This window comes from Lutjanus erythropterus, chromosome 12 (assembly GCF_056507025.1).
Source record: "Lutjanus erythropterus isolate fLutEry1 chromosome 12, fLutEry1.hap2, whole genome shotgun sequence".
In the NCBI taxonomy this organism is placed as follows: Eukaryota; Metazoa; Chordata; class Actinopteri; order Lutjaniformes; family Lutjanidae; genus Lutjanus; species Lutjanus erythropterus.
This window is the reverse complement of record NC_139328.1, coordinates 16187575-16259663: the sequence shown is the minus strand read 5'-3', so window position 1 is coordinate 16259663 and position 72089 is coordinate 16187575. Positions and strand designations below refer to the sequence as shown.

Sequence of the window (72089 nt, the reverse complement as noted above, 5' to 3'; positions counted from 1 at the left end):
ATAGTTTTTGTCAAGGTCTTGGTGTCTTAATGCAGTATTTTGGAAGGATTTCTGACCCTTTCAATAATTCTCGAGTGGTAAAAAATGGTCACAAATAGTATCAACTCAAAAAACTTATGACACATAACTTGAATAAGCACCTAACAAAACCTGATTTTCATTACTGATTTATGACTTAAAAAACTTGTCACACAGTGCTAAGCTCCACCTCGGATAAATCTTCAGGTTCCTAGTTTTTAGATGACTTAGAACACTGAATTAGAATTTCTAATTTTCATACAATATCTTAAAAAAATAGCAATATCCGATAATTTTGTTTTATACCACAGGGAAAGTGGACTCAACCCTGAATGAACAAATATAAGAGTTTAGATTTTAATTGAAAGATCAATAAAACTAGTACATGAGGCTCGGCTAGAACGTGACAACGGATATTCAGCTGGAGGAAATGAGAGGAATGATGAGAAGAAGATGGCACTGTGAGTAACTGAGAGGAGGCGGGATTATGTGGGCACTGCAACGGTGCGTGTCAGCCGGCTGTTAGAGAGACAAGAGAACCAGGAAGCACTGCTGTTACCAAGTTATTGATACTGTGGAAAATGAGTACTGAAAGTATTAAAATCACGAGCGTCAATTCTGAACTTGGATTAATTTATGATGCACTCTAAATCTTGAGTCATTCATAACTCTGTGGGATTTCAAAAACATGCTTGGAAATCATGATATTGGGTGTTTCTGTAGCTCAGTTGGTTGATCATTTGCCTCATGTACAGAGGCTATCAATCCTCTGCAGTGGCCATAGGTTAGAGTCCCTTTCCTGTCTTTATCTCAGCTGTCTCTATGCAAAATAAAGGCATGAAAACCTCAAAAATGTAATTACAAAAGAAATCTTAATGTTTTTATGTTATTGCTATAACTAGAAATTATCTTAACCATTATTGTAATTTAGCTTGTATTGTCTGTCTTATGTTTATGACCTTTCTGTTTTTTCCTGCCTTGCTTGTATTGTATTTTTGCTTTTGTTGCCTAATGTAATCTCAGCATCATTGAAAATGAGGGCCACTCCTCAATATATCTCAGTGAACTAAAAATAGGTTGAATGAAAATTAATGAATTTCAAATATTAAGTGTTGATATTTACCAAAATAACAAAAACACAGTGTAAACCACTTCTATGTGGCGTATACTGTATACCTGTTATCTCCCTATAAAGAGCCCCTGCCCCCTACTAAAAAAAAAAGACAAAACTGTCTATGCTAAGGGGGGTGGAGTGGAAGAGGTTAAAAAGAGATCTCAATTTCAGTGATAAAACCTTTTTTGCATGCTGCCCATAAAACCTGTTAAACCCGCTAAAAGAAATTTCTGTTCTTCTCAACAGAGGGATGAGCGGATGCCCCAGGAGGAGCTTCACCAGCAGATTGGTCGTATTCTTGGAGACGTAGCCCCGAGCATGTTCCTCTCCTCCTTCTCTGAGACAGTGGCCTTCTTCCTGGGTAAAATAGATCACTTTTTAATACAGCCATGTATCTATGCAGACAATGTAAATTACACCATATGTATCCTAAATCATAATGTTCCCTCATAATTTAAGAAAAGTATCTATGTGGACAGGATTGACACCGTTGCTATAAAATGTGTTATAGTTTCCTGTTGAGTCACATGCTAATGAAACTGTTGACTGTGTCTTCTGCAGGGGCCCTGTCCAACATGCCTGCAGTGAGGACATTCTCTCTGTTTGCTGGCTTGGCTGTTTTTATCGATTTCCTGTTGCAGATCAGCTGCTTTGTCAGCTTGCTCAGCCTGGACGCCAGAAGACAGGAGGTGAGACGGAGGGAAATGGTGGTGACATAAATGATGACAGTGGAGGGCTTACAGATGACCGTGATTGTAGGAGTTTCCTGAAAAGGTTTTCCTACAGATTTAACAGCCACAATTCAATGCTGTGCAGATATGTGATAAGTTTTCATCCCACCAATCACTGCAGGGTTAATTTAACCGCTTGAATGACTTGGTTCCTCTCTGTTTTGTTGTTTGCATTGTAAGTAGCCAGTGTAGTGATTGTTGGCAGTGAAACCTTGCTCTCGGGCCTCAGTGACACACAGCTGAAGCATTTTTTTCTACATGAATCAACCTTCAAATTAGTTACAGACTTAGTCACACTTAATCAAATCTTGTCTTGTCTGTTATGTTTAAAAGGAGAATCGACTCGACATAATGTGCTGCGTGAAGCTGTCAGAAGGTCAGGAAACGAAGACGGACAGCTTCCTCTTCCGCTTTTTCAAGAAAGTCTATGCCCCATTCATCCTCAAAGAGTGGGTGCGACCGATCATAGTAAGTATCACAGTGACACTCATGCACATCTGTCTCTACAGTTTTCTCTTGGACAACTTCCCCTGTCAAGTTTTATTCTAATGTGTTGATGGATTTAGTGTGATTTATTTTTTTTTTTGTTTAGAAGAATATAGTTGTTATTGTCTATATGATGTTTGTGTTTTTGTTGTTTTTTCATCATCTCTCTGTGTTTAGGTGGCAGTGTTTGTGGGAATGCTCTCCTTCAGTATTGCTGTGGTGAATAAAGTAGAGATCGGACTGGACCAGAAACTCTCCATGCCTGATGTAAGTTTTTGCTGTTTCTATTGACCCTCTTTTTTGATATATGTAGAACATAAAATTGTTATACTTTTAATATTTGTACGCACTTTAGTGATGTAGTTCATTTTACTGCTCCTGTCAGCCATCCACAAAGCTTTATCAATTGCATGTCATGTGATGTGATTATTTAAATTCCCAAAAAACAAAAAAACAAAAACAAATTCTACTGAAGGGAAAAACAGCCAGACAGCTATATCCTGGCTTTCAAAATAGATTTAAGCTTGTCAACAAATTGTTTTAGCACGCTGTGTCTACTAGAGAGGAAAAGGTATATTATATTATTGCAGCAGTCTTCCCAAAACAACATGCATAACAGCCTTGGGTTCATTCCTGTTGTGGTGGAGGTCTATTTTGACAAACTGTCTCTCCATCTAGGACTCGTATGTGCTGGACTACTTTAAGAACATGTCTGAGTATCTCCACACTGGAGCTCCAGTGTACTTTGTGGTAGAGGACGGTCTCAACTACAGCAGTCCAGAGGGCCAGAATGCCGTGTGTGGAGGGGTGGGCTGCAACAATGACTCTCTGGTTCAGCAGGTCTACACCGCCTCACTGATCAGCAACTAGTAAGTGACAGAAGGTTTAACGGTGCAAAAGAAAATCTATATTGAAGATAACCTATGATATGATCTACTCAATTTCACTTTTCCTTTCACTCAAAGCACCACCATAGCCTTCACACCGTCCTCTTGGCTTGATGACTACTTTGACTGGGTGAAGCCTCAGTCCACCTGCTGTCGATACTACAACACCACCGGGGCCTTCTGCAATGCCTCGGGTGAGTTTTTATCTAATGTCAACATGCTTTGAACCTTTGCCTCATGAGCCTGGTGTCCAAAGCTGCTGTTTGACATTAGGTTCAACATTTTGTCAGTTTTTCATGCATAAACGAAACAAAAGGTGTTTAAGGGCATAATACAGCAAAAAGAACAGCAGAAACATGGCAATACTAAACAAAATATAAGATTTTCATCTTAGCGGGATCATGATAATTGAGTAGTTGTCAACTATCAAAATCTCCAACTGCAGTATCTTGATGCTTGACTAATTGACTAATTGACATTTTTTCACCATTTTCTGGCATTTTACAGACCAGACAACTAATCAATCAAGAAAATAATGATTGACAATCACAATTGTTAGTTGCAGCCCTAGTGTAAATGTGTTAATGCAGCAATCTTTTATACAGTTAAAAACCACCGTAATGCCAACAAGAGCCAGTTTGTTTGAGGAAGTGGGAAGCAAGTGAAAGAGAATGGAGGAAACAATTGATAAAATTCTTTCCCCTGATAAATTTCAAGGGGAAATTCAGTGTATTTGTTTTAAAAACACATGCAGTTTCAAGAAAAATATACTGATCACCAAAATGTTTATACAGCCATGCTACTTCAGCATTAAACGACATTTAAGATCAAAACAATCATTGTTTTACAGCAGTACTCTGTTGTTTTTGTTTGACAAAATCTCAGAGTACAACTCTGTTAGTTTATTTCTTTTCAGTTCACAGTTTTGTCTCTGAACATTTGTATATTTCTTTAGTCCTGTTGGTTAAGTGGATGAATAAAATTACGGATAATGTTTTCTAGTGGTGAATCCCTCCTGTGTACACTGTCGACCGATGACTCCCAGTGGGAAACAGAGGCCAGTAGGAGACGACTTCATGCGGTTTCTGCCCATGTTTCTGTCAGACAATCCCAACATCAAGTGTGGAAAAGGGTAATTTTATAGCTTTGCTGAAATGTTCTCTTTTTCCCTTTTTGTTTTTGAGGTTTTCATTGAAAACACATGACATGTCATCAGGTCCTTTCCCTTTAACTTCTGCTTCTTTTGTGTTCTAGAGTTTCACTGTTTACCAGTTTTGTTGTGGTTTGTAATTTTTTTTTCCTTTCTTTTAACTCTCCCACATTTCTCCTCCAGAGGTCACGCAGCCTATGCTACAGCGGTTGACCTTTATCCCAACGACACGGGGGTCGGTGCCACTTACTTCATGACTTACCACACCATCCTGAAAGAATCTCCAGACTACATAGACGCTTTAAAAATGGCCCGAATCCTGGCTGACAACATCACAAAGACAATGGATCACAAAGTGTTTGCCTACAGGTGAGTCTACCTTTGATTAATATGCTGTACAAATAATACTGTAATCATTGTCTTTGTGAATCATTTCAGTTTTACCCAGTGATTTAGAGTTAACTGTTCAAGTTTTCAGTATTCAAATACTTGTAAATGAAGTTTGCTTAATGTGCACTCAAGGTTCAAGGGTATTAGGGAGGAAAGTAGGTCATAGATAAGTACACAGCAAATAAAACATTATAAATGGCCATAGAGAGTCACGCCACCACTAATGTAGGTCAAATATTCCAGGAAAAAGGTGGTTTGAGGATACAAAAGTAGATTAGACTGCTGTGTCTATTTAATATTAGAGTAAATTGACTCATAAGTCTCCATCAAAATTAAGGACAGGATTGAAAGAAAATAAATATAACGCATCACAGTACATAGTATGGACCAGCCACATCCTAACATATATTTTCCTCCTTTTCAGTGTCTTCTACGTGTTTTACGAGCAGTACCTTACCATCGCATACGACACAGCTATGAACCTGAGCATATCACTGGCGTCCATATTTGTGGTGTCGACGGTGCTGTTGGGCTTCGAGCTGTGGTCAGCGGTGCTCGTCAGCATCACCATCGCCATGATCCTGGTCAACATGTTCGGCATCATGTGGCTGTGGAGCATCAGCCTCAACGCAGTGTCCCTGGTGAACCTCGTCATGGTGAGAAGCAACATCAAACTCATTTAATATTTACATGTCAGAGGTGGTGAGTTTAGGGTTAAAGGGTCTTGTTAGAGCATCCATCCTTTTTTGTAGTTCTAGCCATTATTTCTATCAGGTATGACAACATTTTACTTGCCAGTTTAATTACTTCCGTTTCCGATCATGACAGCATCGCAAGAACAGAGTCCATTATCACAAATAACACGTGCTAGCCAACAGTCAAAGCCAAATATTCTGTTTTAGCATGTTGCTAAAACCAAGTATTTGACGATGACAACAAAGGTGAATTCTACCATTATTCACCACACAGTCTGTTGTAATTACAGTTATCCATTTGATGTTACACAGCTACTCTCTGATTCAACTGTGACTCATCTTATGGCAGAAATACCTGGATGCCATGTGTCACATAGGAGGAGCAGGGCTTTTACCTGCTACACAGGCTCCATCTTTGTAGTTTGTGGTTTGTGCCAGCTGTTTTTTTTCCACACAGATGATCGGCTTCCCTGTGTGCATGTTGAGTTTTGCCAAGTAATAACACAATTGGTTATGCAGTGTTTGGGAGCGTAGGCCATATTAACCAGTACTGAATTAATCATGTAAATCATTTTAACTTCCAGTGTACCAGCTTCATTTGATTATGATGGATGCTCCCTGCTGCGCTCGTGCTTCGACAGACATGTAGCACTGCGTCTGCACCGTTACCTACTCGAGTAGTGTCAGCCCGACGGACAATTTTGATTTTCATGTATTAATTGTAATTTTAGGAGCGTACACTTTTTCTTTCACTTCCAAATTATAACTCCGTAAATGCAGAATTAGCATTTTGATCCTATAAATTTAAAGCATATTCACAAATGTGCCAATGTATGTATCAATCTTTAATGAGCATAATTTAAAGCAAATGCTTGTTTATTCCATCGTTAACAATGATTACTGATGTAAAATACATTAAACACTAAGTTTAGTTTTTGCTTAATATTATATTTATGTTTTAAAAGACTTGTCACTCAGCTTAAAAGTGACTGGTGCTTCATTTCTGTGTTTTGAATATTGACGGTGTGCATTACGTGTTGTGCCTTTAAAGAGATTTGTTTAGAATCTGTCTGGTTGCTTGACCCCTCCTGTTGTTTACTCTAAACTTTGTTTGACTTAGTTCTAGCAATGGCACCGTGTCCCTTAGCCTGTAAACCAGAAAATCTATGATCTCATGCTTCATTTGCACTGGCAGATACATTTGGTCACCCTCCTGTTCAGACTAATTCTCAATTGTCCTGGATCTTTTCTGAGCCGATCACAACCTTTTGTTTGATATGACTGACACAGTGTCAGGGCTCCAGATTTGAAAAGTCTTACATTTTGAACGCAGTGGTTCTTTTACTGCATTGCATATTCAGAAGGAGTAGTTTGGTGTACTGTTTAACTGTAAATTGAGAAAATTTGTCACAATGCCACCATTTTTCCCTGCTTTGAAATGAAGCACTGCCTCAACTTGCCTGTCATTCAGCACTATGTCACACATTTCATTGCTCTGGTTGGCTGTAGGTGTATCCAAATTAGTCTTTTTATGCCAGGCCACTTATTTTGGTAAATAAAATGTTGCTATAATCATCAGGAAATGATCTTTCTCTGTTAAGCTTGCCTTTCATCTCACCTATAATATTCATTTAAAGGCAGTGAAAGCAAACTTCAGTCAGTTGGCTTTTATTCCAGTGTTTCCATGTTTTGGTGCTGAGTTGTTTCCTGTCCTCTCTTGCAGTGCTGTGGTATCTCGGTGGAGTTCTGCAGTCATATTGTCCGAGCGTTTTCCACAAGTATGAAGACGAACAGAGTGGAACGGGCTGAGGAGGCTTTGGCTCACATGGGCAGCTCTGTAAGTCTTACTTTACCTCTTAATAAAATAATAAGAAGAAGTAAATAGGAAGCTGCCAGGGCTGAAAAATTACTTTTGCATGCTGGTAAATATGGATATCAGTGTGAGCAAATTTGTAGGGCAGGAAAAAACAAATTTATTTAGCTACTGTAGCTGAAAAATGTCAAGTTTAACATAAAACATTTCCTTTTCACAGGTATTTAGTGGGATCACGTTAACAAAGTTTGGAGGTATCCTCATCCTGGCGCTTTCCAAGTCACAGATCTTCCAGGTCTTCTACTTCAGGATGTACTTGGCCATAGTGTTGCTGGGGGCAACACACGGCCTCATCTTCCTCCCTGTACTGCTCAGTTATATCGGTCAGTAATGTCACACATATAAAGGGAAAGACACACAAGATTTAAACGCAGATTTAATGCCATTTTAAATCAAATATGATTATGTTCTTTTTCGCAGGTCCTTCAGTGAACATGGCGAAGGTTATTGCTGCTAATGAGCGTTACGCTGGTACAGAAAGGGAGAGGCTCCTCAACTACTAGCGGGCCGTTAGGGACAATGAACAATGAACTATTTGTCTAGGAGAGACTGTGTGGGTGTGAGCGTGAGCCGTTTCTGTGATTACTGACACACTCATCATCGTCGCCACTACTATGCACGGATTTAACTCAGGAATAAACTCGGGAATGGGAGTGCCAGAGGCCTTGTCCAACTGCAAACTTAAAGATAATCCTCAGAAGACTTCGGACCCCCAATCCTCTTCCTCCTCCTCCTTCTCTGCCTCACACTACAGGACAAGCCTGACTTCAGTTTGTGAAGTGTGACACAAACCGCACCACAGAACAAACACCACCACTTTGACAGTGTGGAAGTAGGAGAGACACCACCCCCAACATCAGCCGACAGACTAACTCTCCGTCAGTTCCATATGCTATGAGCTAAAAAGGGTAAAACTTTTTCATGTTTTTTTTTTTTAATACAGGAAATGACATTTTTTGTTTACTTAAGTGGGAATTTTGTAGAACTATTTGATATTCTGAATCATTTATTGACTGGTACACCACCACACTGGACTAACAGATAACAATAACGATATCACAGGCCCTCATGTTACCTGGCATTGACATGTATCACATCCATGGCTATGTCCACATACTGTACTATATAACAGGCCAGCTAGTTGTAGCATTTTCACCAAGCAATAATGTGTTTCCTGTAAAAGTTGTAAGTATGTTTTGACTCAAGGAAACTGGATTTTAAATTAGCTTTGAGGTCACAGTGTTAAGTCAAGTTTTTGGGCGTGTTCACATCCACGTTAGGAGATTAGTGTTGGAATTGTAGCCTCCTTTACACTTGACATAAAGAACAAGGCTACAGTTTCTTCATGGATGTGGATATAAACACCCTCAGAGCTGAAACCTCACAGTTGTTTCACTTAAAAGTCAGAGGACTGGAAAACCGAGCCAAGACTGCATCTTAGGTGCTGCATGTTGCTCTCCAAACTGCATCCAGCCCGGTCTTTTATTTCCACATTAGCTGCTATTTAAATTATCCGGTGCAACATTTCATTTTAAAACTAGTTAATGTATCTTAAGTGTCCTTTTGAAGTGTTTGCATGACTATCTTGTTGGTCCATTTTAGATGCTTTTATCTAAAGGGTAAGCTCAGATTATTTGAAGTGAGGTTGTACAACAGTACATACAGTACCTGCGGTCAGCAGGCCCCCGGTTTGGAGAGGGTTTGTTTTCACTGCTTTACCCTGCAGCAGGCAGCTTTTTCTGACGGGAAACCAGCGTCATATAAGCTGCTGTAACCCTCAGTCTCAACACACCAAACTCCACTAGCGAATTAGTAATTTTACCTCGCAGAGTATGTGCATTGTTCATCTGCCGCTGCCTTGATCTGTTAGTCTGATTGTGTTATTGTGACTTTGGTGTTTTAAAGGGTTAGTTCAGATTCACTAAATCACACTAAAACACAAACTCACTGATCGAGGCAGCAGTAGACCAGCAACTCTTGTGTTCTGTGAGATAAAATGACTGATTTTGTCAATGGAGTCTAGTGGCTTTGGAGAGAGCAATACAGCTTCAGTTTCCCATTGCAAAAGGCTGTTTAAAGCAAGTTAAAGCTGTGAAAATACTCTAAATATAGCATAGCCACTTACACTGAAAATGCTTTTTAAGAGTTTTCCTGCTGATCCTGTCCACAGGAGTACATTGTTTAGCTTCCTACACCAGTACTCCTCCTGCTTCCTCAAAAAGGGGGCATGGTGACAGCCATCAATGTAGGTAAACCACTCATTATAGAAAAATACCTCATACAACCACAGTTAAAAATACCCCTTTGTGACACCAGTTAAGATACATGTTGATGCCAGGTGTAAAGGGCGCTATAATGCTAATAATCATGGTTTTACATTGAAATGTAATTGAGACACTGCAGTTACTGAACAAAACAGATAAGTTGCATCAAGAAGTGAAGAGACAAAGCTTTACATTTAACTGTAAATAGTGTACACAGGACTAATTTTTTTATTCTTTTATCATCTAGAATACTGTAGAATGATTGGATAATGGTACAGTCCTGAGTTTTTCATTCCTACTCATTTAAGTTATTATTATTATTTGTTTATTTTAACTGATAACATTTTATTACCATGCATTTCTGTCTTAAAATCTCCAAAGGAATCACCTTGTTTTAACAGAAAATTAACAACTTTTTTGTTAGTTAATTTGAAAAATAACTGGCATCAGCTGCACCTCAACGTGTCTCAGATTGTGACTAGTCAAGATGATCACTCTTCAAAGTGGTGTGCTCCCACTGGTTTAATTTGAATCAGGTTGTGATGTTGCTCAAAGAAAATGCTAACATTTTTACTTAAGGTGTATAAAATCTGGAACAGTAGTACCATTCCTTGTTTTTTCTTTTGTTTTGTTTTGTTTTTTTCTACAATGCAGTAATGTTTTTTGGATTGTAAGAAAGAATTGTATTGATGAGCTTAGAGTTGAATGTGAAAACTGAAGAATTGTGCTTGTTAACAGTGCTGTGCATTGACATGGACAAATCATCTCTGATAGTGATGAATATGATTGTGGAAAAAGAGACAAGCCAAGCATTTTAACTATTTTAACACATATTAAATAGTTCTAAGAAAACTACGCAAGTCAGCCTGATTCTTCTTGTTGTTTTGTTTCCCAAAGGATCTGAATTCATTTTGTTATTTTTGCAGATGCACATTTTATTCAATATGATGTAATTTATGGAAGCCACTTTCTGCCAAAATAAGATCCTGCAAGTCTTAACTTTCCTAGTTAGATACAAACTCATTTTGAGACAAGTATATCATTATTTTAACAAAGTTCCTCGTTATTTTGAGATACTAGATGGTTATTTTAAGTTTTTCATTGTTTTGAGATACTAAGTTGTTACTTTGAGAAAGTGTATTATTTCGAGATACTTGGTGAGTATTTTCCTTAAGTTTTTCTCATTTGTAGATACTACATGATTATTTTGAGAAACTAACTAACTAATTTTGAGAAAGTGTCTCAGTAATTTAAAGGATCTTTTTTCCATCACACTGGCAGAAATCAGTGTTCTTAGTAATATATCCCTAGTTATAATGAGGTAGAAAATGCTGCTGTAAAATCTCCTCTTAAATCATGTTTTTTAGCTCCTGCATGAAGAAGACCTCAGCAGTAATCTTGTACTTTCAAGGTTTAGATAGCTGCAATTAAAGCTTTTAGCATGAACCACACATATTGTAGTTGAGCTTGTTCAGACTGACCACAGTGTGGCGCCTGAATCCATCCATGCAGCTGCGTCTGCATCATGCTCTCAGTAATGTAGTGGGAGTGACCTAATTTTTATGTCTTGAAGAGAGGCAGTGTTGCCATGCTTTTACCCAGTCTGAGAATTAACTGTCTGCAGGGCGCGAGGACTCCACTCAGCATATTAACTACAGCGTCTGAATGGAGCTGGTTGTTCAGCGCGTAAATCTGCAGCTTTTGGATATTTATGACCAAACTTCACAGGTCATCAGTCACTCACATCCCATTCGAAAGTGGCTGCCAAACCCCCCCCCCCCGAGCTGTGTGCTTCCTCCCAGCGTGTGTTGTTGTGTCTGTCTGTCCAGCACTGTTGTCACACAAACCTCCAACTCATGACTTATTTATCCGCCGTTGCCCTGTGAGAGCGGGGGACTGTTCTTTGAATCTGCCCGAGAGATTAAAATATTAATTTCCTCTGCAGGTCTGCTCTGCTGTCTGCAGGGGCAGAATATACAGGTTGGGAGAGAACTATTATGTAAGATGTGCCAGGCTCGCCCTCTCACTGGATCCTGACCTGTCCCCATCTTTCATTATGACATATACTGCACAGCAAGGGCGTTGTAGTTCAGTGAAGTATGACAAACATTTTAGGAACAAAGGAAGAAGAAAGAGACTGAATTTAAATATAACTGAGTAAAGTTGAATGCATAATTGGATGGCTCTTTTTATATGCCAACTACAAAGATTGTGATGCCTTTTTAGGGAGTCTTAAATATTAGATAGATAATTTTTGATTGGCAGTGAGTGCTAAATTATTCCTTAAATAATTTAGAAAGTCAAGCCAAAGTGAAAGCTTTTAATCCTGGCAGAGAAGTTCAATTAAAGAGATAAAAAAATAAAACTGAAAGGCAAAAAAGTAATTCTCAAAAGTGTTATTGGAATCCTTAAACAAGGGAACAGCAGTTCAGTGACTTATTATTAAGGGGGTTTTAGAGAATTTTTAATTACTTTATTGTGACTTAGTACATCACAAGTTATCAGATTTGTCACTTGTTTCATGTATCCTGCCACATTTATACTACAGACGAGACACAAGAAGTGAAAGACAGAAAAAAAGAAAGGAAAGAGAAAGAAGGACAGCACAGTTTATGACTGGTGCTCAGTTTAGCCACAGATTTATGTATATATTATATGGTATATGGTATACTATACAGATATAGTGAAATATAGTTTAATATACAGCGTAATCTCTTTCATGCATGCAAAGTCACACAGGATGTTTTATTATGAAAGGACGTCTCATTTCATGACCCTGGATTATCAATGCCTGGAATTAAATTGTTTTTTCTTAGGTAACAGAACATTCAGTAATCTGGTAACTAACGCAGCTCAGCAGCTCTAATTACAACAGTCATTTTGATTAATTTAATTAGTTTAGTCATGTGTGAGATAAAAATGGTCTTGTATATCATGAGTAGTTATCTAACTGTGATTCCACCGCAACTATGACAGCGTGTTTCATATAAATACAGGAATCACAAAGTTACATAATATTTTTAGACCAAGTTCAGGAAATGCAGCTTGATTAATGAACAGATGTGTGATAAGTGACGCCCCTCCTACTGTCTGGGAGGCTGTCTGGCCAACTTCATCAGGCAACTGGCTGACATGGGCTACATAAATTCTTGTGTGGACGCTTTTTTTGTCACGTACCAGATCATGACAAATGGGCGTTCATCCAAGATCTGAACCCAGGACCTCTCACACAAAGTGGCTCAAGGATTGTGACAAAAAGGGCGTCCACATAAAAGCAAGAATAATCTATTTAGCTAAAGCTAACACAGAAAACAACCTAACAACCCAAACTATTTAGAAATGTACTAGTCAGCGATGGAAGAGGTATTCAGATCCTTTACTTAAGTATTAGAAGTCCTGTATAATTCCATAAGTATATATAAAAAAAGTAAAAGTGCTGGTTTGCTTTCTCTGACTGATAGGTTATTACACAACATAGTTAGATAATTAATACTGAAACATAAATGTGTAAACAGCATGTTATTGTTGTTTTTGGAGCTACTTTGAATTAATTCATATACAGGGTCACAAGATAATAGGGTTGCAAATTTTGTGTATTTTCCATAATCAAACGCAAACAATCAATTAATGGATTAATAGTTAATAATTAAGATACAAACACTTTTTTTTTCTTATTTTCATCTCACTTTTTCTCATTTTAGGTTTAAGTTTCCATATTCAAAAAATGCCAGACGATGTCAAATGAAGTGCAATTATTGCCATTTCTACACAATCAGGTAATCACTAATCAATGCATTTTAATCGTTAATATTCTTAATGGCAATTAAACGATCCATGAGTCATCACAAGATCATTTTGAGGGGCGTGAGATGATTAATGGGAGAGGAAAGAAGAAAAACAAGGTTCTGTTACATAAAATCTGCTTTCGGTTTTCACACGTTTTCCTCTAATCTTTGATCGTTGGTGAAATATTGGATCATATCAAACTAACAGTGTGTTTTCAATTGTATTGAAGTACAATGTCTGAATAAATGTACTTACTAAATCTACTTTCCACCACTAATACTGGCACTTTATCAGATGTCAGGTACATCATCACATCTGCTTCTGAAACTAATTTGTTTATAGTATGTATTCTGTTTTAAAGCTTCCTTCCCCATGTTTCCTCCCACACTTGTCCTTGGGCTCACATTGGGGCCTCCACCACACCAACTTCAAAAGTTGTTTCTTTTTTTAAAGATCCATCAATAAATAAGCATAAGAAGCGTTTAATGTCCTGCTCTGCGTCACTGGTTTTCTGTTACAGTGGGTTCGGCTGTCTCTGAAATAGACTCTTGGGGTGGAACAAAAGGGATTAGGTAGCCTTGTCAAACATGAAGCGAGGATCAGATTTTCAGGTCCACCTGCAGTGCTTTCCCCTCCTGACCACGGAGCAGAGTTGAAAAACAACATGGTAGTTATACTGAAGAGGAAAGAAGCTTGCAGGTTTTAACAGATTCAGATGAATGTTCTCAACTGAAAAATGCTATAATACAGACATTTCATATCTAAAGTCTTCAGTTTATAAGAAGAATCAAAGATAGGATTTTTTTTTTCTAACTTTAGAAACCCTGTTCTATCTTATCTCATATTAGAAAATTCTAAATACTCAATCCAACATGGTTTATCAGCTTATATGTCTGTTACCAAGCAAACAACACTACTCTTCTCATCTTGCAGAACTACACAACCTTGTAAATGTTGTGTTTTTTAAAGCATACCAAAACATACACTGAAACACTCAAAAATGGAGCAAAACCAACAATGGGCACCTCAACTTCAAGAGTGGGCTTTTTTCTATTTATTTATTTTATTTTATTTATTTATTTATTTATTTATTTTTTACTCCATGCCCGATGGCTTTTTCTAAATTGTCATTTTATACTATCTTTAGTATCATCATTATTATGTGTATGTTGTATGTATGCATTATATATATATATATATATATATATATATATATATATATATATATATATATATATATATATGTATATGCACATATATATTCTTTTTAATCTTCTTTAAATTGTGCTATTCTTGCTTAATTTTTACTGTATGTATATATATATTTGTACTTTTTACTACTATTCTTCATAGTCTCTATTATGTGAAGCACTTTGAGCTGCATGCTTTGTATGAAAGGTGCTATATAAATAAAGCTTATTATTATTATTATTATTATTATTATTATTATTATTATTATTATTATTATTATTATTATAAGATAACAGACACAGTCCAAGCAGCCACTGTGTAAAAGCAACTTAAAAAAGCAGTCAGACGACAGATTAGCTAATACTATCGTTAGCTACTGTTGGCTAACACTAGCAGTATTTTTAACCCCAGGATGGGGAAGGCCTGACCTGTCCTCATCTGCCTGCTTACTATTGTTGCTCTAAACATTTGCTCCTTATGCTTAAACCTAACCAATCCAAACCAAGGAAGACAATGAGTACTAGCCAATCAGAATGAGAGTAGGGCGGGTCATGACTTCATCATCCTGGAAAAACAAGAAACAGAATGTAAGATTTACCAAGTGCAGTAAAACTTGTACAAAAAAAAAAAATGCCCCAGAACAGATTCCAACATAAAGGATATCAAATGGCATGTGTAACTTTTTTCTTATTTTTGCTGTTAAAATGCCAAAATCCTCAGTGTTCGCTACTTCCTTGTTTACAAATTACTGTAAATGGAGCAAAAGCCCTGAGTCACAGTATCATGACAGGAAAAGGGGTAAAATGCCGTTTCAGCCAAATGTTGTTATTTTAAAGGGAAGGGCAATAGACCGCAGCTTGCCCCAAACGATGGTACACATATTTTCACAATGAGGGTCACTTATGTGTGAGCAGGGCTCAGGAAGGGCTGTCAATAGACCCCTTTATGAGGCGGTGAGGGGGGAATTAGGCTGTCAATGGAGAGGACTAAGCCACGTATGCCATGTGTCCACACTCGGCCCTGGCCTGTTTGTTTTGATGGCAGCACGAGACTGGCGTGACTGCAGGCCTTGTTTACATTGGATATGTGTCAAGCAGGAGAGTTCCCACTGGATGAGAAACTGACCTCTCAGATTGCATCAGAGCCACAGGTGCAATCTGTTTCCAGTCAAGGCTCCTGGAGCTGCACCTAATTATTGTAGAGAGGTAATCAGACTTGACAGTTTGATAATCCCAGTTATGCGTTCACAAGACGGAGGGGCGTTTCATAGATGTGGCTCAGAAAGGCAGCAGCTTATTGTGAAAAGACGGTCTTAAGAGTTTTAGGGCTGCTGGTTCATGTGTTTTAACACAGACTCGAGGCATGGAGTACAAATCACATCAATTGACAATAAAGAAAAGAAAATTTTAAAGACAAAATGGTGATTTTTTTCTTACAGAGCGGTACATATTAATTATATTATATTATAATCACTATACTAACCTGATGCAAATTCAAAACATGCACTACAGAATTATTTTCTGGGTGAGTATGTGCAAAAATTGCATATATTGTTTTATTTTACTTGATATTTTATCCTATTATACACTAAATTAAAGGAGCCCATTAACGTCCACAGTGGAATTCTGAAATGTCCTTTACAGCACTTAAGGCACTAGTTGAGATAAACAGAAATCTTGTGAAATTCGTTGTTGGTCACAAGGGATCATAAGAACCCATATTTCTGCCAGGTTTTACTACTACAACTATAAAGATTTCTATCAAATGCCTGGTACCACTGGATTCAAAACAACTTCAGTTACAGTAGTATGCACTTTGATCCGGTGTAAATCGATTATTTGGCATCTCAAATTAATGCATTTTTAAAAGAAAATCTACTCTGACAACCACTTACGGCACGATATATATGTGAAATCTGAAATTTGAAATGTTATCTAAAATGTTGTGTGTGTGTAGCATGAAGGAACTACAACTCTCATGTCGTGCAACCCTGTGTTGTGTAATGAAAATAAATGACCTTGAGACCTTGATGAAATGTATAATATGGAGAATAAAGTAATAAAACATAACAGAAGAAAAGCACAGCTTTTCTGCAGGAAGGGCAGCTGAAACATGAGATACTGAGAACTATAGATCAGTATCTTGTGCAATATAGATTTTTTATTTTTTTTAAACTTGTCTTTCTTTTATTGTTATTCTATTAGGAATTTTTTTTACTCCTGACACATGTTATATCAGGGATGTAACAATATCAAAAACTCAAGATATGATAATACGACAATACAGTCAAAGCCATGATACAATATTTATCACAATATCAGAAATTAAGAGATTCTTCAAAGTAGCCACCTTTTGATTTGATGACAGCTTTGCACACTGTTGGTATAATCTGAAACATTTCTTATAAAAATAAAGAACAAAACATTGAATAAGAAGTATATCTAAACCTTTGACAGCTACAGTGTGTTCGAATTATGCAATAATTATAAAACAAAACAATTAACCATGTAATATCATGGTAGACAGTGTCTGGTACAGTACTGAGACTTTTTTTTATTGCGATATTGTGATATTCAATATATTGTTACATCCCTGCTTTGTAGTTATAATCACTCGTTTGTTTTTATTCTTATGTTACTGTGATTTTTGAGCAATCTCTGACACAGAAATTTCCATCAGGATAAACTAATTTCTATCTTAAAAACAGCATATTGTTGACCAGCGGTGAGGTCAGACTGTCACACAAGTAAAATTGTCACAATTTTCTTTATTTTTTTCACGCCAATTATTAGCATCATTGTAACTGCAGTGCATTTAAAAAGGATGTGCAGACACTAAAACAGGTATGATCTCATTTTTTAAGTAAGTAATAAATGCGGCTCATGTCAAAATGTGATAAATGTCACGTCTGTGAGTTGACTTTGATATGCAACATATACTGACTTGTGTTCACCCTGCAGCACTTCAATGAATCTTCATGGAGGAGACTTTCAGAGTAAACACTTTATCAGTCTGTGACATAAACTGTAACACTGGTTCAACCTGAACTGAAGTGAAACGACAGCACAGCCTGAAAACTAGTCTGACCAGGACAGTCTGGGAGGATACGTTTCCATAGTAACTTATGTCAAACATCTTTAAATCACCTTTGTGATACAAAATGTCTGGAAATAAGCCGCTGATTTCCTAAAGTAAGTGGGTCTCAACTGGTTATCCTTCTTTATGACACAACTTCACAGTGGTGTGAGCATCTGTGATGTGTTTAAAGACCCTGGAAACCTATTTTCTCAGTCATGTACTTAACTCTAAATGATGGGTTACAGTTGTAAACTAACAATGTTGGAGAGATTTCTGATTTTGATCTTGGTTTTCTAACTGGTTTGGACAATTTCATCTTTGCTGAGTTCCACTACTTTAATGTCTCACTTCTCTTTCTGCAGCGATGCAAAGGGGCACATTAAGTTGGCATGTTTCTCCAAAATGGTGCAACAGGCTGAGAGCTACATTTTCTCTCATTTAATGGGTGTGTCAAGGATGTTAACCATTCAGCAGGGTGTGTAAAAACTGCCGTATCAGTGCAGTGTTTTGTTACGATTCGTCGGGGCTGAATACGCCCCAGTGACGTCACTGCTGTCTGTGGTTACAGGTGCAGCAGAGCACATGTCTGACCACACCCAGTTCAGAGGTGAACAAAGCTGGAATTTTTCACCAGAGAGGGCAGCAAAACACTGTTTAAATGTGGTGTTAAGTTAGTCTTTAATGTTTAAGGAAAGTACTTGAGATTTGACTTTAACTGTGTGTTCAAAATGAACATGAGGTGAATTTTTAGAGGCTGCTTATGGGGTTAACCTTTGATGGCGTGAAGTGATGCAAAGACGCGTCGGCGCAAATTCAAAATGTTTCAAATTGAGCAAAAATCTGCATTTATTATACATTTAATTAAATTACTTACAGCTAGTGTCTGTACAGTGGCGTGAGATGAAAATTCACTTTGCTTTCTGTCTGAACGTACCTGAAGACTTAAGTTTCATTTCAGATGGAACAGGATTTCAAGAATGTCCTGCTTCCGTATGATGTATTTCTGAGTGAGAACAGGATAGGTAGGCATCGGTAAGAATGATATTTGAACGTTAAAAAGTGGGCGGCTGCTAGAAGGCTAACGAATGTAGCTTAGCTCTGTGACGCTAAAAATAAAGAAAGACTGACTGATGAGTGAAAGTTAAAACATTACTGTTTGAAACTGGTTGGTTCAAGCTTACATAAGAACAAGTCAAAGTTGTTTTACAGGTAGAAAGAAAACATGACTGGATTTTGATAGAAAAAAAAAAAGTTTTTTGTTTTTGTTTTTTGACATGTAAGCGGGGATGTGATCTAAATGGAATAAAAACACATATTTCATTTCATCTCAACTTTAAATTCCAGGAACAAACAGTCCAGTCGGTCTCCGATCACTCGCTGAACGCTAGACTCAAGTGAAGCAAGTAAAAATGTCAGAGTCTTGTTTTGATTGAACAAGCAAAGCAATTTATTTACAAACATACACAGGAAATAAGTGTCGCCCATGAGTCTTTCCTCACAGAGTCTTTAGTGTGCATCTTATCGCAAAATCTTTGGGCTTGCCAACAGAAATAAGCTCAGTTTTCTTTTTCCAACTTAAATCAGCATAATAATCAATGTTTTTCTCATTACAATTTGGTTTAATGTTGTGATCATTTCAACTCAAATACCATCAATACTTAGAACAGCATTAAATACCTTTTTTTTTTCCAGTGAGTCATACTGTGCGTTCCTGATTTGGTGGCCTTTCAATACTCAATTTCACAGTAATAGAAAAAGAAAATCAGGTTCAGATACATGCCCAGTAAATGGAATAATACTTGCTAAATTGGTCACGTTGGTAAAGTTAATTTTCAGTGTTTTTTAAGCATTTTAAATTTCAAAAAAATACTGATTCAAGGTCTAAGCAAATGTTTGATCCACGATTGATCCCTGTTGGGATCTCGTCTGTCCTCCTCAGAGAGGTCAGAGGTCAGGTCAGCTGAGCAGAAGTGTCCCTGAAGCCTGGAGGGACTGACAGGTCCTCTTCAGAAATGGTATTAACACGAGTCCTTAGTCATCCGATCACAAGTGGACAGCTCTGAGTTCAGGTCTGAATGCATCCAGGATGCATTTGAGATCTGATCGCTCAGACCAGATCCAGAGGAGCCACATGTGACCACTTTCTTTCAGTGTGAACGCAAATGTGTCCCGGACCACACTGATAGCCCGCCTACTTAAGTGACGTCCTGCAAGTCCACCATTTGTTTCATTGAAATGCAAATCTTGTGTTTGGCCTCTTATCTGCAGTGGATGTTTGTGAAGAAGTCATCAGTGAAATATCATGCTATATTGAGAGTTGCTGCGTGAGGAGGAGTTAAACTATTTAACTATTATGATAATCGATTATCAGAATACTTTTCATGCAAAATTTTTCAGAGAATGCTGCTTTCAGCCTCTCAAATGTGAAGATTTCTGGATTTTCTTTGTTTATTATAATAGTGAAATGAATATCTTTAGATTTTTAACAAAACATTTAAACACATCACCTTATAGAGCTGCAACAAGTAATCGAATAATTGATTATTAAATTAATTTGGGTGATATTTTAATGAAAAAAACTTTCTAAATTCTCTGATTCCAGCTCTCGGTGACAGTAAACTGAATATATTTGGGTTGTGGACAAAACAAGACATTTGAAGACGTCACCTTTGTCTTTGGGAAACACTGATCAACATTTTTCACCATTTTCTCATCTGTCCACTTGTGATCCGATCACCAAGGACGCATGTTAATACCAGGCATGAACAGGGCCTCAGTGTCTTACTCAAGGACACTTTACTGGCAGAGGGTCTTATTTCATGTCCTCAAAGTGACAGACACCCCTGCTGCCTCTCCGCTGCTGATCCTGATCACGGTTTTATGGCATTTTTGCACTCATGAACTTCAAAACTGCCTTCCTGACCCCAATATAGCACCGTAAATGTGCTAGCAATACACTCTAACATAGAGCACGGGAAATTCGACACTGATAAAAGAGGGTCTGGTCTCCATAAAGTCTGTAGCGAGCGTCTGACTGGTAGAAAATGAATGGAATACTTCAGTGAAAATAGGAAGTCCCATCTTGTCTGCAAGTACCTGTGTACAAACAATCAATACTTTTCATGCGGATAGTTTGTGGTGTCTAGAAAATAAAGCAAAAACAATTCAAAAGGTCCATTCAAATGACTTGTGTGTGTGTGTGTGTGTGTGTGTGTGTGTGTGTGTGTGTGTGTGTGTGTGTGTGTGTGTGTGGTGCTTTATGAACACAGCTTATTTTGCAGGGTTAGTTCCCAAGCTCGTTAAAAGTCTGAAAAAAATGTCCCCTTTTCTTCCCCCCCTCATGTCTCGCAGTATTCAAAAAGTGCACTTTTAAGACGATGACTTGCAAAAAGATGAGTCACTCTGAGGAATCCAGCCAAAACCAGCCACTTAAAAGGCTTTTGTTTAAATTTTTTATGCGGGTCAGGAGGCAACCAATCATACCAAAGTTTACAAGGAGGAGATTAATGAAAAGAGATGATAAACATGTTACAATCATTGGTTGCTTTCACTGAGAAAAAAAACAAAAAAACAAGTTCACCATCAGATTCAAAGCTCTCTTAATCAACAAGAGAGGTCAAAAATATACAAAGTGGAGATGAAGACGGGTGGAAACATGCAAACTAGAAAAACAACTTGTTTGCAGACGGTTGAACCCTTTCTGTCAGAAGTCTGTAGTGATGATTAAAGTCAAACGATGGAGGAAAGTTGTACAAACGTGTGTCCCTTTGGCTGATTTCATGTCTCTGAGAGGAAGGAGGGTGTTGTCGTCGTGACAGCCAGCGGTACCTTAGATCGGGACGAGGAGGAGGAGGAGGAGGGAGGTGTGAGGATGGATACCGTGGGGAGGCGGAGGAGGATCAGGAGGCGAGCCTGGCGGCGGTCATCCTCCTGATGGGTCACTAATGCTAGGACGCCTGCAGCAGACGTCTGTAGTGCGGCATGATCTCGTGCTCCGGCAGGTGCAGGTTGAACTCTAACGCCACCAGGACGGGGAACTCGAAGGCTATCAGCTCTCTGCGGTTCACTCGGAACCTCTCTTCCAGTTTCTGCCAGACAGAAAATGAGAGTGAAGATTACACAGCAGATAGGTGCAATTTTTTTAAAGCAGCATTTCATGAGGGCTGGCTCTGCTCTGCTCTGCTCTGCCTCACTGCAGATTTGGACGAGAGGAGACGCCCGTTTGGACGGTTGACAAACCAACTGTTGATGCAATCACCATACTCTCAAGCCAACGGATAAATGGTAGCAGAGGTGATATAATGCAAAACGAAATTTGCTATCTGTGCTAGTTCTGCAGAAATGTTGCCATTAGTTAATTTGTCGCAAAAAAAAAAAAAAAAAAATCAGTTTACTCTTTGTAAGAAGTACTACTCAGCTTATTATAAAAGACACATGATGTCTTCCGTGGCTCTTGAGAGAGCTCTCAAAAGTCAAAGTAATTGTCAGGATGTTTAAAATTTGACATTTACTTGACAGGAAGGGTGTAAGTAAAGTCACTATTGAGCCGTGTTATGGGAATTTTAGGAATCTGCATTTTTATTTTATTTTATTTCACTTACTCTGCTACACTGGTCTGCACACTGCACTTTAAATACCAGCAGTCAAACACCTTCGCAGTTCTGTTTCTCATTTGTATTTGTACTTTTTGCCATTTGATTATCTCTGTGTCTATGTTGTATTTTTGTACATTCTTGTGTTAGCACCCCAGTCTCCAGGAAATTACATTTCGCTCCTGTACACCCTGTACGTAGAAATGACAAACAAACAAACATCAACTGTTGAAGCTTGACCTCTTTTAGAAACTAAAAATTAAGATATCTCAATAACTGGTGCATCAGTTTTGACTAATGTGTTTTTACACACCCTGAAAAAGACCTCAAATTTACGAAATTGAAATGAAAATTCCCTTGATTTGCCTTTAAAAAGGTATGATTTTTTTCAGCAATGATGGTGGTAATATAATTTCAAGATGCTGTAAGTCTGTGGAGAAAAACTTTGAAACTACTTGACCGGCAACATCAGGTCCTGTTTAAGATCAGCTTTCATGATGTTGAAAGGTTATTGCCACACTAATCTGCTAATCACTAGTTTTACTTTTCATTTCTGTTTTAAATTCAGTTTAGTTTCAGTTAGTTTCCAGGGGGGGTTTGCTTGTTTCAGTTAAGTTTTTATTGTTTAAAAATGTTTAGTTTTAGTTTGTTTTTTAAAAGTTTCAGTAGTAGTTTTAGTTTCTTTTTATTAGAAAATACTTTTGTCATTTGTCAGGGGTAAAATTTAAGAAGTTCAGAATACGTGTTACAATACAAACACAAGACTTTGTGAAGGTTCGCAGTCAAACATCCCAGTCTCAATAAACATCTGCATCAACACCTCTTCATGATTGGACAAATTGACAAAGGCATTAACTAAAGACATTTCTTATATCTTTTTATTTTCATTTATTTTATTTTCACACCCAGTTTTGGTTTTCAGTTTAGTTTTAGTTAACTATAACAATGACCTCGGTGTGAGTGAGGAAACTTACGTCGATCAGGAGCTTGACCTCGTGTTTCTTGAGGTCACCACCGATCTTAGCCGCCAGAAGGACACAAGCCCCGGCGCAGAGTTTGCGATTCTGCTTGTTTAGTTTGCCTTGAAGAACGAGTTTTTCAAAGTAGACGAAAGCCATGGCCACCGTCGGCTCCTCGTAACCACACTCATCCTGGGCCAACTTTCTTATCTCCCTTTTCAAGCTGCAGGAAGGAGAAGAAGCAGAGAAAGAGGAAGGAAAACAGAGAAAGGGGGAAATAAAGACCAAAAAAAAAAAAATCAATAAAACCGGAGCTGTTAAAGTTACATCCTCTATATTGTTGAGGAAACTTCTGTAATATGACACATTTTGTACATCTGGGTGCGATTTACCTCCTAATCTTGCTGAGCGTGAGTCGTATGTGGGGGAATTTCTCCTTGAAGGTTTCGTTCATGTCCTTCTTGAGGTCAGAGGGTTTGACGTATTCAATGACCGTGGTCTGAAAAGAAAAACCAGAGGTGGTGTCAAAATTACCACACTTTGAGCACTGAGGAAGGTGACTGGATCCTCACACACCAGTGTTGGATTCCACCGCCTCACAATAAGGTTTAAGAGAGAGCTGGTGTTACCGGTGTCACTTAAAGGATCAACCCGGTGATAGTTTACATTTTATTATGGTCAACAAGTCCCAAGAAAAGACCCGAACCAACGATGGATCGATCCTACTGACACACTTATTCCTCTGTGCCGTGGAGAGTCATTGTTGTCCAAACACTATTAAAAATGTCAGTGAGCCACACTGTCGCACTGGGTGACCTTACGATAAACACGGGCACTGAGGTTTATTTTCAGTCAATCCCACAAACAACATCCTGCTGCTGTAATTGCTCACCAGCACACCAAACGTGTATCAAATACTCCCCAACAAATTCCTTATTTATTCCTGTTTGAGTGGCATTTGCTTAAAAACTACAGTGCCCAACTGTTTTGGCAAATTACCGAGCATTTAGGACCTTGTGCCACAGACATTGAGAGACGTTTTAGTATTTTCACAGGGTTTGTTTAAGATAAGACACACAAAGCACCTTTAGTTTTCTCCTTAGGTTTGACACTTAATGCTTAGTTTCTCCTCGGCTGAGGGATTTGCTTAAGGGCGGTGCACAGAAACCCTAAAAATGTTTCTCTAGATAAAGAAAAACTGTTAAGGCATGACAGAGATTTACCAGCATTAAAAATAAACAGTTTCCATGGAGACTATTGCTTGCATTGATACCCATTATTGCCTCCATTCAAGATGTCCAAAAAAAAAATTAGTCTGTTCTGGTCAAACATGAGATTAGACTAACTGCCAATACGGCTGACAGCAGGCTTTGAATTACATCATTTTAGGGGCAGGGCCACTCTGCCTTTGCTGTTGTCATTGTTTTCGAGGCCAAAGGCCATCAGATAAAACAAGTTGACTGAACTGAAGAATTTCACTTAAGGATGATTTTCAGTCTGCAGTGTAAAAACCACACAGTATCACTGGGTTATGTTCATATTCACAGCTCTCTTTTTCATGTTCTGTCTCTGCTGTGACTTATCACAGTTAAACGGCCCGGTGGCGTTCCAGCGGTTTGTGAGTTTCACTTTATGTTGCCCTATCAGAATCTCAAAAAAAAAAAAAAAAAAAAAAAAAGACACCAGTGTCTAAAAACTGTGTTGACAGGAAAGTGGTGCAGGAGATAATGAGGAAATCGTCTGAGGCAGTTCAGGCGGGGCATCAAGGCCACTGTGTCCACATGGCAGATAATGTTTTTGAGGGGAATGAGGGCAAACTGAGGTGACGCTGCAGCCACGGCCACTGTGTACTGTGTATTTATATTGTTGATTGTATTACACATTAAAGTTCAGGTAACAGTATAGCCCATCTAATGAACATGAAGAAGGCTCATGTGCAATAAAACACTAATTTTCCCATAAGTGCATTGATTTGATTTGATTTTCCTTACATTGTTTGCTAAGATCTTTTGTGCAACAGTGTAAGACCAAGATAAGAAGAAACCTTTTCACAGTTCAGTGAACATCTTCAGGAAACCCTAAAGAGAAGACTTAAGGATGCTTTGTGCAACTGATTTTACGAAACCTTAACTCTTAACCTCAGGTGTTTTGTGCAACTGGCCCATGATCTCAATGCCTTCATCAGGCATCTGCTTGTTATGACATGCAGAGTATCAGGAGGGTGAAACGCGGTAAGACAGCAGAATAATGAGGGGCTGAGAGTTTAGGCTCTGAATAAGATCCCTGAAGAACTGAATGCAACTCTCATTTCTAGCACTTTGTTGCTAAACATGCAGGATAATTCAGATTTATCACGACATGGATGTTGTTTTTGTAGACTTGGCCATCTTTTCTCTTACTGATAACAACATTTGCAAAGATAATTCCTACGATCTGGGAACACTTCTAAAAATCAGAATCAGAAGTTTACGTACACATACAGGAGTTTGATTGTTTTTCCCTGTGCTTACATGGGAATAAAACAGACATAGCGGCTAAGGAGCAGGACAACAAAGCTGAATAAATAAAGGTTAAGCGCGGACAGAACTGTTATGTACACAACAAGAAGCCAGACGAGCAGTCAGATGACTACATGAGTTTCAAACAAACAAACTTCTTGGCTTAACTTTGACCTGCACTACTTTCCATAGCCGTGCATGCAGGATTACTACCAGCCTTTTGTCTGAGCTCACCTTCAGTTTAACCTCCAACACTTGAGCCAGATCATCTAAACGATTTTATTTGACGTGTTGTATTCATTCATTCTCCCTGCTCCTTTTATCCCGCTTTATTTCTTTTCTCTCTTTTTACTCTCACACATAAACAGACCATCACACAGAGGTGGGAAGTAAAGAAGTACAAATACTTTGTTACTGTACTTAAGTAGAGTTTTCAGGCATCTGTACTTTACTTGAGTATTTATTTTTCTGACATCTTTTTACTTTTACTCCCTACATTTTAACATAAATGTCTGCAATTTCTACTCCTTACATTTTCAAAACATGCTAATTTTTTCTTTTGCCCAGATTACACACAAAGTACACCACAAAGACTAACATAGCATCTAGAGCTGCAAGCATTAATCAATTATTAATCAACTATTAAATTAATCACCGTTTTGATAGTCGATTAAGCATTTAGAGTAATTTTTTTTAATAATGTCCAAAAACAACAGTCCTTGTTTGGGCTTCTCATGTGAATATTTTCTGGTTTCTTTACTCGTCTTGGACAGTAAACTGAATCTCTCTGGGTTGTGGACAAAACAAGATATCTGAGGACGTCACATCAGGCTTTGGAAAAGAGAAAATGGTGAAAAATATTCATCACTGACATTTGATGGACCGAATGCCAAATTGATTAACTGGTAATTAAAATAATTGTTAACATTTGTGTTTCTTTCCCAGTCAGACTTTGCTGCAGCATTGTTGCTGAGTGATGAGTTTGGTAATCAATCAAGAGACAGTTGAGTTTCAGTCAGTTTGTACATAAAGGTTAGAGACTCCACTTTAGGTGCTAGAAAATTCAATTTTTTTCACTTTCACTTTTTGACATTTCATGGAAGAAACAATTAAGTGAGAAAATAATCTGATGAATCAATACAAAAAATCATTAGTTTCTGCTTTACTATGGTGAATACAGTGTTTTATTCCTTGGCTCAGTAAAGACACACTGTGCATTGCTGCTAAAAAAAGGACGACTCTCAATATGCATGTATGGTCTTGCAGGCTACGCATGGAGTGTGAATAATGGCATCCACTCTGAACACTGTGCTACTGATCGTGAACCATGAAGGAGAACGAATGCTTATCGATGGTCGTAGCCCCAAGAAATGAACACAACAAAACATGCATATTTTTAACCACATTTGAAAAGTGGGGTTTTTCTTTGCTTCATTTTCATATTCTAGGTCGTACAAGTTTTATCGGTTGCATGCAGAGCATAAAAAAAGCTATTATTATCCCCAGCTTGAACTTGAAAGTTCAGTTGAGAGTCATGTCTTCTGAGCGGCGTGTGTTCAACCAGTGAAATGCTGAGAATTTACTGGTTTCATTCCTGTAGTAAACACAATGGCCATTGTGCTGGGTTTTGTAATTGGAGGAAGACAAAAAAAAAACACATAGCCTGGCCTTGACTGAACATTTCAACTATGTGAGTCCTTGTTGTGTATTCTGCCCGTCTCCGTAACAAAAACAGAGCCCAGGAAAGAATGAGGTGGGAGTCTAGTCAGGTTTGTTTTTCTTTTTCCGACTGCGATAAAACATCCGTTCTTTTTCCGGAAAAGTGTGAGAGTGATTAGGGCCGAGACACAAACACTGAACGACTGTTGCTGTGGTGAAGCTGCTGCCCACCACGCTGGGATAAAGTATGTGTGTTCATTCAGGTCCCAGAAGGTGGGAGAGAGCCTCGGCCACTCGCTGACCTTGCTGATTAAAAGCGCCTGAAACATCCTCATGGCTCGTTTTCAAAAACAGCTGATAAAATTCAGGAGGATCTTTTTTAGAAAGAAAAACTGCAGAGGGAGACAAATCTTTCCGGTTTGTTATTGTTCTCAGTTGTGGTGGGAAAAACTGAGCACAGAAGGTCCACAATGACAAAAATAACTATTGAAAAAAAAGGAGATATCGGAGGAAAACATACGTCAAAGCATGAGTTGGATCTGTTTAATGTCCTGAGTGAAAACAACATTTTCCATTCAGCTCTCCAGAGGACGAGGCTGCAGACTGTTGTTATTGTTGTTGTCTGTGGTGGCGGCGATGTGTTAGATGCAGTTAAGAGTATTTTCTCACCATGTAGGAGGGGAAGATGAGGACTCGCTTGTGTTTTCCACAGGGCCACTGCGGGTCATCCAGCAGATTGGGGTCGTACTCGCGAAAGTCCCCCAAGTCGTTCCCTGCCACGAACACAAACACAACAACAGACAGAAGATAACATTTACACTGGGGAAACATCCCGTCCCCCTCAGCCATTTTTAATATACAAGGTACCAATTTAAGAGAAAACATTTTAGTTAAAATGAAAATCTAATCTCTCATTTGAAGTGTCAATAATTCATTAATACCAATTTGTAATGTTTTAATATGTTAAAAGTCTGGTATGGGCTTAATGGATATCCAAATAAGCCGACTTCATGATTTGTTGCTAAATAAAAAGCCAATATCTCACCCATTCTTGTGAATTGGGACAAACAAAAAAAATCTTAAACTTTATCACTACTATCACATCAGTTCTATTTGTGTGTGTGTGTGAAAATTTATCATTAAACAATTACAAAACGTGTTGAAAGCCTTTAAAATCTAAAACAATATCTACTGATTACATAGGTGTAAAAATGTGCTACTATAATAAAATTTGTAAAATTCTGTCAGTTGACAGAAATCTGGGATACAGCTTAAAGGGCCAACATTTTCATAAAAAAAAAAATAATTAAAACAACGATACTTATAACTAATATATATATATATATATATATATATATATATATATATATATATATATATATATATATATAATTAATAAAACTTTTTAAAATCAATGTTAAAGTAGGAATTGTTAGTTTTAGATTTTGAAACAGTTTGCAGATTCAATACTAGAATTATATTATATGTTTCCGATAAAGACACTGTATAATAAAAAAAAAAAAAAAACAACAACGACAGAGTGAGGAATACAAAACATTCATCATGAATAAGTTAACTACTTGTTTGCATTGGACCGACCTGTGTCTAAGCTGCTCTGGTTGCTGTTGGCTCGGCCCAAACTGAGGCTTCTATGGCTGGCGTTACGAGACTGTGAGAAGGACGAAGTGGAGTCGATGGTGTTTCTTCGGCCTCCCAGCACGTTAGTGGGATACAGGAACTGGGTGTAAGACACAGTCTGCGGACACAGGTGTAGTTATAATGTCTGTCTGTTTCATAAAAGCCAAAAAGGATTCTTACATTACACCTTTTAGATTAATAGATCTTTGTCACAACTGGATTTTGCAAAAACAAGAAAAGCACAGGAGGCACCAGTAACATTAACAATGGCTCAGAAGTGGCCCAGTATATCATACCAGTGAGCCAGCATGTACAGTAACAGGAGTTATGTAACATGCTTAATTACACCTGAGATTATACCTGCTATGGCATGTCAAAACACTGCTATAAATAGTTTGTCTGCCAAGCTAGCTTTAGCAACTGTCAAAATGCTGACTGAAAAAAAAAAAAAAGCTTAAAAACTGCTGATATATGGGAATTACTTTGCTGAACGGTACATATAAAAATAGTCTAAATCAAATTTATTTTCTTAATTTATCTAAACCGCATAGCATATGTAAGGCAAATAGGCTCAAAATAATAATAACTGTTTATTTGTGCTTGCCCATTTTTGTTTTTCTTAATTTATCAAAACTCCAGTGTAAAGGCAAGGAAAATATTTCAGCTGATTATCTAGCTTAGTGCTATTCTAGTCTCTGTATCAGCTAGCAGCTAACAAGCTAGTGAGCTAGCTGATTTTCCTTCAAAAGTCAAGCATTGGCTTTGATTGAGCAAATGCCTTTAGTACACACAAATTTAACACTCATCAATGACAGGATATTGTGGAAAATAGTTGATGAGCATTATTTAGAATATATTAAGGGTAAAAACATGTTGAAACTGAAAAAATTCCATGTCTTCCTTTAATTAAAAGGATAGTTCAGATTTTTTGAAGTGGGGTTGTTTGAGGTACTTTTCCAGTCAGTGTATTATCTACAGTGGATGGTGCTCAGCTGGGCCCCAGTTTGAAGAAGCAGCAGGAGGACTGGTGGAGGAAGATAAGCAACATACTGCTGTGGACAGTGTCAGATGAAGACGTATTTTAGCCACTTAAAAAAATGTCTTTCAGTAGCGAACTCTACATTTAAAATATTTTCACCACTGTATCTTGCTGTCAGACAGCCTTTTCTGACAGAAAACAGCAGCTTTCTCCAAAGCCACCAGACTCCACTGGTAAAAACAGTAATTTTACCTCACTGAACATGGGCATTTCTGCCTGGATCAGTAAATTTGTTTGTGTCACTTTGGTGTTTTAAAATGTTAGCTTGACTTCAATCCAATAACACCGACTAACTAACAGCAGCAGTGGACCAGCAACTCCAGTATTCTACAAGGTAAAGTTACTGATTTTGCAAAAGGAGTCTGGCGGCTTTGGAGAGTGCAATATTTGGCTTGTATAGCAGCCGTTTCCAGTCAGAAAAGGCTTTCTGCCAGCAAGATCAGGTGGGTCTTTTTCAGGTGGTGACATTTTGTTGCCAACCCTGTCCACAGCAGCTCATTGTTCAGCTCCCTTCACCAGTACTCCTGCTGCTTCTCTGAACTGGAGGCATGCTGACCTCCGTCTACTGTCACACACACACTGACGACGGATAAGTAACTCACACAACCCGACTTCAAATAATCTGAACTTTCCCTTTAAGATAGTCTGGAAGAAAAACATTTTCAAACCATTAAAAATGAGCACTGTCTTCAAAAACTTTGTCTTGGCCTATTTTGGCATTTTTGTTGTATGCAATAAATAATTCTTGGAGTGACTGAAGCAAAATTTAAGGTAAAAAAAGATTAATATGTATGTTAATTGAGCAGCTAAAATGCAGATGATTGCTTCATTTTTTTCCCCTTTTTCCTCCCAGTGGCGACCTTGTTGTAACTTTATTTTTTCATGTGTCAAGTAATTAATAACCTTGTTAACTTCATTAAAGGGCTTCTGCAACACTGGATGTGAATAAATCAAGACTGATATCCACATATTACTGATTATATTGCAGCAGACAATAATCACAATAATATCTAAATTTACTCGCAAAAGACAGAAAATTATACTAACATTTACATCTTACATTTTGTGTGAATCTGCTAATTTAAAAAACATTTTAGTCACAGTGGAGTAGAGCTGCAACAATTAGGAGCAATCAAATGACAAAAAAAAAATTGTAATTTTTCAAGCAAAAATGGCAGAAACTTTTGTTTTCAGCCATTCAAATATGGGGATTTCTTGCTTTTAATATAATACATCTATAAATATATAAATATATCTATAAATATCTGGACTGACAAAATAAACATATAAAGATGTCACCTTGGAATTAAGTGAAACTGGGACAGACGTTTTTCACTATTGTTAATTTACAGACCAAAGTATTGATTAACCAATAAAAAAAAAAAGTCTTAATAAACCAATGGAAAATAATTGTCTTAAAAAGACATTTAAACTAACTTGGACTCAAGAGAAACAGAGATGGATATTTTTGACTGTTTTCTGGCATTTATAGACCAAAGTCTAGTAAAAAAAAAGTAATTAATTAATCAATTAATCTAAAAAATAATGGGCAAATGATTTGCTAATAAAAATAACCACAGCTTTAACAGGAAGTATATTGTCTTATGTCATCTCAGTATCAATAATGATAAGATGATTATATTCCCTCTCACCTTTCCATCAGCTCCCAGCTCCACTCCCTCCAGCCCGATCACCATCTCCTTGGCACTGACGCCTCCTGACGGGTGGCGCTGACGCCCTCCTTCCAGCTTTATATCCCTAATGAGCACAAGACCTTTAGAGCTTTCACTGGACAAACATCCTACAGCTTCATCCCTTTCCTGGACCTTTCTGCTGAGGCCTGTTCTAGCTTACCTCTACATCTCTACCTCACAGATAGGCCATGCATCGCATTGATCTGCGCTCATCAGCTGGCCTTGTTTCTGTAATTGCCTGCGTGTCTTTGGGTGCATCTCAGGGTAATCAGAAATAAAGAGCACCCCTGGGAGGGAGGCCGCTGCCTCACCAATGCCTGAAATGCCTTACTGCTGTGGGAGATTTGCAGGAGGTCAAATGCTGAAATAGAAAACAGAAGACTGGACTGGAGAGTTAAGTGTGTCAGTAGAGCAAACAGAGGAGAGCTCTCGCCTGAACACAGTTTCTAACGGCCAAATATTTCTGTATTTAATGTCTGCTGCTGCAGACTGGGGAGAACACATGCAAAATTAAAAACCATGCGCCCATTAAGTCGGATTTAATTGGAATTTTAATGTTTGGGTATGAGGACAGAAGCACAGCAGCAAACTACATAGTAAAATACACTACTTAAAATAAATATTGCTGCTACGAAGCAGCTTTTTAGGTCACTGCCAGCAGAGGCTAATGGGTGTGTGCACTGACAAAGACGATTACATGCCTACAGTCCACTTTATTCACACTCTGCCACACTGAATAACTGATACCAGCTGAACACTCTCATTCTTTCCAGCAATTTAAGATGAGTGATTTAACAGTTTCTGGAAAATAGAAAACAAAGGCAGCCTTTCATGTTTCTGAACTAGGGTTGCAGCAGTATACAGGTTTCACGGTATACCGTAGTATGAAAATTGACTGATCTATTGTAATCTACAATATTACCACATTAGTGGTAATAGTGATATTAATGCTATTAAAGAATAAATATAAAATTCTACTGTATCAGTATTATTTTAAAAAGTCAATTGTATTGAATTAGTTCAACTGTATTAGTGTTATAAAAAATTATATCATATTAGTTTTATTATAAAAAATACCAAAGTCTCCCATAATTGTGCTATTTACAGTTATTATAAACACATTACAAAAATTATTACAAATTATTGAATTACGTCACATTAGTTTCCTAAAAAAAAATACTGAATTCTACCATTAAAAAAAACAAACAATTATTTGATTCTCCCATTTGAGTGTTTTTTTCAACCAAATAAAGAAACAGTTTTCTTTTCTTTAAGGTCACTGTAACTGTAATTCTAATAATAATAACAGAAATTATAGTAATATTATTAACAACAGCAATAATAATAATTATGATAATGATAATTATAAAAAAAATCTTACTGTTGCAACCCTATTACAAACTAAAAACAGAAATTAAGTGCTGCAGTGAAATATCTCTTGGATTTGATTTTATATGAATTTTTGCTTTCATACGAAAGCAACAGCACAGAGACAAGTCAAATATCCACCTGTGTTTGTGTAACATTAACTTCAGCCTTGTTTTAGCTCAAAGTTTACATTGTGGTGAAATTTCAGAGTGGCAGCGGACATCAAATCGTAACACCGTCTTGTTTTTCTCCTCCCTGATCTACCCTCTCTCTGTCTTGCCCTCTGTTTAACATGGTGACCAGATAAATAGAAGAAATTACACGGTGGACCCTCACATGACTCTGAAGTGTTTTGATGACATGTGGGGCCAATCTGTTATAATGAAAACAGTGTTATCTGGCAGACAGGCACGTCAGGACACAACGTTGACAGATGCATCATAGACATGGAGATCCCCAGGCGGCAGCAGACGTCTCACAGAACAGTGGAGATTAAATAAAAGAGGGGGGGAAACATAAGACATGGAAAGCTTTCTAGGGAGAGAGCTTTTCTATGAAGCCATCCAGAAAATGAATTGTTATGCTTCAGTCTGCTGAGAATAAGGAGCAATGAAAAGAAAATCATAAGAAAAGCTGACGCTGCTTAGTAACATGCATGAATAGGAATCACTGGCTTCAAACATCTGTATGTTAGTAGTGTTATAATCTGTGAAAAATGCTTCTAAAAATGTTTCTAAATCTAGACTCAGGCAAACTAAGAATAAATATCAAACTGACTAGAAGAATCTTGATCCCTGCTGGATACTTTACTACCAAATACTTTATGGCTCACATGAACAGTTCAGGGCTGGACTGGCCAGCTTTGTAATAACATTCCCCCCATAGTCTCACCCAAGCTTCACCCATTACACAAAAGTCATAAAGTTATACTTTATTAATCCCTGTGAGCAAATTTGCTCTCTGCATTTGACCCATATAACTTTCTACCCTGGAAGCCAACTTCAGCTCCACTCCGGTGCCAGGAGCATTACCTAACATGCAAGTATTTCAGGGTTAGAGAACTAAAGTTTATAAAGAAGCTCATGCCAACACAGGCAGAACATGAGAAGTCTGCATAGAAAAGCCACAGTCGAGCCTAGCGGAGTTTGAACCCACGACCCTCTAGCTGTCACAAGACAGTGACGCCCCACAAACAGTTGTCCAAATATCTCGATTCCAATTTTTGGCCAGCAGAGTTGAATGTTTTCTTTCCTTTGACTATGTATTGGGGCCACACTATAGGAGAAAAAAAGCCAAATTTGGTACCTGTCTTAAAACAATATATATATATGATTTATTTTTTATTTTGCATTTTGAGAATGAAGCTGAGTTGAAATACCATGTAAAGTCAATTTGGTTCTCAAAATGCAAAACTTAAAAAAAAAAAACTTAGCCCTTTCATTTTTCCCCCTAATACCTGACATTCCTTTACAAGGAACAGTTTGACATTTATGAAAACACGCCTAGCTGCTTTCTCTCCGACATCCAGATGAAAGTACACTAAATATGAAGCTGGAGCCAGCAGCATTTTAGCTAAGCCTAGTTTAGCTTGAAGACTCAAGGCCTAGTCTGACTCTGTCTTAACTAAGATTTAAATAAAATCCACTTACAAGCAACTCTGAAGCTCACTAACACGTTTTGTCTTTGTTTATTTTGTGGTTTTATGGAGGGTATGCGGAACATTTTTTTTTTTTTTATCCAGGAGAAATAACTTCCTTGTCACGCTGCTTTGAGAGAAGCCATTATCCCACTTAGAAACAGCAACTCATGTACTTGGTTTGCCGTTACGGATATTTGGGCATATGCTAATTACGTCACTTGCCCACCACCTCCACCATCGAAGCATGTCACTGTCTAATGCTAGCTAGGATAAGGCTAACTTGGCTAAACCAAACTAGCCTTGAGAAGGAGCCAACATTAAACTGGTGTGTATTAACTTTACAACTAGATCTAAAGATGTAGATTTAAAGTTCAAAGTAAGCACTCTAACTATGTAAATATTGAGCGTCATCGCTCATATCTTGTCATGACTTTATTAACCGGTGGTAAAATATCCTCACCGTAGCATCTACTTTTAACTCTACAGGCTTTTTTTTTTTACATTTGGACTCACAAGCTGCCTGCTTCCAGTCTTTATGCTAAGCTAAGATAGCGATCTTCTGAGCACATGAGTGATACCAATATTTTCATCTAACTTTTGTCAAGAAACCAAATCAATGCCAAACAATTCCTTTGAATTTAGTTATTTACTGCAGTAAGTGTGGGAGAAACATTTTTTTGGGACCATACCTGACTGCTGTGCTAGATTTGTCCCTTATTGTTCATGGGGCCGTAGTTATAATAAGCATAAACACAGGTAGCTCAAGGAAAGAAGAGGGAAAAAGAGGGAAAAAATACATGCAATCAGCCGTTTGGGCCCAGTCAGTCGTCCAATAAAAAATTGTTTTGCAGTTACAACACTTGACTGACTCAGCCAAAGTCTAACTGCAAACTGTCAATTAGCAGCAACGAGCAGTCAAATGTGCATATTGGATAGTCCTGGGGGTTTATTAACCCTTGACCTTACGCTGATTGGCTGGCTTAGGAAATTCCACAAACGGATTGGGCCCTTTATGCTCCTCACTAAGCCCCGGTGTGAAGCTTTTCTTTCAGTGCATTGTGTTCTCTGGTGTTTATCTGCCCCCTTTCTCTTTCACTTCCTCCAAAACACAACCTTTCATGTGACTGGGGGGCATCAAAACCAAGGCTGTACCAGAGCTATCTCCATGCAAGCCAGGTGGATTCCCATTACATGTAGCCTTGCATTTGAATTAAAGGGATAGTTCAGATTATTTGAAGTAGGGGTGTCTGGGGTAAATATCAATAGTCTGTGAAGCAGAGAAGAATACCAGCATGGAAGCTGAGCAAGGTACTGCTGTGGACAGTCTGCACCTGTGGACTAATTTCACTGTCGAATTTAATTACTAGTCAACTAAACACTTATAATTAAGAATAATTCATTAATTGATTATGTTAAAAATCAACAACAATATGAAGCTATTAATAACATTCTTCAATAACCAATTTGTATTTTAAATGCCACTAAAATGTGAGGCATGTGCATTATGAACACTAAATTATCCTACAAAACATGACAACAACCTGAAAAATGTGTTATATTTTCAATCTGAGAAGGATCACAGTGTCTGCAGGTAAACGTTTGTGCAACATCTTGGAGGCAACAGTTAACTGATGTACATAAAAATATCAATAAATAGTTGAACTAGTATTTCTGGTGCTGACTAGTGATGTTTAATTGTATCATCAACTAATCGTGCATATCCCTAATTATAGCAATTTAAAAAAAAAAGTATAATGACTGATTCACCAGTTGAGTTTGGTTGAGCTGTTTTGTGTTGGAAGAGGCTGTTTGACAGAAAAGTAAAGCCATGAAAATATCTTACATACAGTAAACACTTGCTCAGATATTGAGTTTTCAGCCTCTGTGCTGTAGCCAATACAATAAGTACCTCATACAACCCCACTTCAAATAATCTAAAATATCCCTTTTAATTACAAACTGTCATGGCTGTGTGCAGTAAACGCAACAGAAACTCCAGCCTTCCAGCATTGTGGATAATTAGACAAAAGACAACACTTGAAAATAATAAGGGCTACATTTCTAAGAAGAGCAGGAGCCATGGGAAAAGGTGAATCTTAAACTCTAAAAAGCAAAGCCAGCGACAGTTGCAACAGATAAAAATGGGTTGACTTGAACAAAAAGATGAGTGCCCAGAAGCCGTTGGAGCCAAATGGAAAAAGCAGTACAAGCAACAAGAATTAAGCTACAATATAGTCTAGATATATATACAGAATTTAGCCCATTTCAGCCCGCTGGTTATTAATTTAATCATTAAACCTTAACGGTAAAAATGCATCCACCAAAACCAACCCTTAGCAATGTATGCACCAGTCATAGGAGAGTACATCCACAGAAAAAGAGGGATGAGAAAACAAAGGGGAAAAGACGGAGCACAGGCTGGAGGAAGTTACAAGGTTCGGCATGCTGTAGGATACATACCCTGTTTGGCTACAATCTCGATAGGGCAGGACAGAAAAAACACTATAGAAGGATCTTCTGCCACTGATAAGGACTATCCTATAAAAACAAAAAATGGTAAACAAGCTAATCAACATCTATCTGAAGAGATCCACAGGTCAAAGTTGGAGAGAGTGTGCAGTCAAAAACGAGAATGAAGAGAATGAGTTGAAACTTCAGTATGAGTGTGTTGTTGTTTTGCAGTATTTGTACAACATGTCGTCAGTGGTTCGGGGGAAAAACAATGATGCATTTTTGTTTTTCATGAACTTTAAGTTTACATATGCTAGTTTAACCTGGATTGCCTTGTACTTGTGTGTGTAAACAATGCTTACAGTCTGCAATCAGAGATGTTTTCCAGTGAGCACATGTCAACAACCCAGACAGCAGAGCATCTCTGAGTGAAGTCACACTACAACAACCTGAAAATTACTTCTTTTAATAGCTGCAGCTCACAGACACGAGTTGAATCTTACTACTCTGCCAAAATGGACATCAGGGTATAAACAAACAACCTAAGTCATGGGTCTGGATATGAAGAAACACAACTTTGTGAGACTCATCGTGATGTCTAAACAATTGACAAAGTAACACAAGATCTGCTCTTTCATATCAAATGTTGTATAACAGAACTGAACACTGACAATTCTCGAAAAAGTTGGGTGGTTGTATAAAACACAAATAAAAACAGAATGCAATGATTTGCAAATCTTTTTTGATTTGTATCCAGTTGGATACAGTGCAAAGACAAGATATTTAATGTTCAAACTGATAAACTTTATTGTTTTCATAAGCATGGCTGCAACGTGTTTCAAAAAAGCTGGGACAGGAGCAACAAAAGGCTGGGAAAGTGGTGCATTGCTCAAAAATATATAACATAACAGGTGACAGTACAATGACTGGGTATTACAGTGGCGTCCCTGGAAGGCTCATTTGTTTACAAGCATGGATGGGGCAAGGTTCACCACTTTGAGTGAAAAACTGCATGGATAAATAGTCCAACAGTTTAGGAATAACATTTCTGAACACAACACTGCACTGAATTTGGAGATTTCGCCATCTACAATCCATAATATCATTAAAAGATTCAGAGAATCCAGAGAAAGCTCTGCATGAAGGGGGCAAGTCCAAAAACCAACATTGAATGCCTGTGACCTTTGACCCCTCAGATGACCCTACACTAAAAACTGACATGAATGCATGAAGGATATTACTACACTGACTCTGGAACACTTCTGAAAACTGTTGTTGGTAAACACAGTTCATATCTCCATCTACAAATGCAAATAAAGACTCTATGGTGCAAAGTGAAAAACATATTTCAACATCGTCCAGAAGCGCTGCAGATTTCTCTGAGCCCGGGCTCATCTTAGATGGACTGATGCAAAGAGGAAAAGTGTGCGGTGGTATGTAAATTACAAAAAAAAATTGTGTCTTTGTGCTGTATTCAATTTAATATAGGTCAAAGAGCATTTGCAAATCATTGCATTCTGTTTTTAGACAACATCCCAACTTCTTTTGAAATTGGAGTCTGTATATCTACACTTACTTTCTCAAAAATCATCAAAACTAGACTCTGCATTGGAAAAAAAAAAACTAGCTGAATTAGATTTCAAAACTAAAGAATGTGACCCCGATAACAAAGAAAATCCCCAGGACACTATTACTCAGAAACAAGTCCTAGGTTTCCTGACTGAGATTAAACAACCATCTTTCCTTCAGTTACGTTCTGCAAACCCAATAAAACATCAATATTAACGCCACCGTGCCAAAGATCTGTTTTATATTTAGGGATTTGTGTGCTGAAGACGTGCTTGTGTAAACTGTGACAAAATGTTATGTGATTTAGCTTTTAGTAGTCAGATGATTTCATGGTGCAATTCTTTAAATTTTAGCAGTGATCAAATAAGGATTAAAATAATCACATTAAACTCTTTGTAAAAAGACAGGATTCTCAATCATTGACATTTCATTTAGAAGTCAGGATGACATGCAGTGAATGGGCCAGGCCTGCTCGCCTACGATGTAGCTTGTAATGTGAGAAACAAACCAAACTGCTGTTCATTGACTGGGGCAGCCTGCCATTATCCACTGAGGGCTTGTATTGACTAAAGGACGGCGTTGTTTGCCTTCATACCTTCCATTGCGTATATCGTGTTGCCTCATGTTCTTTATGAAGTGGATCTTCTTGAAGCTCTTTGGTCGGGGTGAACCCGATAGGGTTCGACATCTAAAACATAAAACAAACACAAAACATCAGTACCTCCAAAAAAGGGGGGAAAAAACAAGAAAAACGGAGAAACTGTGTCAATCGGATACATTACACTCAGCTAAGACACACAAAATACGGCAGCAGACAAGGCGAACATATTTCTGTGCAGTTTACTACCTGCGTAGAGGAGCATTCTCCTCTATGTCCTCTAGCGTTTCAAGCGAAGAGCGCTGAGAGATGAGTCTTCGTCTGGGGAGACAGGCAGAGGGGAAGTTTGAAGTTAAAGGATATGAAGAAACAACCAAGCAAACACAGGGCCAACTGTCATTCTGCAAAACACCACTCTCACCACCGCTCTCTGTAATAATAATAATAATAATAATCCTTTTCATGCTCAAGCATGGACACGTGGCCCCGCAAAGCAATTTGATTAAAAGGCACAACACTAAATCGAAGTCAAATCCACAGCAATAACTAAAATGGTGAGAGTGGGCACCGAAAGTCCATTCATTTTCCTCACAAATTACAGTCTAGTCTTTGGTAATAAAACAAGGTATAAACATTCACAAACAGTTCAGTGAATTTCAACACAAATCTCCATTTGCCTACTTGGTGCAAAGCAATGAGTCAATAAGTGGATCAAGCCTCTATTCACCTCACTGTACCTTTTATACAACTACTGAGAAACTGAATAGCATGAAGATAGAAGCATTTTGTGGGTGATAAGTAAGGCTGGGGTTTTTGGTATTATGCCAAAACAATACCTTGTTTGATACCTTAGGTTGAAGAATAAAAAATGTTTAACCCAGGAGTGTCAAATTCATTTTAGGTCATAGGCTACAAACAGCTCTATTTGTTATTAGGTGGGCTGGACCAGTAAAACCATTGCATAACAACCTATAAATAACAACGCCTCCAATTTTTTTTTTTCCTTTCTCTTACTCTAAGAAGTACATTCTGAAAATGTTCACAGTTAATAACACATCAGTTTTGTAAACAGTTGGTGAACAGCTTGAGATGTCTTAAGAAGAAAAATCTGTCTCAGTTTTTCCAAATTCAGACACTTGAAGAAATAGGAACTGGTCCAATATTCATGGAAAACCTTGCATTCTGTGTCCACTTGTCTTCTTTTTGGTAAAGGCATTTTCCACAAAAGATTCCTGCATGAACAGTAGCCTGTGGTTGACAGGAGTTCCTAAAAAACCCTGAAGCTAGATGTGTGTATTTGCTGGCTCGCATTAGTCTCGCCACTTTTTGAATAACTTAGCAAAACCATAACATAAAATTTTGCTTATTAACCTAATCTTTGCCTCAACCTGGAGATTTAACATAGAAGAGACCTCATAACTGATCGTATCTTTAAACAGAGACAGTGTTTTTACTTTTTTTGATCACCGATTTATGTAGATACACTTAGATTTATACTCCCCGTATTGCTGGCATTCATGCAACTCTGCCACTTGACCTTTGTGCAGATCTATGTGGTTGAAACACCAAGTTTTTTGGGAGTCTCTACGGTTGACAGTGTTGTGTCCTGTAGCCCACATGTAAGCACATGGGATCTATAATAACGTATCCAGCATAGGGCCTGCTAGTCTTATCAGTGGTTAAATCAGGAATAGCAGTGCATTTTATTGCAAAATTGGAATTAATGACTCTCTGCAATTTTCACCCTTTGCAAAGTCGTCCAGTTGGCCAGATTGGACCCTTCACCACCCCTGGTTTAACCCACATTTTTCAGTTGAACAAAATAAGTAAAAACACTCTCTGCATCAGTGTTTGCACAAAGGCTTCATGATTTAGCCAAGCATCTGATCAAAGACAGAAAACCAGACTAAGAATTTGACCATGCATTCAATGCCAACTTTTGATAAAAGACACATTTCGATACTGAAAGCTTGGGACACATGTAAAAAAAAAAAAAAAAAAAAGGTTTGATACTCAGCCCTGGAACAAAGGACGTGTGTGTGAGGTCACTGAGGGTCTTGGAACAAAGGTCAGACAATGGTGTAAAATTAACACCCGTCTCTGTTATGTTCTGTGGTTAATTTACAAAAAACAAGTCTTGGACGGTCGAGTTACGACGATCCATCAACACCTCTGTGTGCCTGTGTGGTCAGTCAATGATCACTCCTCAGCATTGCTTAGATCACAGAGAATTTTCCAGGATCAGAGCTGCTAAGAGGATAACAAGCTGGCTCCGCGAGCACTTTGTGTAACACATTTTGTCACAGATGGCCTTTATTTCACACTTTAGTTGCACGACTCAACAGGCTAATTCTGCTGGACCACATTTATATGATCGGCTGCCAGATTAAGAAACGAACCCACATGTGATAGCTAAGTATGCCTGAGCTGTTCCAAAATTAGGTTGTAATTGCATGTTTAGTACCACAATAACGACATAATCCAACCCATTAGAGGGCCTTACAAAGAGGCCACATTAAAAGTGGAAATTAACACATTAGTGGTCGAATAACAAAAACGTGACACATTTCTCCCATAGGGTCCATCTGTCATCACATAATAAATAAATCTGCAGCAGAGTCTGAGTGCAAAGCCAAGTCAGGGTGTAAACTGTTCTTCACCATCATCATCATCGTCTTGGACTGATTCTTTTCACAACTCCAAATGTGTCGTAACGCTGCAGCATTAAGACAAACTGACGACACTTGACCCCGACCCACCCGCCCCCTCCTCTCTGAGCGTTTCAGCCAAAGACAGAGAGAGCGTAAAGCGGAGAGGCTGCTGGTTAATAAACGACAGAGCATGAGGACAGATTAACAAAAGATGACTCTGTCCTTGAGGATCTCCCAGTTTAAACCAACACAAGCTGAGTGAGCACCGTATACCGGAGGAGACGGGCTGAGATGAGTGTTTACACGAGGAGCCAGACTGCTGAAGCAGAGCCATTACACCAGCTAACCTTCTGTATATTATGACCCTAATGATCATAAAGTGGAGGGAGGAACATTAAGCTCTTATAAAGGGCATGAAGAGTTCATATTTTAGTCTTACATCAGCACCGTTTCTGTAGCGTGAGGTCATAATGATGGGGCGTGACCTCTGCCTGAAGGTCAGCCGAATGAGATCATGTGATTGATGGTCTTACATCATCGTTCTTCTGTGACAACCCTGAAGCCAGAGGTTTGTTGGATGGATAACAATCTGAGACAACAGGCAGCTGAAGAGGACAAGGCTTTTTGTTTTTCTGATGGTGAATCACTTCATTCATAAAACTACTTTATGTTAAATAAAGCTTTTGCAGGAGTTTATATAATAAGAAAACATATCCAAGAAGTCAAGTTTCCATATTTTGATGTATTCAGAGGTGAAATGGTACGTTAGCATGGAATATAACACTATCTTCAGCTAATGAGAAAGTAAAAATCTCAAATAACAGTTTGCATCTGGAGGCTTAAGTTAAAGCTGCACTAATCAATATTTTGAACAATGAACAATGGATCATATGACTATTTGTAATGTGAGAGGTGTCACTCGTGGTAACAAATCCACGAGTCTGACTCACCAGATGTAAACTGTGGGTATAAGCTTACCATCAGCCAACTATTTCAGTCAGCATTCTCCCGCCCTTCTGCTATGTGCATGATGCCATTCTAAAAATCCCTGTCACTACATGAAACAATAACAACAACAACCTCCAAACTAGCAACCTGCATGCTGAAAATAGCTACCCTAACCTAGCTGGTATGAATGTAAACAAGCTAACATCTGCAAATTTTTTCCTTGCAGGGATTTAGTTGTCTTAGTTGTCAAACAAGTGCAGTTTCCCTCAGCTCTTTGCACAACTTTCTTGTTTTGGTTACATCTAGCATAGTGGAGCATTTACCAACTTATTGAGCCAAATGTCTTCTCAGAAGCTGGAGGAGACCAAAACAGAGCAAAAAAACAAGGTGAATATTGGACTTCTATTCACCAGGTGGCCAGAGACATAACTCCAAATGGATGCTAATGTTTCTCTGTGTCTGCTGGATGTGTAAAAAGGCAACTGCAATGTTTGCCATAACAACTTTATAAGTCGATAATATGTCAGTGTTGTGTTTACAGCTTGTTGCCAAAAAAGTTGATTAATCTTTAGTTTTTTTCCCAAGTTTATTTTAATGTATTATTCACATTCTGTGTGCACATTGAAAGAGTTATTGTTTGCCATAATCATTCCTCCTGTCAAATCTAGCCGTGAAGCAATTCTTTCTTTGCGTGATTAGAGACAGGGGATGAAACAGAAGTTGAGGGTTAGGGTTAGGGTGTCGTACCCTGTACAGGATTGTAAAGCAAGCTGCGATTTGTGATTCTGGGCTATATTAAAAAAAAGGATGGATAGTAATTTCAAACCAAAAGCTTGTGTCTCTGAATTTTGGACCCACTTGATTTCACTAAGACTGATGACGAATTATATGCTGATTTTTTTTGCAGGACAGAGGGAATGTAGATTTTGTCCCATCTCTTGCAGTGAAGGCATGATCAGTTAGTATGGACAGTAAAAATGATTTCAGCAACCAATAGCTTTCAACACTCATGAAGGCTATTTTATTGAGAAAGACTTGAAAAGAATCCAAACTTGTCCTTTAACTCTGCTGAGAGTGTTGCACTGTATCTCTGATATATGCCAAAAAAGAAATAACCTCATATTGGAGCCATCTGTCTCCATTCAGTGTGACATTTTGTCATTTTTCCAGCCCAAATCTCAACTGCCTGAATTGTTACTCTTCTTCAAAAATCATTCACCAGTTGGCTGGGGGGCATGTTCCCAGTTCATGAGGACTTTGATCCGGCCACTGTAGATGAACAGCAGCAGCAGGACATGTTTTTAATGCAAAAGATGTTTTCCAGGCCAGTGCAGATCCTGGAAACAATAACAAAGACCAGGCCACTGATTCACCTCGGACACAACACAACAGTCGGGGTTAGAACAGTCAGTTTAAGCCCGGTTTGACATTAACAAGGCCCGGTCAGAGGCTTCAAAGAGGACACAGCAAAGATCAGAGGCAAAGGAGCAACAACAAGCATCCCTCAGTATCTCTGACACAATTCCTGCAATTGTTACCTCAAGCGATTTTGTTTAAGTATGTTTCATAAATGCAACCCGTGTAGCATTAAGCTGTTTCTACTGCAAACACAATACAACACTATTGCAATGAAAACGTTTCAAAAAGCTATTGATAATCCTGCCTGGTGGTGCCATGCAACGACACTATAAAACTCAAGCGTACTGTTTAGATGTTGGAGATTACACAGTTTCACACATACGCCCTGTTGGCAGCTTGCCACAGGACACAGTCTTCTGTTTTGCTGGAGAGTCACTGTGTGGAAATGAATGTAATGTTCTCTGTGCTTCTTCACACAAATACAGCTCAGGCAAACGGAAATGTGATTATTCAGATAAAAAAAAAAAAAAAAATCATAGAGCAGTTCAGCCTCTCTGATCCTCAAACACTCTGGGAGCACAAATGGGATGGATCAGCAGATTTGAAAAATAAACGTGAAAAAGGGAAGTTAAAGGAACAGAAACGCAGATGTTCAGACAATTCAGAGTCACAGACTGTGGGAGAGTGGTGGTACACTGTGATGGAAAAAAGATCCTGGAAATGATTATGAGGAAGTTTATCAAAATAATTACTTTAGTTTCTCCTTATTTTGAGATACTAAGTCATTATTTTGTTGAACTAAGTCATAGTTATGAGACGCTGAGTCATTACTTTGAGATACTAAGTCATTATTTTGAGATAAGTCATTATTTCAGGATATCAAGTTATTATTTTGAGATAATTCCATGTTTTGGGATATTAAGTCATTATTTTGAGATATTAAGTCATTATTTTTGATAAAGTTTTCATAATGACTTAAATTATCTTTTTATTTCCTCCAAAAAATTGACTTCCATAAGAGACAGAACATAATGTGCAAACTCAAGGCTCCTACATGAAACTGCATGAAATAAAACACATGCTGACCCGAGTTGCTTCGTCTTATACTTGACAAATCTTCTGGGCTTTTTTCTGAGTGTTTGTTGACAGCTCAGACATTGAGCGACTCTGTGAAGGAAAACGAAGCATTCTTATATAATCCTGTGATTATGCCAACCATGACCTCAGCGAGCAACAATCAACCTCCTAACCAGAAGTATGTGACCCAATCGCACAAAACTCCACAGGACCATTATAATGGCTTGTGCTGCTTGTTTTCCAGCCACAACTGCTGCTGCCTCATGCTGAAAAAACTCTTGTTAAAATACTGTAAAGTACATGACTCTGCACTACCTAATGGTGGTGGGAACATTACTAAAGGAGGACATGAGGAGACTTAACCTGCCTGTGTTTTAGGGGGGAAGGGATGACATGAAAATAGCTCTACACCTAAGGCAAGCAAGGCCAGATGGTAATAGCTATGCTATATTTAAAGTTCCTGGCATGCTGATTCATGATGGATAAATGCTAAGGAGTGGAAGGAAAGCTGAATATGAAATCATCCATCATTTCCGTGGATCAGAATCTGATGAGGATATGGTGTAAAGCAGCTTTGGCCACTGAAAGTCTATTCTGGCGGCACATCAGAGGCTCTGCGACTTCCTGAATGGGAGCAGGACTGAAGGCCAAAAGTCTGAGGGGAGAGTGTGTCTCTGATGCCCCTGGGAGAGGAAGTGGAGGACAGAAAATACAGAGGAGAGCGCCAGGCTGCTTCTCAGAAAGCCTGGGCATCCTGCCTCTCCCAGCCAGGGACCTCTGGACACGTTTCCACCAGCTGCCCTCAGAAAACAAACCAGGCACTGTGCAGAGAGCACGTCTGTCGGCGCGCCGGTGGAATATGGCCATGCTCCATCAACAGGTTGCTTACTTCTCAACATTAGAATTCATTTTGTGTGGGGACGTCCTCCAAATACATTCCAAAAGCAGGGTACAGTCAGGGTTTAACTACTCCATACTGTAAATACTTACTGAGCAACAGAGTGGCTGTGCAGAAATCAGATGCCAGTCATGCAACACTGTGGCATTCTGGTACCAACTGAAATGTGTCCATAGCACCAAGTATCGACAAGTCCTAAAAGCTGGCAGTGAATGTTTTGAGCATACAGTTAATGATTTAAAACATAATTCTGCCAAATTTTGTTATTCAGTTTAGTTTAGTTTACTCTGGCAAATGTTTAGCATGGTTTCTTGTGTTTAACATTTAAAAAGTTTGCTTTCTTTTTTAAATGAAAAAGTTTTCCACACATATATACACACACACACACACGATATGTGTACATTATTATTATTATAATATAAAAAATAATAATAAAAAATACCCTGCCTAAACTGTGGCTGTGACATGTAATATAACAGCCCTTTTCCATTTTCCTTTAGCTTTTGGTTCCAACTGGGAGCCAACTTTTGCAAACCAGTTTATTCTTGGTTGAAATGCTCAGAACAGCTCAAAAAAGTATGTCAGTCAGAACAAGGGAGGAATAGGCCAGGTCCCTAAATGCATCAGATGGTTATAATCATGAGACAACAGCCATGTCACCAATGTGGGAACTTTCCCTTGGTACCAGGATCCTTTGGAGGTACTCGATGCGTTTTCACCGCAAGGGCCAGAGTCTAAATTAAGTTCTACTTTATTTGAAAAAAGTCCCTGCGTAATGAGAAGTACTTTCAAAAAGTACAGGAACTTTGGGGGTGGGGTTTGTAGCACTGAACATTTCTGATTGGTGGAGTACTCACAGCATTTTAATTCAGCCACCCTTTTTAAGATTCTGCAGCTGCAACCCAGTTTGTTTTTTGTTCATTGTGTTTCAACACACTGAGTTACAGAAGTAAGCATTCAGCAGATGGACTGGTGATGAAGTCCAGACCTTACTGAGCATTTATACTAAGGTCGATGACCTGTCCGTCGCTTTATATGGCCTCATCATTGTCATGCACAAAAACAGTGTAAAACAGCCATTAATTTCATATGTCAAAGGACTAACTTTTGGAATCTCCGCAGTGAAAACGCAGATGACCAGCTGAAAGAACCTTTTAATTCCTTGAAATGTAGTTTTTAAATGTTCCAGGTACTTTGGGTGGAAATGTGTCTTAAAATGTGTAAAATGGTGTTTTTTCGTGACAAACCATATAATGAAATCCAAGGTCATATACATATATAACTCGACCCCGTTAATTTCCACCACGTATACCTGTTTGAACCAAAGTGTTTTCACTTTAAGACTAAAAGTTCATTCTTCACTTAAAAAAAAGACAAGCAGCTGACAGAACAAGGTTCATTATTTAGTAGGTCTTTTCATTCTGGAGCTTTCAACTAAATCATACAAAATTCCTCAAATGAAAGTTTGCCCAAAAGTCAATTTTTCATTTTTCTGAGCACTTCAGGCTCAAGTCAAGTCAAAGCCCCCAGAACAGCTAATAACTGACTGTGTGGTCAGACTGTTGTGTCGACTGCTGTTTCTAAGGTCAACAATGAACTTTCAGTCTCGACTTTTGAGCCAACATGAACAGGAGGTCCTTAAAGTGCTCAGGAAAATGGAAATTTAAACACCCAAGTCAACTGGGCACAACACCATCTGTTGAAGGAGACTGAAATCTCCAGAACAGCCACTAAATGGACCTTGTGGAGAGATCAACTAGATCAAATCAGTCCATCTTGAGCCTGTGTATCATTTATTTTTGAAGCTGTAGTTATCCATGTTGTACTGGACTACGCTTCATTGTGAGGTTTTTCTGTTTTATCATACTTTTTGAGCATCAGTAAACTATAAAAATATCTCTCAGATGGAGTGAATATATATAAAATGATTAATGGTGTCCTGAGAGTGTTATATAACCTCTGTAATGCACTTCTTTCGCTATCAAAAGTCCATATTAAGACTTTTGGAAGCTGCTAGTTTGGCACTGCAATTTCCATGAGGTCAGGAAGGGGAACTAAATGCTTACTGAATGTTTCACCATGAAACAGCGCTTCCTGAGTAGTCTGGCACAGGCACCAGGGGGAGGAGAGGATTTTGGGTAAGAGCGGGGCTCTCAATGGAGAGCAGAGCAGAGAGGATTTGACAGCAGGTTCTGACAGTGGGAGGACCATGAGACGACTGTTACTGACAGCCGCCCTGCTGCGAGGTGAGACCCTCCAAACTCTAATTGTGCCTCAAGCATGAAGACTAATAGGACAAAGCGGGCAAGTGGAAAAAAAAAAAGAAGACATTCACACGGAGCAGGGAGCCCCTGTTGTATATGTAGCTGAACGCGGTGTAGAGTTACAGGATGTTTACAAAGGAGAAGGAGACAGCAGGTGTGCGCCACGTTTTGGAATGACATTCACTAAAAATAATTGGAGTAAATTTGACAAAGAGCATAAGAGCTTTGACTAAGAGCATAAGAGCATGTGCGTGTGAAAGTGATAATTGTGTAACGATTGAGGAAAATGCATTACAGGAGCAGCCAGATTTTTGTTTAATTTGTTAAAGATAGAATATGCACAATGTCAGTTGCTCCACGAAGACAGCTGACTATAGAGTCTCATTCCCAGATTGTCAAATACCAACGCTTTGGGTTGGTAAAGTGTCCCAAGCACAGAAAAATAATAAGAAAATATGAGGGGTGGAACAAAATATTATGTTATATGTGTTATGTTTTGTGATACCGTATTGGTTTTCAAAAACACTGTATCATGATACATGCAAAGATTTGAGGCAGAGGTTCATTTTGACTGTAAGATATTAGTATTGTAATCTATCTTCACTGTTCTGACTGCATAAAAAAGTAAACTTTTAATTCAATTTTATGCATATGGTGGTATGTTTTTTCATACTACAACAGTTCTTAAATTAGATGCAAGAAATGGAAACATCACCTTGTTTACAGTATCACAGTATATTGAATTGTAACCCCTGTATTGTGATACACAGTGTATCAACAAATTGTTGCAATTCCACATGGTCGCAAAACCAGAATTTTAGACTTTAATAAAACAGGTCAAGGTCATATGTCAAGTAAAATACCATGTCATGGCAAGGCTCATGGCAACTCAAAAAAGAAATTAACAATTAAAAGATTTGATAACTGTTTAATCATCAAAGATTGTTTTTGTTTTAGACTGATTACAGGAGATCTTTAAAGACATCACCATGGATTTTGAAAAACTGGGATATTTTCACTATTTTCAGACACTTCATTGACATCACAGTCCTAGATTAAACATGACAGCAAGTCTTTGTTGTTAATGAATAACCGCTAATAAATAAGATCATTTCTACGGGGACAAATAAAAATTGACTTTAGGCAAATAGATTTCTGTCCCACTGGCCAGACCATGAAATTGAAAAAACAAAACAAAACATTGAACCCTGTCAATACCTGTTTCAATACTACAGCAAAAAGAAAAACAGTGCACAAACTAGGATATTTCTTTTTCTTGTTTTAAATTAAGAACCTGTACACAGTGCACTGTGCTGAAAAAGTGACTCAACACTGTCTGTTTTTTCTGTGCTGCAAGCCAAATTTAAAGCAGGACAACAAAGACTGAACCAAGCCGAGGTCTTAAATGAGCACTCAGATCATTTATTTTATAGCTTTGGTACTTTCAATACTATCAAATTTATAATTCATGGAGATGTACAATTTTACGTACTCTGGTATTGAAAAAGTATTGATACTTTTGACAGCCTAAGCAAGTAAGAAATAAAACTGAAAGAAAGAAAGTGATGATGAGGTGTTCTGCTGAGTCTCCTGCTCTGTGGAAACTGGGTTACAGCTCCACAGCTGTTGGACCTGTGATCACTCTGTATCTGTCTGTCGCTGTGCAGACCAGTGAGTCATAAGACTACAACCACCTGCACAAAGTAAATATACAAACAGCTGAACTTTATCCTCCTGCTGTGTATTGTTACGTCAAGGAACCAAAAGTACCTTCTCAAAACAGCTGACTGCAAAAAATAAAAAATAAAACAAACACCTGCAAGAACACTGACACTGCAGTTCATTCATTCTGGTTCCTGATACGTGTTGTTTTGAGGAAACAAAAGACAAACATTTAACCCACTGGAGGTTAAAAATAGAAGTTCATATAAGGCATACTATGCAGAATTTTGCTATAAAAACAAAATGACGTATAATCACTCTCTATAATCACATATGAACCACCAGAAGTGTGTGATGGTGTCTGTACTGAGAAGAATCTGGTGACACAAATTACGATATTATAATGATGATGATGATATTACCATTTGCATAAAAGGTAAATGTTACTTTTTCTTATGCAATCAGAACAGTGAAGATAGATAACAACCCTGCTATCTTGCAGTCGGGGGTTTAAAGACACCCAAAATGATCCACCGCCACAAATCTTTGCGTGTATCATGATACAGTGTTGATGTTTAAAAATGATTTTGGTCACTGATGAAAAGATGTTCAGACTATGTTCAAATGACAATATTTCACTGGAATTTGCCAGGGTGACATTTTTCATCCTCTACAATGTAATATATGTAATATCCTATCATCACATTTGAGCCTCTCTTGAACCACAGTTGCCTGAATCTAAGTCCTGCATTTGACCAACTCATCCACCATGTATTCCTGTTCAACTGCGTGTCTTCGTCACATTTTCTAATACACCCTGTTGCATAAACCTTCATTATAGTCGAAGCTGCAACCAATACGCTGAAGTACTTGCACATGTATGTTACGCTACAGCAAGAAGTGAAGTTTCTTAATTTCACATGGTGAACATCTCCCATTAAATTGTCCTGGAAGCTTCTTGTTGGCAGCACCCAGCATATTATATGAAACATTAAATCATTTATATTGACATTATATATTCCTGGATCAGGTTTCACCTATGAGTGAAATATGAGAAATATGTGTGCTTTTTGTTATGTTTTAAGCAGCTGAAAAGAGGGTGAAAAGAGGTCTCAGACATTCAGACCGAATATCAACCAGTTTTCAACAAGAAATCAAAATTAAAATCCTGGCTGGTGCACACTGGGGATAAATATTTTCATACAAGCCTAGCATTTTATTAATTTGCCATTAGTTTGCTGTGTTCAGTATTTGACAAACTGGGAATGAAGCTCAACTATGTTTCTGGTGTGTTTAAAAACAAGAACTGGCAAATCCTGCATATTCTACCTTTAAAAAATCAAACAATAATCAGGTTGCTCCTGTGAGCTGGTGGTGATTAGTGATGTGCAACGGTTTGTCAGTGGCGTCCTACTGGAACTATTAATGTTTACAACATGATTTTGGACACAGTTTTCTGCAGGACTGACTGTTTCTGTGCATGCATGCAGTAGCACACTTGGTTGAGTTTGTGCCTGCCTGCTCTGATGACATCAGTGTACAGTTTAATGACCTGACTGTGCACATCCTGCAGACAAGCTCAAACTTACAGCCACACTGTGCTGCATGTCCCCAAACAAACAAAGCCAGCCCTTGTGAGTGAGTTACCTTGATCTCTGCAGCTCTATGGCAGAGTTGGCTATCTGTCCGCCCTCCAGGCTGTAGTTCTGGGAGCTTTGCCTGGAGTAGGGGGCAGGTAGGATTCCCTGAGTGTACGTCTGCAGCCTCCCTCTGGTCGAGGCTGGCACGGCGGAGAAAGGCGAGCTGAACGTGGAGGAGGAGGAGGGCATGAAAGCGTCGCCGTCCGTGTCTGTAGCGGTTGTGCCCGCTGGCGACGGGGCAGCTGCGGGACCCGCCGTCCCGAAGCTGGCCCGACCGCTGGCGAGGAGAGCCTGGTTTGCGAAGGCGAGCGCCTGGGCGGCCGTGGTGGCTGCAGCCGCCGCCGCCGCAGCAGCAGCGGCTCGCTCCGGGGAAACCAGGCTGTGTCTAGTCCTAGCCTCCAGCATCGAGCTCTCCTCCTCGGCCTGATTGTCTGCATCGTCCAGCACGGGTCGTCCGTCCAGAGAAATGTTACTGAGAAAAGACAGCGCCGCTTGCCTCCTCCTCGGGTCGATGCGTTTCCGCGTATGCTCGATAGTGGAGTGCTTGATCTGCAGCGTGGCTGCTGTGGATGTGTTGCTGCTGGTGGCAGCCGCCATGGTCCGCGTCCGGTGATCCAGAGAGTCCCCCCCGGCAGCACGGAGGTCTTACCTCCCTAACATGAAGACTGTGTGGACCTGTGTGACTGTACTGCTGGTCAATGGTAGTGGCCTGTCTTTTAAGTACATGCGTTTAACTGGGTGAAAACAGCGAGGTCACGTGTGTGCAGTATTGTGGCAGCACAGGGAAAATTTGGACCAATGGGCTGTCAGGAATACATGTGTTTTTTTTTCACCTTTTCCTGACTGCTGCTGAAGCCTCCACTCGCTTCTCTGACAGGCTCTGCCAAAAAATCTGAGCACGACATCCGTGAATCAGTCAGACCTGCACAATATCAACATCTTCTCTTTTTTTTCGTCAGTTTGAACAAAACGTTTCATCCCTGCAAGAAACGTGAAACACAATGGCACGAAAACTTCCCACGCGTCCTTTATGAGCCTCACAAGTCGCCGTTGTCCGGCGTATGCACAGCAAAGATCAATGGGCGCTGACAGAAAACGCTTCTGCTGTTTGTTTTGAGGGAAAAAAAGATCATTTTCTGAATAGCACGAGTCAGCATATCTGCAGCAATTGCGCCATCTGTCTGCTCCATATGAACTGCGTGTGCTGTGTGTTTTTTTTGGGAGATAACCCCATTAAATCTGCCATCTAGTGGTTTTTAGGTGACAGCCTGTGCAGGGGCGTAACCAGCACGATTTGACAAAGAGCTTTAAAGAGGCAGGACAGACTTTGGCCATTTGTTTTGGGGGTGTATTAATCTGTTGCATGCAAAAATAGCCTTCACATTTAAAGATCCTCTCCAGACATGTGTTAAGACATACACAACCAGTCAGCTTGGAGCAAAAAATTTAATTTCCACATGAAAGTCCTCTAAAGGCATACCTTAATCTCTCAATAAATGTCAGAATCTATGAATATGCCAGTGTTTTTATGTCTAAGTCTTGGGCTGCTCTGCCTGCAAATGCATGATGGTTACCTCCCTGAACTGCCACATCTTGCACGCACGTGGTGACCACACATACATACAACATTTCTCATGTGCCACTCCTATTGCCAGTCCTAGTTTTTGACGTTGAGTTTGCAGAAGTATTGTAAAAAGAGAAAAAGGGTTAAGCCAAAAAACAGTGTGATTTCACCCCCTGTTTAGAGAGAAAGAGAAACAAAAAGAGTGCACCCAAAAAACACGACCCTTCTCACTAACTGTTTCATGACATATTCTACAGATATAGACACTGAAAATAGTGAAAGGTGTCATGTGACTCTGCTGTTGTTTTCACCAGTTTCTCTTGGAAATCACACTCTGAGCCTCAAGGATATTACCCGTCTTAATAAAAGCTAAATAAAAGAAAAAGAAAAATGTTGCTGGTCTGTTGATATGACTATCACAATCGATCATTTTCACTCTCTAGTTTTGCTTCTGTGTGTCTCTCGGGAAAATAGTCGAGACGCAGCATGTCTACATGAAGTGTCTTTGCAGCCATGCATGAGCTGCACTGCTCACACGGCTGTGTGGCTGCACTAACCTGTTAATATGTGCAGCAAAATCAAAAGCAAGACGGCCCGGCCATAAAATTTTCTTGCTGGACACAAGATGTTTCCACTGTAAAGTCTATTCTCAGTGCATGGTTCAGAATATTTTTTTCCATTCTTTAATTCATTCAGTTTGCCTAAAGTCAGTTTTTACTTGTCCAAGTACAAATAGTTTTATTTATTATTGGTTATCAAATAACGAAGACTTAAGTTAATTGTCATGTTTATAGGGCTGCAACATCTATAAATCTCAGCAAATAATGAAAAATGTTGATCCCAGTTTTTCAAAGTCCAAGAAGATTTTACTTTTAAATGTTCTGTCAGTCCAAAATCCAAATCTTAATATCTGAAAACAGCATTTTCTGCTGTGTATGTAATCTGGTGGCTTCATGTTCCTACATCACATTAGTTGTATAAGTTGCAAACTGGACAAGGATTGACTTTCAAACTATATCATAATTTTTAAAAAGATACTCAGCCCTAGTTGTGATGTCACATATCGTGTTCATATGTCCGCCCTTTTAAGTCTGATTTTCAGTGAGCACAGACAAACTTTTCACTTTCAGGACGTGAATGTGAAAACATCCTTCCTGCGTTAAATCTTCACATACATTGTTCTGTACAGTGGAGCTCAAACATCCAACTGTAGGAGCAAGAAGAAAACATATATTTGTGTGAAGGGGAACTTAATACTTCAGGATAAAACGTTTATTTTTAATCCCCAGAGGTGAAATTCACAGCCGTGTGGGGAACACTGTTCATTCCCAAAATTAATTAAAACTTTATTTGAAAAGTTGAAGTGGACTTGAAAGAAAGGGCTGAGGACAAATGGAGCCCAGACAAAATGCATTTGTTGTTTGCCCTCTTCTGCCCTCTTAGGTCTTGGAATAAAGTGATGTTAAACACTCCCTGCCATGGTCGGATTAAACTGTTAGGGGGCCCCAGGAAAACAAAAACTGCTCCTATGCCCCCGTTGACTGGGCCCCTGTTGACCCCTGTTATGTTGCTGTTCCCACCGGCGCAAACAGCACAACACACTGCAGGTTATTCATTCCACACCCAGAAAACAACCAGTGCTACTGTGATGAAAAACAAACAAACAAACAAACAAAAACAGGTTTTCTCTGTATCCTTTTTGTGGTTCTAAAAAGAAACAACTTTATTTAGCATTGTAAACCATTTTAGCAGAATATAATTCCAAGTCTTAAAACTAGATTTTGACATATGACTACAGAACTGCATAAAGACGTCTGATTAGGTAATAATTCAAGGCCAGTCTGACATTATAACGCAGTGGTGAAAATTAAAGTAACTTGCTATCAGTCAAATGACCACAAACTGACAGACAGTGAACCTCAGGCTTTGGGGGCATCCTGGGAGTCGAGCCACAGGGCAGGATATTTGCCTCCTTTGTCACACGGGTAATCCTGCCTCAGTACTGTTTGCCCAACAAAGTGGAATTTAACCTCATTTTACAAAGAAGCTCTTCTCCCTGCCTCGAAACCAAGCATCTTGTGATAAACTAATCACAGTCACACCCTGATTATGAAGCAAGAGAAATAATATTGGTTGCTGCAGACATTTAACTCAGCCCTCAGCCAGAGAACAGGGAACTAATCAGCAACATCAGCACATGATCTAAACAAAATGAAAACCTGCACCTCAATAACACTGCTTACCTAATGAAATAAACTTCTTTTTCTCTGCTAAAATTTACTTTTCTAGTCCCATAGCAATTCCAGGAGAAGTGAGCTGAGCTTTTAGATTTAAATTTTAAATTTCAAAATATAACAATACTGGTAGTCAAATTTAAATGTTGAAGGAGGTAGTGCAGGCACCTGCAGGGTTGGGGGACCCATCGAGAAAGCAAGACCCCTACAATGTGTTGGGTGGAAAACAGGTCCAAGCGAGTGATAAAGATTGCCACTTGGATATACGCCTGTGTTCAAAGAAGAACTTATATAAAACTGGAAGAGTGCACTCAGTAGAGTGCAGTTCCCTGCCAGGCAACATATGGTGAAACACCTACTGCAATGCCACCACAACCACCAGATGCAACCAGCAGAGATATGCAAAGTTCTGTCAACATTAACATGACCTCCACATATGTGTTTATAAGCTGAAACAAGATTTCAGACTGAAGCAATTGTCGATCACTTGTGGCCCCTTACAGACTTACTTACTCCTCTTCATCTGCTATGGGACATACGGCTTCAATGAACTCTTTCTATTGTGTTCGGTCCTTGGCAGCATGTTGTGCCTCTCCTCATGACAGGTTCATCTTTTCCAGCTCCTGTGTCACAGTTCTACATCAGGCGGTTCTTCTGCCTGGTGGTGTGCATCTTAAAAGCGACTTGTGATTTGGTCGTGCTCCATTCTCAGCACATGGCCTAGCCATCTCAAACATCTGTGTGTGATTTCCTCGGTGATGCTCTGGCTACCTTTTTACTTGAACACTTCATGGTTGGAGATTTTGTTTGGACAGAAGATCTGGCATATTTCTCTGAGGCTTCCACTCTCCTCGTGTCTGTTTTGACCACTCAGCTCTCTGATCAATTCAGCAGAACAGATTTGACATTGTTGTTATACAAGAGCATCTTCATTTTAAGGCTGTATTGTTTGGCTCTCCAGATGGAGCAGAGCAAGGAGAAGACACCCTGAGCCTTTCCCAGCCTTGATGTCTCTTTGGGCCCCACTGTTCTTACCGATGAGGCTGCCCAAGTAGGTGACTTCTTCCACAAACTGAAGTGGTTGACCATTCAAAAGGATGAGTGCTGTGATGATGGTGTTTACTCACATCACTTATGCTTTGGAGGTGCTGAAGTCTGGCCTGTCTATCGGAGTTGTTGAACCCTGTTGGTTTTAGCCATCATGTTGGGGTGGTTGGTTAAAAGGAGTGCAAGATTGTCGGCAAAGTCGAGATCTTCCAGCTGGAAGAACAGGCTCTACTGGATGACTCTGGGTTTGTCTGCTGTTGTGTTGATTGTGATCCAGTCTACAGTAACAAGGAAGAAGATAGGAGAGATGATACACCCCTGTGTCACTCCAGACTGACTGGAAAACCAGAGAGGGTATTTGCCGTGATGACAGTGCACTCAAAATACTTGCGGCCTGTGTGTTTGCATGATCTTTAACCTGTAACCACACCTAATATAACACAACAAAACACAATAGTCATTAATTAATATTTGTCTTCTTTACAAGCTCTAACTACCAGACTGAGGGGTGGCTAACTTTGGCTGGGACTAGCAAGCTACCTTGCAAAGCAAATTATACGTACATTTCTCAAATGCAATTAAGTGTGAACTAATTGCATTTCACTTTCACACATTTAAAAAAAAAGATTCATGCTCTACTAACCACTTCAGCAACAGACCGTGTGTGTGTGTGCGTGTGTGTTTGTGTGTGTGTGTGTGTGTGTGTGTGTGTGTGTGTGTGTGTGTGTACCTGCTGTTGTGAACTAATTTTTCATCTTGCACCTTTTCTAAGAAATCTTTGACTTCTTGAGGAAATTAGTGGAATGCATTTGATTCATAATATAAAATAATTATACTACAAGATAAATATTAGTAATACAGTAAAATAATGTACAAAATAAAAAATATATTCAAAGACTCCAGATATAAAAAATCTTTAACTGTAACAGAGGCTCTTACCCAAGCCACAGCACCATTAGCCCTGCCCTCATCTGCAGACAAGGTCTCACAATACAGAAAAATCATGTTAAATTAGTCTAAACTGAATTAAATAGGGACTGCCAACAACATAACACTGCTTCACCACTAGAGGTCTCTGTTGGACTTCAAATCTACACGTTGCTGCCTGTTTCCTACATTCTGCAGTGCTCAAAAGAGCATACAGTAACTGATGTTTATAAAGCCCCTGGGTGGATATACATCATAATATCAGTAATGAGTGTATACCTACCTTAAAACCCCTAGCAGTGCGTTTAATTTCTGAAATACAGTAACTGACACAAGTTAGAGGCACTGATGATATATGATACGGACTGTTTAGTGATTTTAATCACTCTTCCCCTGAGGTTAGGGTAATGATACAGGCACAGCACTGCTGACGATTAATCTTTAAGCCATTTTCTTTTTTATATACTCATTTTAATTCACTCGTGCTCCCAAAAAACACCCAAGTGAACATTCGAAACTAGAATGCTATATACTATATATCAACATTTAACATTTAGTTTGGGATAACAGCACCATACCCTGCAGATCTACGCTCTGATGCCTTTCTGCAGACAGCCTGGGCAACAATAAAGTGTAGGAACTGCAGGTTCTTTGGCCCCAGTTAATCTGTACGGCCCATCAGTCTCTGCTGCGGCACAGCAGAGACTCCTGCCCTCGGTGAGAAACACTGAGCTTCCTGTGTTTGTGTGAAGCTTCCGACTCATGAAGTACTTCAGCACCTCATTGTGAGGCTTCGTGCACATGACTCTGCTATTACTTCACAATGATTAAAGACAAACATGCCAGCATGCATCATAAATTTTCCCTCACTGAGGCTGAGACACAATACTGCAGTCGCTTAATGGATTGTACATTGTACAGCACTGCGGTATTTATGGCCTTAATAATGAACAGAGAGATTTGAAAGAAAAATGGGATTAAGGTGAGAGAACGTGGAAGGAAGAGGGCATAGATCAGAAATGACAATGGGGAAATAAAACGTAGTCATCCCTAATTGCCACCTTTTGTTTTATTAAATCATGGAATTTAGCTCTCACTGGAGAAACTCCCTGTCAGTGACGTATCATTAGTGTTCCTAGTAATCCTATGCCTGGGAAAACTTTCACCCTTCTGTTTTTTTTATATACCAATACCATTTTGAGCCATTGCAGGGGAAAGCAATTAAAATGCCTGCCAAGCTATTTCAGGGGTGCTAATGTCACTGCTTTCCTTAGTTGGTCTTGCTGGGACACACTCATTACGTGCATGTCACACACACACTCACACACACCTATAAGCTGGGTTGCACCAACAAGCATTATTTTTTAAACCCAATTAAATCATAGTTTAACTTTAATTTATGATGCTTCAAACTTTAAAACTACATTAAAATTAAGGAAGATTAAGTTGAAGCCCGTCTTTAACATATTTAATTCAGTTGCGCCAAAACTTAAACCTCCAATTTAAAAATGTGATCCACTGGTTACACTTGAGGGGGTTTAACTTTTACAATGCCTTCCTGTTTGAGATGGATTAAGAAAAATAAAAGTGCCAACAAGACCGTTAGACAGACTCAACCAAATTGAGTTTTATGATGCGTCTCTTCTGTCTTTCACTCCAGCTGATAATTCAGCCAACAAGTTTTTCTTAAAGGAGGAGAAGTTAGAGCTTCTCTGCCAAGCCATCATGAGCAGGATAACTAGGCTACCTAACTTTTTAGTGAGCTAGCAAACAATATGACAGTTTCTTTACTTTTTAACTAGACAGCAAACGATGTTAATTTAAAAAGCTTTTTAGCTAGCTGCAAACAATTTAATGTTTTGTTAAATTTGTAGCCAGCTAGCAAACAATGTCACATACTGTTAACTTTTTATGTAGGTAGCAAACAACTTGATATTTTAAGTTTTGACCACACATTTTCTGGGACAGACCACCAGGGACTGACCCTGTTTTTGTGGTTAAGAAGACTGTATTGGAATAAGAGTGGACGAGATAGAGGAGGAAAGGTAATTTTATGAGTCTGTGAAGTCTTAATTCTAAACAGTGTTTTTCCGATAAAATACAAAAATAAAGGATGGGATGGGAATCTTTTTACCAGAGTGTTTCATCTAAGTATGTACTATTTATTATTAATTATACTGGAGAGGAAGGAGAAGGCAGAGGTAGTGTAAAACATGACTCTCGACATGGTTTAAAGTTACTAGGGTCAAAATACATGACTACTACTGTCATGTTGGTGCCACCCAGTCATAGAGTGTCTTTGCTCCTACTGCATCCAAGCAAGAAAACTAGACCACAGTAATCTAATACTGTACATCAGAGGATTATTCTAATTCAGCAGATCCATATCACCTGATCTTTTCTACATTTGGGATAATAAAATGGTTTGTTATTGTTTTATTTTTGACACAGAATTCTGCTGTATTCCCCAAAGGAGAATCAAATCTATCAACATTAGGAGCCGTGGTCAGATTAGGTGTGTGCTGATGAAGGATTTAGATAAGAGCGAGTGTGTGAGGCCAGCACTGGGCCCTCACACAGGGACGGCTCGTCTTAATGGGACCAGGGTCTTATCAGTGGTATCAAAAGAGCTCCCTGAAGTTCACCTCACTTTAATCACAGGCTTTCAGATGACAAATTTAGAGCCTAGTAATGTATTCAGTGGACAGGCTCATTCACTTTCATAAGAGTTAAACCCCTGGGTAATAAGTTCAATGACAAACAGATGAAGAAAAATTTATGTTTCTATTCTGTCCAGGGAGTTTTAATGAGTCAACAGTTCTTTGGGAAATAAAGTAATTTGCTTTCTTGCAGAGTTACAGGAAAAGACTAATACCACAGGGTACATGTATATCTGGAGCCAGCAGCGTATTAGCTTAGCTTAGCACGAAGACTGGAAACATGTGGGGGGCAGCTAGCCTGACTGCGTGCAAAGGTAACAAAGTCCACTTACCAGCACTTCTAAAGCTCACTAATTTACACATTATATCTCATTTGTTTACTTCTCACAAAAGCCAAAGTGTGAGAACTAGGAATGGGCAATATCAAACTTCTTAAGCCTTGGTTATGGTACTTTGTGTTACAATTTTACCAATACCACTACTGATACTGACTGTTTTTTAAAATGGCTAATATAATTTAGCCAATAACGGTAATTTCTAGAAAAAATCCTATCATAAAATTATAAAAAGAAAGTAATTATCACCTTGTTTTTGTTCAGCCTGTTGTTTTAAAATGTTTGAACAGGATTACTTGTGATACTGCTGTGTGGTGCTTTCTTATCACAAATAGCGATCATTGTTGAGTGAGTGACTGTGCGTTCAGATCTCATGTATCATTGGTTTCCACAGTCATGTGACTCGGGCAAGCTAAATAAATAAAAAATGTCAAGGCCGTTTATTGACACAAACATTATCCAAAAGTGCTGAGATGTTTGGAAGTGATGCAGCTTTGTTTTGAAATAATGACCACTCTCTGTACATTATCCCACTTTGGCTACTCACTTTAAAAAAATCAATAATTTGACACAACATTAAAAAATTATTATATGGATTCAAAAATGATGTTTATGACCATATGATCAGAACTGTGTCCATAGCAATGTCTGCTATACAGAAATAACAAACCGTCAACCAATCAGAATTGAGTATTTCACAAAACCATGTAATAAAGTTCAATAATTTTATTATTGATAAACCCATATCCCAAATGTTAAGTATTGTTCAGTGTGCTTGTGTAAATAAATAGTAGTACGTATCTTTTCGGACACGCTGCCTAGCACGTATCATGTCACTTCCTGAGAGCGTGCTTGCTGGCTGGAGATGTGTAACTATGGTAACCTATGCCAACAATTAACTAATTTAAAAATTATATTACGCCTCGCAAAGTGAAACTTTACTCAAATTTAAACAGCTGCCTTGATCGGTGCCCACCTTGTATGTAATGCTGTTGTTGTCATCGCTATGGTGTTGCATTGTGGGATATGGACTTCAAGTTTTGTTTGTTCCTTACAAAATAATCCTGCATAGTAAATAGCATTTTAGCATGGAATTTTAAACACAACCCAGTCCTTGGCTGTGGGCCGCAGAGAGTCTTGTTGTCACTGAGGTTGCCAAGCAACTAACTCCCTAACTCTTTGCAAAAAAGTAAATAAGCATATTCCCGAAATGTCAAACTATTCCTTTAAAAGAGGCAATTATATGGAGTAAGGCATGTGTCTGTGTGTTTGTGCCTGACACAGATATATATTCTCATCCCGGTCGAGTGTTGATGCTCTGTGGTCAAGAGGGCAGGGCTGGTTGTGGTCCACGGTTAGAGGAGGAGGAGGAGGAGGAGGTGGGGACGGGAGGCGTGGAGAGGTGCTGGTGGGGTCTGTGGTCGCAGCCTGGGATTGATGACTCTGTTATAGGTCATGGAGAAGGAGCCCACCCGCGTGCCGCAGCCCCCCAACATCAAACATGCCGTATTATGTTGATGTATGGAGATGGCCGGGCAGCACTTTCAACTGAGTCAGGCCAGGTCCATCAAAGGATTTATCTCTTCACAAGATTAAAGGGGGCCAAGGCGTCTGCCAAACAAAGGCTAACTCTGAGGGTCATCCCAGGTCCTGAACTGAGAGATTTACACTGAGACAACCTTCAGATGGTAGAGGAAGACCCAGAAGAAGACATTTGACGTCTGCTTTAAACCTGAGAGCCAGTAAATTCAGTTGATTGTCCACGATCATTGATAAATTGTCCATTAATTGTAGATATCTCTGCATGTATGCATTGTTATAAATGTTCAGTAGGATCATCTAACGCTATAAACACATTAGCACATACTTTCTGTCAGACCGTGAGGCAGGCAGGGTTAAAGTTATTCAAAACCTCCTTTATATTTCTGACATGTTCCTGGCATCTTTCAGGATTCCACAGAGATGACGAAACCACTTTTTGGGAACGTTGGGTCAGTTATTTTTTCATATTTCCTTTTTAAATAGTAAGACGGGATCTATAGTTAATCCTGCACGAGAAAATCTGAGCCGCTTTTGTACAAATTCATGTCACGTCCAGTGACTTGTTCCTGTTGCTTTGACCTCTGCTCTCCTCGCTATTAGTCACTTTGTAATGTTTTTAGTCCAGGAATGTCGGCCGGTTTCACTGCTGCACTTAATGTAAGATGTAAGCTTTGGGTCATTTAACAGCTAAATGTAAAAAACAAACATGCACTCTGAGAAATAACGGTGCTCCTTAGCTAGGGTTCTTTAGTTCGTTCCCGTTCCCTTTTTGGATTTTTAAAGGTTCCCTTTCAGAAGGCACTACCTATAACCCAACATAACCATCAGTGGAAAGTTTCACTCAGAACCCCCTATGAGAGGTTCTATAGAGGTTCTGTGGTGTAATGGTTCCACCCAGAACCCTCTCTAGGGGCTCTATCCAGAAACCTTTCCACCTTCAAAGAGTACTGGCAAGAACCCACCAGGGGGTTCTAGCAAGATCCCTTTTATATTCCAAGGGTTTAAGTCAGAATCTACCCAGAGGATTGTATGGAGAACTTTTTTAGATTCCAGGGGTTTTATCTAGAACCCACCCAGGGGCTTACAACCCTTCAAAAAAGGGACTCTTTGGGGAAAAAAAAGCTCTTCAGGAAGAACCCTTTTGTAAAACCTATTTCTAACAGTGTAAAAATGTGTCAAATTACAATGTGAACATTAATTATTAACCATGTGTCTCATTTGACTGTAAATGGTCTTCCTCATTTTTCTTTTATTCTCTTGCACCCAAATGCAGACATGAAAAACAATTTGGCCACAACTTCTTTTTCCTTTTTTTGCAAGAATTTCCTACTTTTGTTTATCTTTCAGACGACTTTGCTCCTTTTAAGAGTATTAGCCAGTGTTTTTGGTAACATACTTTGCTGTTTTCGTTGTGTCTCACAATGAAAACACTCATTTATATTCATTTGGAATTGAGTGGGTGAGAGACAGAAAGTGGACTGGTCGCAAGATAGGATCGGGAACTCTAACATGGGACGGCGTGGAGGTTTTTATGCAAGCTGAGACCCCAATTTGGGCAAGAAAGCCTTAAATCAGGGTTAAACAGTCACAGGAATGTACCTTCACATACCCCAGAATTCATTTCACATGGGAATATTTGTCTCACTTATAAAATCTGAGGTTGAGAGTGTTGGGTGATGTTAATGGAGGAGCGAGATGAAGGGAGGAAAAGCCATTTATTTGAATTCTTCTGTTCCTCTAAAACAGTCAATCTATAATGACTGTAAAGTAGAGGAGAAATGTGACCTGTGCTGACTTTTTTACACCTCATCATTAATAAAGCTACTACGCTGTTTTGATTGGCAGCCTGCGAGCCATTGTCTCTAGATAACAGTGGGCATGATGAAAGACTGCAGTTACACACTAAAAGCTACGGAAGCTCTGAAAGGCAAGTGAGAAAAAAAATGTTTTCCTTTCTGTGTTTATGACTGAAGAAAAGGGTGAAAAAAAAAGTTTTGCCAGGACAAGCTCCAAGTTTCTAAATTTCCTTTTTATATTTGAAACGGGTGATGAAAAATTTTACGAGGTGAAAGAAAAAAAGAAGTCATTACACTGTCATAACCATGTGAGTTATCATGGAAAAATTCATGACAGGTGATGTTGTCATGGTAGATGTCAAGTAGTCATAACAAACTCATCTCAAGTAATGTCAACCTTGCATTAAAATGACACAATTGACCGAATGAAGCTTAATGACAACAGTCATAAATGTTCATAAAGACTCATTCATGACATGATCACGACAGTGTAATGGCTGTATTGTGCACACCCCTTCAAATTAAATGTTACCCCTTTTATTTAATCTGTGAGGTCAGCCAAGGAACAGATGGTGAAGCACCTACTGCAATGCCACCACAACTGCCAGATGCAACCAGCAGAGATTTGTAAAGTTCTGCCAACATCACATGACCCCGACACACACTGAGCTGAAACAGTTGTTGATCACTTGTGGCCCCTAGCTGCCTGTTAAGAAGAGTGAGATGTCAGCTTTCAATGGACGTGTAAAACAGAGCAGTAAAAAATAAAATTACTGCATCACGGTTGTATGTCTCCACTGGCCAGTCAAGTTATAGTTTACATCATATCTGTCCAGACTCATATAATGTAAGACTCTGAATGAACTTAATATTGAACCGACCACTATGTTGACCTGTGACTTTGAAGGAAGTTCTCGCTGTACTATGTGTGACTCCAGTGAATAATTTCTAGTGACAAACATGCTGTCATCACTGACAGAGACCTGAACATTATGATGTCACTATGATGTCACGGTGAAGCTGGCAATTGACCCTTTCGGATATAAAATGCCATCACCTCGTCATTTTTCTCTCACTAGATATTTGTGTGTAATTTTGTTAGTGTATAAATTCTTGAGTTATGGCCAAATGTGTTTAATGAAGTCGCCGTGAGCTTGACCTTTGACCTCTGATCACCAAAATCTAATCAGAACATCCTTAAAATATATAAAACATAAGGGCAGAAAAGTCATAGAAAAGGTTTTTTCTCGTATTGTGAATTACAGAGATCCCTCAGCAGGCAGTCACAAATGTGCGTTTAAAAAATCAGGCTGATTGGTCCAGTCGTGTTAGAGATTAGCTGCAGACAAAGTAATATCCAGTGATCATGCAGACACGCACACCTGGAAGAGATTACTTGATCATAAATTCTTTTTTTCACCTGTTTCGAAGGTGAAAAAAGAGCATAATTTGTCTAAGTTGCTTCATATCTTCATCTATGAAAACAGGTGAAAAAATGTTTTGGCAGGTGTATCTTTTTTTTTTCCAGGATCATTTTGCAAGTGATCAAGTGTTTGTTGTTATAATACTCACAAGAACGTTTTTCTCACTTGCTTCTCAGCTTCCATAAAAAGCAGCGATATTGGAGAAGTAAACACAAGAAAGCAGAATTCATCTCTGCAGATTCTGAACATTGAATGTATTCATGCAATGAGCAAATATCACACTCTTTATTCTTTGAGTGTGTGTAGGTGTGTGTGTGTGTGTGTGTCTGTCTGTTGACCTATCTGTGTTACACATATCAGTATTAACACAGTGTTGCTACGTGCTGCACCGCCAAGCCTCGCCCATAGTGGGAGGAGAGTACAGGGCAGGGTCAACACTGTGTGAGCCAGAGGAGACGCTGTGCCTGGCACCGACACACACACACACACACACACACACACACACACACACACACACACACACACACACACACACACACACACATACACACACACAAACACACCCACAAACACACTAGACAGGCAACCTTGGGAATCACAGCCAAAGCAGAACAGAATGTACATTAAGGAGGTCGTCTCTCCTCCCCTCTTCTCCTTATTTCTCTCCATGCACCCTCCATCCGAACCACATCGAAAGGCTTAAAAATGTTCCTCAAAATCTCTGAAATTGGAGGGTAAATTCAGCTCTTAGTTTATGTTACTTCCTATTTGCTTAACAGTTGTGACAATGAAATCTACGACAGTTTACCAGCCAAAGATGTGTCTCAAATAGCACTGGCTCCGTTTTACCGTCATGTTTGTTTCTTAACATCAAGAGCGTTTAAAGGTTGAAGAGCAGAGCGCCATAATCAAGCCCTCACCCTGCTGCTCCCTTCCTCCATTCACTCACTGTCAGACAGCTTTAGCGTCGGAGGTCACATGGCCTAACTTTGCCTTGTAAGCACCCATAGCATGGTTTTATCTTTGTGTTAAATGTCCTGCTTTAACAGTGCACCCAATGAGTAGCAGATGAGGGGAGTTGTGTGTATAAGGTTTATAGGTGTGTGTGTGTGTCAGGGTCGGGCGTGCTGTCATGTAGGACTTGGAGGATCTGCTGCAGGTCCTGAGACTCTAGAATTAGTATAAGGGGAACCGAGCTCTTTTACAGCCAAAATGTGAAACGTTACCCTGAAAGGTAACTGACCCACAGATGAGTCAAAGCCAAGGAAGAAAAAAGAGGGCAGTTTTGAGGGTTTTTTTCCCTGTTAAGCACTTGATGATTTGAACTGTAAACACACACGCACACACAGTTCTGAGAAGTGCATTAATGTGTTTTATTTAGCTGTTTTTGTTGCAGGATAATTCTGGTTTATTATAACTTGGTTTTGGCCACCATTCATACTGGTAATAATAACAGTGAACTCAACAAAGTAATTCTATGATCTGGGAGGGCTGTGGCATTGTTAAAAGAGGCCAGACAGGGAAAGGAACAAGATCATGCAGGTTTTAGGGTATCAGTTACGTCCATATTGGACAATTCTGCAGCTCGCAATTTACATTCAGTGTAGTGTGTTCTTTATGTAGCAACACTGTTAGCAAGGGTGTGCAGGTCAGGATGATGGGTGTGCAGTAAGTCTATCTATCAAGCAGGGGACCTGGGGCCAGTTTTGCAAAGACAGACTTTGAGTATGGCTTATATATGACAGATTTCAGATAGACGGCTATATTTATCTGTTGCACGAAGCAGTTTAGTTGACTTTTTTAAGTAGGATTATGGAACAGTGAATTATTGGAAAATTAAGACCTTTAAAAAAAAAAAAAAAACACAAAAAAGTCTGACCGAGTGATCCAACCACTCAGCTCCATTTACCCCAGCAGAAACTATGTGTCTTTTGGAGGTACAAGATGCAAAGAAATGATTGCTGTCTTCATAGCGATGTTAGGAAACGAGCAAATTATGAGCCATGTTTTATTCTTTTGTTGTTGTCTGGTGCTACTGATCAGTTGGTGGCACTGATTGATTTGCATCCCATATGTGACATATGTGAATGTGACTCCAAATTAAAAATCTACAAAAGATATAGGCTAAAAACATGGTTTAAATGACATGTCGGTGCTTTAGGAGACTTGGATTACACCTGATGAGAGTATGGAGGCTATTTATTTATTTATTGTTATTTATTTGGTTTTCTTTTTTTTAATGTTTGAATACTGGTCGCCATTCACTTAAATAGTTTGGGAGATTCTCCAGTGGTGTTTTCCTGTGAAAACTTCAATCTGCATGATCCTTTTAATACCCAGATCCAACCCTGAAGACTAACCGAGTAGTCACTGGTTTCAAATGACACCACCAGTGGCTTGTATCTGAGGTATTTTTGACTTTCATTTTGTGTAGTGAGGGAAGTGGAGACTCGGCGTCAATGTGTAATACCTGTCTGATTATCTGATCTCTTGCTTCTTGCTCTGACAGATTTCTTGGCACAATGTCACCGTGTTTCCAGACCTCAGCAATTCTTTTGGTAAGTACTGTACAGTGTTATCAATATCAATGGATAGGCCAGTGTTACGAAAGTAAGACCCAAGGTGTGTCCTTGTGGCTTTGTCTCTGATTTGTTTCTGTTTAAGGAAATCTTATTGCCTGTTGTACTGCTCTCTGTCCCGTTTCCTTTCTGCATCTATACTGAAAAAAGACAACAAAGCCAACACAGTCATTTTACAAAAGAAACTTATGTTTTGCTGACATTATTAAAGTGTTTCCAATACACAGATTTCAGTCCTGTATCAACTGCGAGCTCACCACCTCGTCCCAACAGCTCAGAGTTGTCAGCCACTCCTTCCTGTTACAGATCCCTATTGCTGTTGATGAGAACGGCTTGAGGGAGAGAAGAGAAAACACAAGCAGCAGATTTCAGGCATTCTACAACGCATTAGGTCATGAGAATTGGAACTCGTGCTGTTTAAATGATGAAATGGCTCACCAAAGGGACCTCGGTTGAGGTCCACACGATTGGTCACCAAGAGGTCATCTCCATCCAAGAGAGAAGAAGGAATGATAAATACGCACAGCTCCACACAATTATTAAATTTCTGCGTTCTTTTGTTTTTTGTTTTTTTTTCTTTTACTCCACAGCAAATTAAGTTGTTCTCGAGGGCTCTGTAGGTTTGAACATGAGCTTTGTCTTGGTGTGGGAATTTGAATGTGACAGACACACAGAGAGCGACGAGGGCCAGAGAACGGAGGGGTCGCAGCCAGACATCGGAGCTATTTTTGTTTGTAGAAATTCAGAAGTGGTCCTGTTACCCTGGAGGCAGCTCGTGTTTTCCATATAGCTCAGCGACTTGGCAGGCCTCTACAGGGGCAGTTTCACATTGAGCCCCCTCTCCTCCCGTCCCCTCCCTGCTTCAAGCTCCCCCCTTCCTCCCTCTATCCTCCCACCATCCTCCTCTCTCACCCCCAGCAGGAAAACGCTCGTGGCCCGCGATGGAGACAGCCGGACTGCGCAGGCGGCCCAGCAGATGCACTGGAGATAAGTTTGTGTGCGTAAGCTGGGCCGCGACCCTTGGCGGCAGGACATTGACCAGATCCTGTCAGTGAGAGGGCAAGAGCCGGGCCTAGCACCTCTTCTACCCCCCTCCCCATCCTACTGTCTCCAGGCCTGGCTTCCCCAGCAGCCCAGCTACACTCTCAGAAATAAAGGTGCTAACTAGAACCATAAAGGGTTCTTTGGCTTGTCTCCATAGGAGAACCCTTTTTGGTTCCTGTCAAAACATTTTATCAAGGTTTCACTTGGAACCCTTTCAGAATTTGACTTTGAAACACCATAGAGGTTTATAACCCTAACCCTAAGACATCTGTGAACCCCCTATGAGAGGTTCTACAGACAATTCTCTATGGTGTAATGTTGGGGTTCTATCCAGAACCTTTCAACTTTCTAAGGGTGTCAACATGAGCCTGTCCAGGAGGTTAGCCAGTGGGGGTTCTACCAAGAACATTTTTTTGTTTTACATTCCAAGGGGGTTATCAAGAACCCAACATGGGGGTTCTTCCAATAATGTTTTTATATTCCAAGAGTTTTATCTATAACACATTCAAGGGGTTCTACTGAGAACCTTTTATGGTACAGAAAACCCTTGATGAATGAGTTCTTTAAAGATTTCAACAGTCCTTGAAGAACTCTTTCTTCCAAAAAGTGTGCCAACAAACACTCACACATTAGGGTTCTTCTGAAAACCTTTCTCATTCTGAAGGTATTATCTCAAACCCACCCACTGGGTTCTGTTGAGAATCCTTTATATTATGAAACAAAAAAACCTTTGATGGACACTTGAGGAAAGAACTCTTAAGGCAATGATCTTTGAAGAACTCGTTATTTCATGTAAAATATTTTCATCAAGGGGAATTTGCATGGAAAGGGTTCTTAATGAAACCCCAGTCTTAGTAAGAACCCTTGATAAACCCTTCTTCCAAAAAGGGTTCTTCAGAATGCATCCGGGTGGAACCTGAGCCCTATGGGAACCATTATTTCTAAGAGAGCAGGGCCAGAGGGGAGGACAGGCCCCCTGGAGCCAAGACTTTCCTCTGGGATCCGAGACTCCAGCCGACACCTCCTGTATTCACAGTAGAGGTGCCACAAACACACTCACACACACAGTCAAAACTCCACCGAGCACACAATAGGTCCCCAAGATAACTTCCCCTGTCCCACAGAAAGATAATGGATGGTGGTGTGTGGCGGACTCTGTGACAGAGACGCCGAACCGCTTACGAAAACACCATCCTTCATGCTACATCAGCACTTTTTGGTTTCTTTTGTCCGTGAAATGGTTTCTGTGGAGGAAACACCGAGGCTGGAAATGTGAATGATTTGTCATGTGAAAGTGTAGCTGGTGGCATCAAGTTGTGACTGTAACAAAAAGCTGATTACGTTTTTGTCAGGGGTTTTTCCCCTGCAGGGGATACAGTCTTAGAAATATGCTAAGAACCATAATGGGCTCCTCAGTTTTCCCCCTTTTTGGTTCCTGGTAGAACCGTTTTCTTCCAAAAGGTCCACCCAAACCCTGCCATGATAGGACTTTTCCACCAACAGGGAACCACTCCTTTTCGGTTTAAACACCTAATTTTGAATGGTTCTGAGTTTTTCCAACTATAATAAACTGGTTCAGAACCTGGAAAGTGGGTTCCAAGCTAGAACCAAACAACAGCAGGTTTTCCTTGGGAACCAACGTGGGTGTGTCATATTCTACAGGCACTTGCACATTGTGCAACACCTTCTGTTGATGACAACCTTGATTACAATGGTTCCACTCAAAACTGGTGGAAACGCAGTCTGGTTCACTAGACAGCACCAGGGTTCCAAGAATATGGTGTAATGGATCCAAGAACCCTCTCTGGGGGGTCCTGTTCAGAAGAGCCCACCCAGTGGGTTCTATCTAACAAGAACCCACCCAGTGGATTCTATCAAATCTTTTTATATCCTCAGATTTTATCTAGAACACACACACAGGGGATTAGGGAGAACCTTTTTATATTACAAGCGTTACATCTATAACCCACTTAGGGGGTTCTGTCAAGAACCTTTATATACCCTCAGGGTTTTACCGAGAACACATACAGGGGCTTCTATGGAGAACCATTTTGTATTACAAGGGTTATATCTAGAACCAACTTGGGGTGTTCTAACAAGAACTTTTTCATGTTCCAAGGGCTTTTATCTACAACCCACCAAGGGGGTTTGACAAAGAACATTTGTATATTCCAAGGGTTTTTTTCTTTAACATGTTCAGGATATTCTACAGAGAAGATTTTTTTTTAGGATTTTATCTAGAACCCACTCGTGAGGTTCTACTGAGAACCCTATTATATTGTAGTACAAAGTTAATCAAGGATTTAAACAATCCTTAACAAACTCTTTCTTCTTAAAAGGGTTCTTTGGATGAATAGGGTTCTTAATGGAATCTTTAGTCTTATAAAGAACCCATGGTGAACAGTTTCTCCAAAGAAGGGCTCTTCAGGAGTAAATGGTTCTGTGTAGAACCTCGGCACGTCAGGAAGAACCCTTTTGGAACTCTTATCACAGAGAGTGTAGAATACAAGATTTCTTTTTGTCTCGAGTCATTGTTTCTGAGAGTCGGTGAAGCTGAGAGAAAAGTTCCCTCTGACAAAGACACATTAGGTCAGGAACGAGGTCTGGATGATTGTGTCTATACTATCCAGCGCTTTTGCCTCACACATCCCAGAATGCCGAGCAGTACCAATGACTTCCTGACTCCATCTAAGTGCCCGGCCCTGAAGGGGCAGAGATGAAAGACCTGGCACAAGTTGAAATGCCATGGGGAAGTATTGACAATTTGACTGCTTTGAAGTACAGATAATCAAGCTTTCACTGGTTATTATCTCCTCCTCAGACTAAATTTAAACCAGTGTGCACTGGTCAGCGTCATTTAGATCTCGCCAGCAAACCAGTGGCCAGATCTCTATAAACACAAGTCATGTATAGTACACTTTAAAGGGCCATTACCAGTGGTTTTGCATGTTCCAGGTCCATATAAATCTCTTATATTGGACACTGCTACTAGTCATTTTGCAAACAATCCTACTCTTACCTTTTCTATAAGATATCCACTGGTTTCTCATCAAACTTGGAAGCTTGCTTGT

The 72089-nt window shown here is 39.2% G+C and overlaps 2 protein-coding genes across 3 annotated transcripts in view; one reads left to right on the top strand and one right to left on the bottom strand.

The window, feature by feature from the left end:
• The window catches only part of npc1 (Niemann-Pick disease, type C1), a 21706-nt gene extending 12169 nt beyond the window's left edge, over positions 1-9537 (top strand). The window contains exons 14-25 of the mRNA XM_084731962.1: positions 1379-1493; positions 1694-1821; positions 2197-2331; positions 2527-2616; positions 3028-3218; positions 3315-3430; positions 4239-4368; positions 4570-4755; positions 5201-5432; positions 7195-7308; positions 7505-7667; positions 7765-9537. Of these exons, the coding sequence (XP_084588088.1) occupies positions 1379-1493; positions 1694-1821; positions 2197-2331; positions 2527-2616; positions 3028-3218; positions 3315-3430; positions 4239-4368; positions 4570-4755; positions 5201-5432; positions 7195-7308; positions 7505-7667; positions 7765-7847 (1683 nt within the window). The 3' untranslated portion in view covers positions 7848-9537. The remainder of the gene's footprint in view (positions 1-1378; positions 1494-1693; positions 1822-2196; positions 2332-2526; positions 2617-3027; positions 3219-3314; positions 3431-4238; positions 4369-4569; positions 4756-5200; positions 5433-7194; positions 7309-7504; positions 7668-7764) is intronic.
• A 10582-nt stretch (positions 9538-20119) lies between these two features.
• On the bottom strand, positions 20120-52751 carry cables1 (Cdk5 and Abl enzyme substrate 1). Of its 2 annotated transcripts, XM_084731882.1 has the most exons (10): positions 51874-52751; positions 39617-39688; positions 39365-39457; positions 37210-37287; positions 31701-31806; positions 28971-29127; positions 28041-28144; positions 23607-23713; positions 23230-23437; positions 20120-21751 (listed from the first exon to the last, which is right to left on the bottom strand). In XM_084731882.1, the coding sequence occupies exons 1-10, from the start codon at positions 52461-52463 to the stop codon at positions 21611-21613; spliced, it is 1656 nt and encodes a 551-aa protein (XP_084588008.1). In that variant the 5' UTR covers positions 52464-52751; the 3' UTR covers positions 20120-21610. The 2 variants fall into 2 exon arrangements, with proteins under 2 accessions (XP_084588008.1, XP_084588009.1); XM_084731883.1 differs by lacking the exon at positions 37210-37287 and having other exon boundaries at positions 51874-52750.
• Positions 52752-72089: the final 19338 nt, after the last annotated feature.

What these genes read in the sequence shown, in the direction of transcription:
- cables1 (XM_084731882.1), bottom strand. Translation starts at nt 52,463, where the DNA reads ATGGCGGCTGCCACCAGCAGCAACACATCCACAGCAGCCACGCTGCAG. An exon ending in CCAGAGCAGCTTAGACACAG is followed by an intron (nt 28,145 to 28,970) that starts GTCGGTCCAATG and finishes TGTTCGTGGCAG; the next exon opens with GGAACGACTTGGGGGACTTT. An exon ending in TCATCTTCCCCTCCTACATG is followed by an intron (nt 23,714 to 28,040) that starts GTGAGAAAATAC and finishes TTTTCTTTTCAG; the next exon opens with ACCACGGTCATTGAATACGT.